Here is a 72,089-nt window from a genome sequence, read left to right on the forward strand (position 1 = left end):
TTCGAGGATTCAACTCAACTCAAATAAGAATGTAATAAGTAAATAGTGGATCGACCGTCAGAGAGATCTCGCAAAGTAATATCTGTCAAAGGATTCAGAGACAAGGTTCATCTACAGACTTGAGGAATTAATTCACTGGAAGAAGTTCAAGAAATTGATCATGCCTCAGTGATATAAGTCAAGATTGTGGATTTAATCAAGTGACAGAGATCTCGTCAGGGTATCAATAAATTACAAGGATTTAATCTGAAGAAAATCAAAGTGTCAAAGTCAAGACATGAAGAAACGTCACGGAAGTTAGTCACTCATGAACCAGACAGTACATCGAGTGTCAACGTTGAAGTGGTGGAATTGATTCATAATTTTCAGTGATTTTCAGAAGATTTGCAGAAGAATGGTTGCTGCTCAAGACTAGAATTAATTCTCTATTAATTAATTAAGTCATCTAATTTAATTAAGAAAATAAATTATATCTGCGAAGAATAATTTATTTATTAATTGAATTAATTGATTAATTAATTCTGAATTAATTCTAGGAATTTTAGGAATTTTCAGAAGCTTAATTGGATTAAATTCAAGGCTTAAATCAGCAAAACAAATGGAAATGAACTAGCATGACAATCTGGATTGTCATACCGATTGTCATGCTAGGCCATTCTCCATTGTCATACCGAAAGTTACTCTAGGAGGGTAATTGTCTTGCTAGTTCATTCTGATTGTCTTGCTAGTTCATTCAGATTGTCTTGCTAGTTCATTCAATTGTCCTACCGAAAGTCATACAAGCTATAGGATTGTCATGCCAATTCAATTCTATTGTTGTGCTGATTTAAAAAGAAGCAGAAGACTTTTCTTTAAAAAATCTCAATCATTATTCAAGAACAAGAGACAGCAGCCGCAGCAAAACATTTTATCTTCTCTGCAGAAATTCAAGATCAAATTCTAGTTTGTTAATGTTAAATCCAAACCACTAGAATTATTTATCTTGTTCTTGTGTATCAATCTAGCGGATTAAAATCCCTAGAACTTAATCTCAAATCGCGTTTAGCATTTGATTCTAATTATTGCAAAAATAGAAAAAGTTCATGTCGAATTTATTCTAGATTTGTGATAATTGATTTGAGATTAATACCTTGTAATCGATACAGTTGTTGTAACACATTTCAAGTTTAATAATATTTTTATTTAACTTGAATTTTGTTTCACATTTTTTATTCCGCATTTTATTCGATTATTTGGTAACGTTTGTATTCAACCCCCCTTCTACAAACACATTGGGACCCAACAATGTTCCTTCTGTTGAGCAACCTGCTGATGTGTTTACTAAAGCTCTGGGTTCTTCTCAGTTGTCTTATCTTCTTTCCAAGTTAGGTGTCTGCAATTTGTTCTCGACACCTCACTTGCAGGGGGTGTTACTAATAAAGGTGTTATCACAACTACTCATACAGTTTAGTAAACAGTGATAGCTCAGCAAACCTTATCGTCAAAGTTAGTTGGGATTCTTATAGCAATATATAGTCAGTATTTGTTAGTATTTGTGAGTAGAGGAGAGGTGAATCAATTCATTGAGATGTAACAAACTATGTTAGTTCTGCAACTTGATTCTGTATCAACATTCTCTATTTGTAATATACAATCTTCTTCATGTCCATTTGTATCAGTAAGGTTTATTTGACCCACGGCTACGGGGGAGAGTCCTCTGGGATCATAAAATTGACTTTGCAAAACAAAGTACGCCTAATTATAAGATTTTCTAAGAAATTATGTTTATATATAGGGTATGTTTGGCGGTCAACTTATACGCCATTTATGACTTATAAGTCTGTAATAACTTAGCTACGAGTATTTGTCGATCTAATTTCCAAGTTGAATTTGTAACTTATAAGCTGATAAGTTTAATGTTGGTAACGACGTACCTTTTTTTGACTTATTTTTTATTTTTCACTGATTTATTAACCTTATTTTTAAAATTTATATTTTCAAATGTTAATATAACTTAATATTTAAGAATTAAGATAATTATATTTAATATTTATTTATTTTAGTTCATTAAATAAAAAAAATCTGACTTATAATTAAAATATCCAAACACATATTTAACTTAGGGAAAATAGATTTTTTCGTCATCCAACTTATCGTATTTTTAGAAACTTATCATTCAACTATAATTCTTTTTCTTTTACTCATTAATGTTAAATTCATATTTTTTTTAGTCACTAACATTAGGTTCGGATTTGATTATTAGGATTACCTAGTTCATATCTTTGTTTCGTGTGTTCCCGGGAGGAATTAAATCTATGTCAATTTTTTGTAGCATTATTAAAAAATAGTGGTAGTTTGTAATATTTTAATGATTTGATATATGTCTATATCTTTATATATAGTACTCCATATATCCCAAAGATGTTTAGCTTGGGTGATGAGAGTTTGACACGTATTTTAAGACTCCAAAAAGATGTAATTTCATAAATTATTTTAAGTTTTTTTTTCTTCTGAATAATAATTTAACGTTTAAATTTTTATATACAAAAAAAATCTTAAAAAATAAGTTATAAAACTATTTTTATAAGAAAATATCTTGTGAGCGTTGTTTCATTTAATATTATTACAATATTATTCTATTTTTGTGTTTATATATATACTTGTTTCACGATTCTATTAGAATGGATGGATTTATAGTTTTGATTCTGGGTTAGTAAGAGTTGCATGAAGAAGTTGTGATTAGTGATTTCATTGGGTTTTTAAAAGTGTCGTTTGGTAAAATATTGATATATAATTTTTTAATATTTTTAGTACTTTATGATCAGTTTGCTAATTTGATTGTATTGATTTTTTTTATTTTCTTGTTAACCCAATAATTTTAGTATGGATTGGGATGACTTTCGTAATAATTTTGTTTTGATCTCAGTACCTCACCTAAAAATAATATACGTATATGAAGTGATTTTATGCGTCTGTTTACAATATATATATCTCTATTTTGACCAAATGTCCAAAACAATATGCGTCTTTCCTATAACAGACGTATATAATTCAGCCATTGTACGATTCTTCCATATGTATCTGGAAAACTCTGAAAAATAATGCTATAAAAAGTTGACAAAATACTAATAATCAAATTTGAACCTAACTATAGTGGCTAAAAAAATGTAAAGCTAATATTAGTGAGTAAAACAAAAAAATTTATAATTGAGTGATAAGTTTCTAAATTACTTATTTTAAAATTTTACAAACACATATATAATCAAACCGCATAGCATTTTAGCTATCCGTGATTTGTGTAGAGTAAACATGGATCTGGGAATAATTCGTTATCTTTTAGTGAAAGTAATAAAAAAGTTGTTTAAAATGTTACGTTTTTTAAAATTGCAAACACCATTTTTAGTAAAAATATATATTCAACGGGGGAGTGTTTACAAGGTAAACGGATGGGGAAGTGACTCGCAATTTAATAATGGAGAATTGATAGATATCTTAAATTGGTCGCAAAATAGATATTAAATTTTAAGTCACATATTTGATTAGTTGTGATATATAATCTATACTTCTATACTATATTGTAATAATTATTTTGAAATGAGGTATAATATGATTCAAAAGTTATCCACTAATTTTAGTTATTAAAATAAAAAATAAATAATATTAGATATCCGATAAACTATTAAATTGTTAAATTACTACTAAACATAGTCTACTTATCCTACTGAATTACGATCACAATTTATCCTATTATTAAAAAAAAATAAAGAGTGTTATATATCCGCTAAACTACTAAATTATTAAACTACTAGACATGGTCTACTTATCCTACTAAACTACGATCACAAGTTATCCTATAATTTTAATTATAAATTTATAATTTTTATATAGATATTTTAAAATTATAATATGACAAAATAAAAAAATATCAACGGGAACATATTCAAGCTAATGTATATAATAAAACAAATAGGGGGTTCATTGAGACATTTATTTCTTGTAAAATTACCAAAATACCCTTTATAATTATATATGTTAAAAAACTTTTCATTTAATATACACGCATTAATTACAACTAATGTGAATGTATTAATTAGTATAACTCATTATTACATATGTTTATTACTATTTCATCATTTAAATTAATATATAACTATATACATAGATTACATACATATATCTTAATCTATTTTAAAACTGAACACAATTTTAACACAATTTTAAAAATTTATTATTTTAAATGAATATATTAAATACAAAAACTATTTTTAGGGAAAAAAATAAATTAGTGTAGTAAGATTTCAACCTGAAGAACACAAATTATTTTTATATGAATGTTACAAGAAATTATTATAAAAAAACATAGTTGTCATCGTACGACCAAAACTAAACATACACAAATATTAGATCGAAGTATATACGTAATATGATGGTGAAAGTTTTAAACGTATATAAGAAAAACATTTGAGCAAATTTATGGGGTCATTAATTTTACGACACATACTCCTCGAAAATTATTAATCTCACAATACGAAAATTTCAAGGTGATGAGCATAAATTATTTTTATGCGAATGTTATAAGAAAATATTATGAGAAAAATAGACCACATCATATCATACGACTGAAATCAGACGTACACAAATTTTAAATCGAAAGATATATGTGATATGATGCTAAAAGTTTTAAACGCATTTATATATAAAAAATATCGAACTTTCATGTACATAAGAATATAGTTCAGGAAATTTGTAGGATTATTAACCGTACGACACAAACTCCTCGAACATAATGAATCTCACAATAAATATTTTTGCCAATATCAATCATATAACTTATTTATCACACATTTTATATTTATCACACAATTTATTCGTATTTTAAACAAACTTGTCTATTGCACAGGTTAAAGAGGTAGTATAATTAAATAAGATAAACCATGTTTCACATTAATATCACAAAATAAAACAGCTCAACTTCATGCTATCTAACAATAATTCAATTCCGATAAAGCGCTTAACACTGTTCTTCCATTTTTTCAGATTTTTATTTCTTTACTTACCATAAATGCTGTACTACTTACTTTATACGTTTTTTTTAGTATTTCCTATATATTGTTTTTAACTCTTTTACTGTATTTTAATAGGAAGAAAGATAGTTTTTAAGATAAGATAAGTATTTTGTTGTCTGACAAAAAGATAATTAAGAATTTTGTTTGGCCAATCATTTTGGTCCTTTTTCTAAGTTGGATTTATTTACGAAAGAAGAAAATATATTAAAAGTTACAGGATTTCCAAAAAATATAAACAGGACAAATATTCACATGATTGTAGGTTCTAATCTTAAAATATCTTTTTTCGGGCTTTTTCGAAAACTACGCAAGATCAAAAATATTTTTGTAAAAATATTATTATTTTTAAAAAAGATTGTAAAAATACCTCTTTATTTGAAAAAATACTATTTTTTTTTATTTTTTACGAAAATATGATTTTCTCTAACTCGATTCAACATGCGACAAGTTTCCGCAAAATAATGCAACCTCGTACAACCTCAAATACAACAAAAAAACTTGATTTAAGTAGTTGCATGTCTGTTTGATTCCGTATTTTTGCATATTTTTCAGGAAAATAGTAAAATTGCAAAATAACTTATAAATGTTAATATTTTTGGTAATTTCTCTTCTTTTTTTCGAAAAAGGGTAATATATATGTATAGAATATAAATAAAAATTTATCAATAAATTCATTTCGAATTCATCCTATTAATTAATAATCATGTCTAACAAAAAGAATAGTTTTGTTAGAGTATCTCCAACCATATACAATTTTAGCTAAAAATCATTAATATTGATATGGGCTTAAAATTAGCCTAGAAATGTAATTAACGTTGAATTAATTAGATCTGGTATGGTCCACTAACGAAGTCCAATTAACGAGGCCCGAAACTCTGATTATTTACTAATTTCGTAATTAATAAATAAGGGAGATTAACATCTCATTAAAAGAGTCAAGTCAGTGATATAAATCTATAGAAGATAGCCCCGAGGGCACCTACACCAACTAGGAATCTGATTCCTCTATTCTAGGACTTCAAAGTCTATCCAAAGTCTGAGAACTTGATCAACAAGTCTCCTATCCCTAGTCCAATTCAAGGACTCTCAACATCTATATAAGGGGTCTCACCCCACAGATCAGAACTACATTTTTTGGCTTGATTCTCTAATTCAAAGAGATACGTAGGCATCTCGTAAAGGCAGAGTTAAGTTACGAAACACGAGAGCAGCCGTTAAAGGCCTTGAGCTCCCGAACCTTAGTAACAAATACAGGAAATAGTAACCTTAGTATTTTATCCATAACATTTGGCGCCGTCTGTGGGAAAGCACAAACAACAACCATGACGAAAACACGGAGAACAGTTAGAGCCCTCAAAGGAGGAGCACCAACGGAGATAACCCAAGTGATTTCGTCAACTGTGGAGGTACCTCCTCATTCAACTTATGCAGCTACACAAGGAGGAGCCCAGATAGGGGCAACTGAACCTCAGCCATAAGGGACGATTCCCTCGGCTACTCAAGGTACGAATCCTCAAGTGCAACAACTACATGCACCTATGAATTCTAGACCCATTGGGTACGATTATTCAACTGTTGTTAATACTAACCTCCCTTATGGGATGCCCCTTTACCCCGAGGTTGGAGGAAGTGGGCATGTTGGACGGAGTGAAGCACGAGGGCGATCTCCTCCCTACATACGAGGTTTGGCTCCTATACCTGAGGATCAGGAATTTTCTGGTCCTTACACCGAGAGAGACTCTGAATCTTCGGATGATGAAGTAGCCCCAAGAAGGAGACGTGCTGGCAAAGAGCCGATGGCTGATGGTAGCCAACGTCCTAAGAGTACCCAAGGGACGAATCCCCAAGAAGTACATGAAAGGATCAGGGCTCACGAGGCTGAGATTCAAAGACTGAAGCGCGACTTGGAGGCACACCAGATCACCAGACCCCCATTACCCCCAAAGGGGAGGAATCCTCCCCCTATTATAGACCTGGAAGGTCCGATACAGAGAAAGGTCGTAGTCCCAAGAGCTGATCCAAGCAATCTTCTTCCCCTTGGAGATCCGGATGATCCTACCCCACCATTCACTGAAGAAATAATGAATGCCCATATCTCGAGAAAGTTTAAGATGCCCACTATCAAAGTTTATGATGGCACGGAAGATCCCGCTAATCATGTCAGGACGTTCTCTAATGCACTGTTGTTGCAACCAGTGAATGACGCTATTAAGTGTCGGGCCTTTCCTCAAACCCTGTCGGGTATGGCTCAAAGATGGTATAGTCGTTTGCCCCCGAACTCTATCGGGTCCTTCAGAGAGTTAAGTCAAGCTTTTATTAAGCAGTTTATCAGTGGGAGAGTGCATGAGAAAAGTTCAGCATCCCTCATGAGTATTGTACAAGGAGCAAAAGAATCCTTGAGAGAATATCTGAATCGTTTCACAAAGGAGGCTTTGAAAGTCCCGGACCTTGATGATAAGGTAGCCATGATAGCATTATAATAGGGAACAAGGGATGAATACTTCAAGATGTCCTTGGCCAAACGCCCCCCTGAAAGCATGTTGCAGCTCCAAGATAGAGCCGGGAAGTACATCAAGGTGGAAGAGAGCATGAGGAAGACCGTAGTGAGTAATGAGCCCAGTGGAGGTAAGAAGCGGAAAATGACCTGGAATATATCGCTAAGGACAAGTATCCTAGAACCGAGCAAAACTCTGATTCGACCCCCAAGAAAGGAGGGCCTGGGCAAAAGTTCACTGAATATAAGCTGAATGCTCCAAGGAGCCAAATTTTAATGAAAATCGAGAAAGATCGAGATGTTCGCTGGCCTAAACCCTTGAAGGCCGATCCTTCCAAGTTAGATAAGGGCATGTATAGTAGATTTCACAAGGATATTGGTCATGACACCGATGAGTGTAGGAAACTAAAAGATGAAATTGAGTTCCTTATTAGAAAAGGGAGATTGAACAAGTATATCGGAGATGGAGGAGATAGGAATCACAATGGAAGAAAGAACTTTGAAGATCGTAGAAGGGACCAAGACGATCAGGGGCGGAATCCCCAGCCCAGGGGACCGGTGATAAATACAATCATCGGAGGACCACGACCCCGAGGGCCTGTGATAAACACAATTTTTGGAGGACCAACCGTTGCCGGGCTATCCAAGAACTCCAGGAAAGCGTATGCCCGAGAAGTTATGCATATTGTTGGAGAAGCCCCGAAGAGGGCCAGGACGGGAGTAACAATGTCTTTTGATGATTCTGATCTGGAGGGTGTGAAATTTCCCCATGATGACCCGTTGGTTATAACCCCGATAATAGGGAACATCCCGGTGAGAAGGGTCCTTGTGGATAATGGTGCTTCAGTAGATATCTTGCTCTATGACACCTTTTTAAGGATGGGATATAACGACTCCCAATTGACCCCAACTGACATGCCAATTTATGGATTTGCGGGGGTGGAGTGCCCTGTAGAAGGGATAATCAAGTTGCCCACAACCATAGGACAGGAACCAAGGCAAGTAACTCAGATGTTGTACTTTGTAGTGGTGAAGGCTAGTTCGACCTACAACGCTATCATGGGAAGAACAGGGATACACGCCTTCAAGGAAGTCTCTTCTTCCTATCATTCAGTTATGAAGTTTCCAACCCGGGATGAGATTGGAGAAGAGAGAGGAGATCAGAAAATGGCTAGAAGTTGTTATGTGGCCTCTTTGAGGGCAGATGGAGTTGGGGGGCAGGTTCTTCCTATTGAAGATCTAGATATCCGAGAGAATGATGAGAAAAGAGGAAAGCCAACAGAAGACTTGATTTCAATTCCTTTATCTCCCGAAGATCCTGAGAAGGTGACCTTTATTGGAGCCACGCTAGAGGAGCCCCTTAGAGGGAAGTTGGTAAAATTTTTGCAAGAAAACAGTGACGTATTTGCATGGTCAGCAGCTGATATGCCTGGCATAGACCCGGAACTGATTACTCACAAGCTGGATGTGGACCCAAATCGGAAGACAGTGAAACAAAAGAAAAGAAGTTTTGCTCCAGAAAGGCAAGGCAAGAAGCTATAAAACAGGAAGTGGAGAAGCTCTTAGAGGCTGGTTTCATTGAGGAGATTCAATTTCCGGAGTGGTTAGCAAACCCTGTAATGGTGAAGAAGGCCAATGGAAAGTGGAGGATGTGTGTGGACTTCACTGATCTAAATGATGCCTGTCCTAAAGACTGTTTCCCGTTACCAAGGATCGATACTTTGATAGATGCCACTGCTGGGCATGAGATGTTGAGCTTCATGGATGGATTTAGTGGATACAATCAGATCAGGATGCATAAGGACGACATTCCAAAGGTATCATTCATCACTGACTTTGGTGTTTATTGTTATCTTGTTATGGCATTTGGTCTCAAGAATGCAGGAGCCACCTATCAAAGGTTGGTAAATTAAATTTTTAAGGATCTTATTGGAAAGACTATGGAAGTATATGTTGATGATATGTTAGTCAAGAGTCTAGTAAAGACTAATCATATAACCCATTTAAGGGAAGCTTTCGAGGTCCTGAGGTACCACAAGATGATGTTAAATCCTACGAAATGTGCTTTCGGAGTAGGATCGGGAAATTTTTTGGGATTGATAGTCTGCAAGAGAGGGATCGAGGCCAACCCCGATAAAATAAAGGCAATCCTGGACATGGAGCCGCCAAAAACTGTCAAAGATGTCCAGAAGCTCACAGGAAGGGTTGCTGCGCTGGGACGATTCATCTCCAAGTCAGGAGACAAGTGCCTGTCATTCTTCAAGTCCTTAAAGAAGGTCAAAAAAATTCAATGGATTGAGGAAAGCCAGAAGGCATTCGAGGAATTAAAGAAATATATGGCCCATGCCCCGTTGTTGGCCAAGCCAGCTTTGAATGAAGTCTTATACTTGTACTTGGCCGTTTCAGAGAGTGCCTTGAGCGCTGTGTTGGTTAAGGAGGAACTGAAAATCCAGAAACCCGTATACTATGTCAGCAAGATTCTGCATGGAGCTGAGTTGAATTATTCAACCATTGAGAAGTTTGCTTTAGCCTTGGTAATGGCTTCGAGAAAGCTCCGTCCTTACTTTCAGGCTCATCAAATTGAGGTTCTAACGAATCAACCCTTGAGAAATATAATCCATAGTCCTAACGTTAGTGGGAGACTGATCAAAGGGGAAATAGAGCTAGGAGAATTCGATATCAAGTATAAGCCACGAATGGCAATAAAAGCCCAGGCATTGGCTGACTTTGTGGTGGAATGTACCATATCCGACCAAGAAGTCGGGGGGCAAGAGGATACCATACCTCAAGACAAGAAAGTTGATAAGGAGGACAAGGAAAAGGTTGATAAGGAGAAAGAATATTGGGTCCTTTATTTCGATGGAGCATCAAAAATAAATTCAAGTGGAGCAGGTTTGGTTTTACAAAGCCCTGATGGGTTCTTGATTGAGTATGCCATGAAGTTAGACTTCCTAACCACAAATAATGAGGCAGAATATGAAGCTCTGATAGCTGGCCTTGGCTTAGCAGGGATACTTAGAGTCAAGAAATTAAAAGTCTGTGGAAACTCGAAGCTGGTCATATCCCAGGTAAAGGGAGAGTTTGAGGCAAGGGATAATACGATGGCTAAGTATGTCCGCCTAGTAAGGGCTGTGATGACCCAATTCGATGAATGCCATATTGAACATGTTCCGAGGGAGGAAAATGTTAAGGCAGATGCGTTATCAAAGTTTGCTTGATCCGAGATAGAGGAAAGTTCGGGAAGTGTATACTTCCACGTTCTGAAGACACGGAGCATTGATGTTAAGCTTGTAGCTCCTATAGGTATAGGGACTTCATGGATTGATCCCATTAAGACTCATATTCAAGCCGGATGGTTGCCAAACGATGCTACTGAAGCACGAAAGTTGGCTGTTCGAGCACTAAGATACTCTTTAATAGATGGGATTTTGTATAAAAGATCTTTTATGGTGCCTTACTTAAGGTGTCTTAGGCCCGATGAGGCACATTTGGCTCTTGAAGAAGTACATGAAGGCATATGTGGGCAACACTTGGGGGGCAGCGCATTAGCTCATAAGATAACCCGTTTAGGCTTCTATTGGCCAGAAATGATGGCGAATGCCAAAGAATATGTGAAGAAGTGTGACCGCTGTCAGAAGTATGCACCTGTTGTTAGACAACCCCCTGAGATGCTGACATCCATCAACTCACCTATCCCCTTTGCTATGTGGGGAATGGATATACTTGGGCCTTTTCCCATGGCCACGTCACAAGGGAAGTTTTTGATTGTAGCCATCGATTATTTTACCAAGTGGATTGAAGCCAAGCCCTTGACCAAAATCACAACTAAGCAGGTTGCACAGTTCCTGTGGGAAAATATCATGTGCCGGTATGGAATTCCCCGCATCCTAGTCACAGACAATGGAACACAATTCAACAACGAGGAATTCAAGAAGTATTGTGAAGAGAACGAAATTGAGTTACGATTCACTTCTGTAGCTCATCCGCAAGCCAATGGGCAAGCGGAAGTGGAAAATCGGATAATCCTAGATGGACTAAAGAAAAGAATCGAGAAGTCGAGGAATAACTGGGTAGATGAAATACTCCCAATACTATGGGCCTATAGGACTACCTGTAGAGTCACGACTGGAGCAACTCCCTTCATGTTAGCATATGGGGGAGAAGCAGTTGTTCCCATAGAGATATCACATTCCTCTCCCAGGATTCAAGCTTTCAATGCTGAGGAGAATGAGGAAGGGCAAAGATTAGCCCTGGATCTAATTGATGAAGTCCGAGACAAGGCACATGTGAAGATAGTGGAGTATCAGAAAAAGGCTTCGTTCTACTACAACCTAAGGGTTAAAGAAAGGTTCTTTAAACAGGATGACTTGGTCTTGAGGAAGGTGGAAGCTTCTGGTGTAGGACAGAAAGGGAAACTTGCCCCAAATTGGGAAGGGCCATACAAGGTCAAGAGTGTACAGGGTAGAGGAACCTACAAGCTGGAGAATATGGATGGTATTGAAGTTTCGAGAACTTGGCATGCACAAAACCTGAAGGTTTACTATGTGTGAAACCATTAAACATGATTCTCACTTGTCAAGATGACAAGTAGGTTGAAAAGCACCTTGAAGCTTTGCTTGCTTAGGACTTACATGTTTTAGCTTTATTTTCGAGGATTATTAGGAGTTGTGTAAGGGATGAATCCCAAGAGTTGCCATAAACTTGTTTTACAATTGTTTAGTTCATCTTATTATAGAACTGTTTGGTGCATACTATATATGGTTGAGTCTGCTTATCTATTTTAGTACAAGTACGAGGAAAATAAGGGACAGCTTTTAAAAGCTAGTAAACTAATAATACAAGTACTTGAAAGGGATAGTAGAAAAGCAAACAAATAACTTAAAATAACATAATAAAACCCCGAAGGATAATAAATTCCCAATACGAATAAGTCAATACATAAAAAGCCACGATGGGCCAAATAAGAAAAACAAACTAATCAAAGATCTTTGAAAAAGTCATCATCAATGTTTCCCTCATCGGCAGCAGTAGAAGGGGGAACGGGCTTATCTCCCATAGGATCAGCATCTCGAGGAGAAGCAGCCGTGGCCTCAACAGAAGTAGTAAGAGTAGAAGAGAGAGGAATATCCTCAAGAAAAGGCTCTTGCCCAGGAATAGCAGGGAGTGGATAGGTTGCGAGAGTCACCTCCGGGATCTTCTTCCCAATCTCCTCCACTATCTGCTCCCAGCAGCTAGAAAAGGTCTCCGGGAAGTTAGCATCGTACTCAGCATTCAGGACATCTTGAAAATCCTGAGATGCCTTATACTCAGCTATCACCTCAGCCTGGGCCCTCTGAGCATCCAGCTCCAGCTTACGCACTTTCTCATTTTCATCCGTCAGCTCCTTCTCTACCTCACGGAAACGAGTGAAGTTGGCCTCGGAAGCCTTGAGGTACCTGTCCCTATCTCTCTCAGCAATGGTCAGACTAGTTCTCACATCCTTCAGATTGTGAAGGGCAGCCTGGAGATAGGTATTCATTTGCACGAGCATAATACAGTAAGTAAGTATGAAAGAATTGAAAAATAGTCAAAAAGGGGACGAGGAAGAGGCTTACAGAAGCCACGACCTGAGCACCCAGACGCTCAATCTGTAGGTATCATAAGACTCTACTATCTCAGCCCTGTCACGATGCGTAATCACACTCTCGGACCAAACAGCGGCAGCCTCGGAACTCCCTACCACTGTGTCCCTCCTCTGAAGGCCCCAAGTGACGGTGAAATGAGAGGTATCCTCATCAAGGCTAAGGGGCCTCTAGGATAAAAAGGTAGGGACGACCTCCTTAACCGTGACTGAAGGGCCGTCACCAATCTTAACCCGCTTATCGCGATGGGTCTCAATAGCAGAGCCCTTGGCAGCACGGGCCTCCCGCTTCTTGAAGATCGTGTCCAGAGCTGCCCTAGCTGCAAAAAGATATAGGCACGTAAGAAGAAGGACAAATAAGGAATTAAGAGAATGGAATAAAAGGGGAAAGAAATACCCTCGGGACCTAGGTCACTTAGACCTAAATCTTGCAAATTACCCTCTGAAAGGATGAGAGCGCAATGATGCAACTTATCAGCTGTGATGGCCTTGATGGCCGCATCCTCATCTATCCCCAATTTTAGGTCTCTTAAAGACCCGTCTATACTTTTTGAGAAGTTGGGCCTGAAAAAATGGTCCCAACCCTCCTCGGAATCCAGAAACACATAAAACCACTCGCTCTTCCAAGTTGGATACGAGTCAGGGTTGGTGCCAGAAATAAAGCATGAGCGGGCCAAGGATCTATGAACTATTTTGACCCATCCTTGGTCCTCAGAAGCATTTAAAAATTTAAATAAATATCGAAAGACACAAACGTTTGGCTCAAAACCGTGTTTACGTGATTGAGCCATATAACAGTGAATGAAATGCCAAGAATTGGGTGTGAGTTGGGTCGGACAGACTCGAGCCTCAGCCAAAAGGCGAAAAACGAAAGGGTGAGGAGGAAAGCGAAAACCAGCATAAAAGGTTTCCTTATAGACCCGAATGGCCCCAGGCTTTGGGTAACAGGCCCTATCATTTGGGCCTGGAGCCTCGGCCCTATAAGGGTGAGAAATACCAAAAAGGCGAGCTATGGTACCTACTTGTTTTGAACCAAATCTAGAAGGATAGTTATATGCATCTAAGTGTAACATGTTAGGGAAGGCTTGCCCAAACTCGGTTAAAAGATCCCTAAGAGAAATAACTGAGGAATGGACGAGAGATTTTTTACCTCGGCTGGCCCTAGATGGACGGGTAACAGCTTGGGGAACCTGGGAGTGGGATGAACCGGAATCCGCCATGGATGAAGACTGAAACCCGAAAAGCTCTTGAAAATAATCGAAGAAGATGAAGATTCAAACGGAATCTTCAAAATGAGCCCAGAAAGCGGTGGTGTAGAATGCCGGAATTTGCTTTGCGGTGGCTATCCTTGAGAGAATATTTGCAGAGTGAAAATCTAGAGGTGAAGAAAATTTTGTGGAAGTGAAGTGTGAGAAATGAGCTCACACTTGACTCCTTATATAGATGAGCGCTTGGAAGCTCAAACGTTTCTGGGCCAAAAGAAATGGGCCTAGTAGAGGCGGGAAGCCCAAAAAGTTTGAATTTTGAAAAGATCTAGAACGTCCTAAACCAAAAAGAAAACCAAAATTCACTGAATAAATTAAGGCTTGAAAGCCCAAACCACGCCCAGAGGACATGATTCCTGGGCGTGGTGACAAAAATGTCTCCTAGGCGTGGGTCTATAACGCCTAGGAATTATGGACGTGTTAACCTCCAACAACGCCCAGGACGCAAGTTTCCTAGACGCTGTTGGAAGGATGTCTCCTAGGCGTGTGTCTACAATGCCTAGAATTATGAACGGATTGGCCTTCAACAACGCCCATGACGCAAGTTTCCTAAACGTTGTTAGAAATGTGGCTTCTAGGCGCGGTATCAGCCTCCAACAACGCCCAGGGTGCATTATTCCTAAACGTTGTTAGGAAACTGTCTCCGAGGCGTAGATCAACGACGCCCAGGAAGTATCAGCCTCCAACAATGCCCAGGGTGCATTGTTCCTAGACGTTGTTAGGAAACTGTCTCCTAGGCGTTGATCAACGACGCCCAGGAAGTATCAGCCTCCAACAACGCCCAGGGTGCATTGTTCCTATACGTTGTTAGGAAACTGTCTCCTAGGCGTGGATCAACGACGCCCAGGAAGTATCAGCCTCCAACAACGCCCAGGGTGCATTGTTCCTAGACGTTGTTAGGAAACTGTCTCTTAGGCGTGGATCAATGACGCCCAGGAAGTATCAGCCTTCAACAACGCCCAGGGTGCATTGTTCCTAGACGTTGTTAGGAAACTGTCTCCTAGGCGTGGATCAACGACGCCCAGGATGCATTGAGCAGCAAAATTCTATTTTTCTGATTACTTAATTAATTAGAAAAATGGGATAAAATCAGGAAAATTGCTAATAATTCCCAACAAATAGGGAAAATAAGCATAAAATCCCAGAAAATTAGGGAAAATTAGAAAATAATTTTCAAAAATTATTTATGGTAAAATATTAAGGAAAAATCCCCGAAATTAAGGGAAAATTCATGTAAATTAGGGGAAAATCCCCAAAATTAAGGGAAAATTCATGTGAATAAAGAGAAAATTCCTGAAAAATACCAGAAAATTCCTAAAAAGAAGGAATAAAGTAAAGGAAAACAATATAGAGGTTATAAAATAACTCTGAAGCCGTGTGCAAGGCAAATCGTTGTAAATGTGTAGGTCGCTCCACACTTTACGCAAAAACGACACTCTGTCAACTTTTCCACTATCACCCCAAAAAACCAAACTATGCCCTACGTAAAGTTGCCAGAGTTGGAACAAATGAACTTAACTTCTGCGAAATCTTTTACGGTTTCCCAAAAGTTGCGGGGCAAATGATATGGGCTTAAAATTAGCCTAAAAATGTAATTAACGTTGAATTAATTAGATCTGGTATGGTCCAGTAACGAAGCCCAATTAACGAGACCCGAAACTCTGATTATTTACTAATTTCGTAATTAATAAATAAGGGAGATTAACAGCTCATTAAAAGAGTCCAATCAGTGATATAAATCTATAGAAGATAGCCCCAAGGGCACCTACACCAACTAGGAATCTGATTCCTCTATTCTAGGACTTCAAAGTCTATCCAAAGTCTGAGAACTTGATCAACAAGTCTCCTATCCCTAGTCCAATTCAAGGACTCTCAACATCTGTATAAGGGGTCTCACCCCACAGATTAGAACTACGTTTTTTGGCTTGATTCTCTAATTCACAGAGATACGTAGGCATCTCGTAAATGCAGAGTTAAGTTACGAAACACGAGAGCAGCCATTAAAGGCCTTGAACTCCCCAACCTTAGTAACAAATACAACAAATAGTAACCTTAGTATTTTATCCATAACAAATATTTATTATAAATAAAAAATATAGAGATTATATAAAAATAATCATCTCTTATGGTGCATTTCCTTGTTTATAAATATAGTCAACTTGTTGCTATTGACTATATTTGTTGAACCATTATAAACCTCTCAAAAATTTGTAAAAAAAAATCTAATCATTTATTTCCATGTTAAAGTAATATATTTTATTTATAATAATAAAAAAATTAATAACGTATTATTTTTAAAATATAATTAACAAATATAACCAATATAATCGAAATACAGTTTGTTATATATTGTCCTAACTCCCAAGGTCCAATTAGCCAACAACACCATCCGAGATGCTCCTAATAAATTCAGTTGGAAACTTTTAAGACCGAAATACGTTCATGACGTATTTATTTCTCTAATTTCTTTCACTTCCCTATCTCTTCCTTATCTCAGCATTCTTCTACTAAACCCTAAATCAGAGATGATCATAATTGAAGTCGAAATGCATATTCTTATCTTTACAAGTGAAGTTGAAACACATGTTCTTATCGTCGCAAGAAAAGAATATGGATCAAATCGTTCAATTTTGAAATCAAATTGAAATTCAGACAGAAAAACGAAATGATTGTTCAATTTTGATTTCTAAACTGAAGCAATACATTTTTGATTTAAAATATCAAACACCTCGATTGAAAACGAAATAATGGTTCGATTTGGTTTAGTACATTAAACACCTCAATAGAAAAAGAAACAATACATTTTATGTATCCTATACATGAAAATAGCTTTAACCCAAAGAATCAAACATCCAGAGATTGCTTGAACTTTGTTAATTTAAAAATTGAGGAACAAAACTATGTGAATCATATAATCTGCTTGGCAGCTAGAAAGCATCAGTATCTCTACAAGATGAAGATACGCAGACCGACTTGTTCATGAAACTTGCTATATAATTAATAAACACAAAAAGTCATTTTACATAAAACAACAGTACAAGAGTTACGAGTTAGATACAGTTTCAGGAGTCAATCTCTGGTACGGTACTCGGCGATCAGGAACTTCATCTTCAGTTCGTTTGTCTTCGAACCATTTGACAACTCTTTTGCGAGGCAGGTTTGTCACATGCACGATGTTGCTAATCATGGCATTCTGCAGTGAATGAGGAGAAAAGGTTAAACTCCTTATTTATCACCTAAGAATTAACAGTTAAAGCATCTCACGGTGAGTACCTACTATTTATCTCTCAATTCCTTCAATTGCAATATACATCTCATCACGGTGTTAGATCTTCAACAAATATCAGATTTGTAATTTACTTGAGCAATTCTTTTCAGTTAAATTTGCCATATTTATAATTTTTTTTGCCAATTCTCATTATTTAAAAAACTAGCAATCACTTGAAGATGCTCTTAGAAAAAAACATCATATAATCAACAAACTTCACTTATGGCTGCTATAACCTACGACACTACTCAGCTGTTACGTCCAAAAGCTGTGCTCCCGGAGAGCTACGTAACTACTACGTCTACAAACTCATTTGAATTTTTATGAAAATCCATTTTTTAAATATATAAAGAAAAGTCTCAATCACTTACTATATTTATATAAAAAGAATCACACACACACACACATACATACAGTAGGTCAACAAATTGGTTATGATAATTGTAAGTTCAAAAAACACTATACTTGCTCCAAGAAAAATTCATTAATCTAATTCTATAACTCCTAATTACAGACCTCTTTCTTAAAACTTATGGAAAGTCTACGTTAGAGTTTATTTTCCTTCATTCTTTCTTAGAGATGTACTACTTTACATGTAGTTTATAACTCTATTTGACACCCTCATTGTCCAACTTAAAAATATATTAAATCCCAATAATTTTTAGAATTTGAATACTGATTCTAATTCATCAATCGATCCCTATATAAATTAGGTCAATAACAAGGGCCAAGGGTAACAAAAGTTGTATAATTCAAAGTTCAAACAGAAAACAGAGAGAATTAGTTAACAACAATTTTTTCTTAATGCACAATTACCAACACAGACAAACTGGGATTGACTCGGCAATAGTACCTATAATTTGCTTAATTATTTCAAATTTCAAAAATGATAACTCAGTAAAGTGAATAATATGAAATAGCTCACTCACAGTTGGGCGCTTTGTTCTTCCATAAACCCTTTCAAGTGTATCAATTTGTACTTTCTTTATTCGTTTCTGTGCAGACCAGCTGCTTTGCATGGCGTGAACTGGGACTTTCACCTTAGAAGCTGGTTTCTTAGACTCTAATTCCTCGGATTCTATTGCATTCTCTGATGGAACATCCTCCACATCTTCAGATTTTGGCTCTAAAATTGTCGGAGCTGGCATGTCAGGTAAAGAAACACTCATTAAAAGAAGTTTTGGTGGAGGGTCGCGAAGTAATTCAAGAACAAAAGCTCTATCAAGGCATGTCTCTGCAGCAAGATTTTTAATCTGCAAAACATGTAAATGAACACATCATAACAAATGTGCTGGAAATTTTGAAGCTGACACTCAGTTCCAGCTCCTGTACATATAAGAGTTGACAAAAAGTAACTCTGAAAATGAAAAACACTTGACATTTTCACCTATATCATTTCTACCATCCAGGTACAAGTGGTGACTTAGTTTGTGTAACTTTTTTGTTAAAATAATAGAGTGTACTATTACGTTAACATAATTTCTTGATAATTTCAGGAATTGATAAAAAGCCTGTCCCTACCCTCCTTAAAGCGTGAAGAAAACAAACCAATCATATTTTACCTAGTAGAAAGAAAAACTTAATAGAAAAATAAATTGCGTGAACAAAGATGAATTCATGCAAGGTGCTTACACTTGTTTTACGTCGACCATTCTTTAATGCATATGCCAATCTCCGAATCTGCCAATTTTTTAAAACAACTTTTTTTTCTTCCTCATCGTCAAAGTCGTCATCTTCTTCTTCATAATTGTCCACACCTTTTCCAGTTTCTATTTCACTTTCATCAACACTTGAACTAAATGCTTTCAGTACTTCTTCGTCCCCCAGTGCCTCCTCTAATTCACGTTCAAGCAGTGCCAGGTCTTCTTCACTTATCTCCTCATCACCGTCAAGTGCAGAAGAGTCATCATTTTTCAAATCTTCTTCCAGCTGACGAAAGAGGGCTTCAAAAGCATCTTCATCCAGATCATCATCCTCCCCAACATTGGTCTGGGGCAAACTTGGCTGGAACATTATATTGCCAAAATATAAAATTTGAAATCACAATTACACTATTGTAAAAACGCTTGAAGTTCATAAGAAAATTTTGATCAAATAAGCACACTGCACATCATAGCCTGAATGGAAGGTTTAAAGAAATTTAGGAATGGAGAGGTGATATCAAAGCCTTTTGATAGATGTGTAAAAAGCACGCAGAGTTATCCTATCTAGAACCTAACATCTACCAAATAATAACTCATGAATTAGCCAGTTCCAATCACAAAAAGAGCCTTAATCAAGTAGCTCCTGAACTTTCAAGTTAATGGCTTAATGCACATCATATCATTCAACTTTATCACTAGAAAAAGGGATAAAAGGTGACCCAATGAACCAACTATACTATTATCAAAAATCAAACACTACATGCATGAAATATTTGAGAATTATGTATATGGCTATTGGTATCTAAGTTGAATATCATAAAACAACCAGTATCACCACCTAGAACAGTATGCACATGTACAGATCAGAATACATCAGAAGTGGCACACCACACACCCCTCCAGTTACTGAATAAAAGAGACCTTTGCAGATCAAAAAAATTGGACAAACATCAGTTATTTCGGCATGTTAAACTTATCACAATGCACCACATGGTCAATCCAAGTAATCTTCATATTTGTTTCCAGATCCAAACTTTATGGCAATATACACACAGTGAGCATAAGCAATGTTAAACATGCAAAACAAGCCATTAATTTTTGACTTTTAAGTAGCTCGTTCAACATTGCATGAACAAGAAATCACTCATTATAGTAACTTGAGAATATAGATAGCTCAAGCTGAACACAATATATCATGCAAATTTATAACTATAAAATAAATGGATGGTAGTCAATCTACCTCAGGGAGTAAACTATATACTGGACCACGATTATGTGATTGATTTTGAGAAATATAACATATATTACGAATCCACCTTATCACCACCTGGCAAGGTGTATCATGCCAACGAGCCTACCAAAAATTTAAAATGGATCAACATAACAAGCTATATACTAAGTTCAATTCATGAACCACAAAATCTCTACAAAAGATATTTGACCAAAACATTACTTTTGTTTTAGTGTAAGACTCATTTGGATGAAGAAGTTTCAGTTAAATAATTCCAACGTTCGATAATTTCATTAAATTATAAAAACATGCTTCTGGCTGTAGACTTGTACTGTATATGAAGTGTTAAATTTCATTTCAGAATAATATAAGTGAACAGTTTCACTTCAATAATTTTACTTTATAACACAAAGTAATTTTAGCAAATGAAGATAATTCTCTAACTTAGTCTTGTATCTAGGCCAGGTTTAAGGAAATTAGTAAATTACTTCAATACACCTTTCAGAGAATCCAAAGACTCAATAGCATTACCAATTACATCAAACCAATATCAAGTACGCGTGTTCTATTTGGTGGCAGAACAAAAATGGGATTGAAAGAAATGATGTGTACTAATTTACGAGAAAAATATTTGTGTATCACCATTCCATTTGTACATATATAAAATAAACCGCTCCATTCCCAACATTATACAGATGACTGCTCATTCCTACCACTCATCATCATAGAAACAACCACTCTCTCATTATATCGAACAAATACGAAAGCCCATAGCTTCAGGCTTAAAATGAGGCAATAGTCTCCGAAATCAGCAAACACAAAAATAAAAATTCAAACAATACAAAAATCATAGTAAGCTCAAACAGTAAAAAATCATAAACCCCGTTACTTAAGACTTAAAAAAAGAGCAACAATTAAGCAGAATAAAGTGATAAAAGATTGAAACTTAATAAAAGGGGTACCTTCTTTACTTGAAACATCAAACAAAGCAACAATATAAACAAATTTAAGTGATAAAGATTGAAACATTACAACCTCCTTTACTTAAAACTTAAAAAAATCAAGAATTTAAGCAAATGAAATTGATAAAGATTGAAACTTTATGAAAAGGGTACCTTCTTCTTTTTATTATTTGAAGTAATTGAAGGAAAAGATTTGCCTCGTCTGCGACCAAAAGTGAGTACGGAGCGTGAAGAAGACGAAGATAAGTGTGAGTGTTTTGGTAAAAAACAAATGGGGTTTTGTAGAAGAGAGTGTTGTTGCTTAGAGGAAGATGTAAGTATCATTGCTATGGAAGAGGAGAAGGGTATTTGGGTTGAACAACTCATTCTTCAAGCTTGGGTCAGTCAAAATTATGAATTTATTATATATATTTGATTTTATAGCAGGGTGTATTAATATATGTTCCGTGAGAAATTGAGGAAATAATATGCTAAAATATAATCAAACTGAACTAAAATATGCATTTGAACTCAAAAAGTTTGAACTCGATTAATTAAACTAATATAAACTTACAATTAACTCACTCGACTTAAAAAGTTACAATTAAATTATTGAACTGATGGTCAACTTATAATTCGGTAATCAAAATCAAAAATTTATAAAATAACACATATTTTTATTTATATACATTTATTTACTCAATTAAATTAATAATTTAGTTTTTAATATTAAAAATAACATATGAAATCGAATTTGTAAATATCGAAAATTATTAAAATGAAAATCGGATTTTAAATGTTATATTATAGTATTCAAGGTTAGATTTAGGCCATATTTGAAAGTTAGCTTTTTGAGATGAAATTAATTTATTGTATTAAATTAGATGTTTGACTAAACGAAAAAAATAATATTGGTGCTTGACAGTTAACCGATTTAAATGGCTTTTTGGTCCCAATAAGTAGCGCTATAAAAAAAATTGAAAAATCCGATATTCGTCCAAAAAATCCGCATTCGTATACAAAATAAAGCGGATATTATTTGTATCCAAAACAAAACGGATATTATCCGTATTCGAATTCGACGATTGCGGATACAGATATAGACATATTCGTATCCGATAATATCCGAATCCGAATAAATATATTTTATATTTAAATATTTAAATAATTTAAAAATATATTATATTAAATTTATAGTGTGTTTATGTGTATATATACACAAACATATATATATATATATTAAATATTATGTTTATTTTTATTTTTATTTAGTTCCTATTTGCAAGTTTATTTTTATTCGGTAACACTAGTTACAAGTTTTTATTAATCTAGTAATGTAAATGCAAGTTGAGGTTGAGTTTAGTTTTGTAAGATGTGAGTTCAGAGGTAGTGACCTGACCTAAATGCAAGTTTTAATTTCATGAGTTATGTAAATACAAGTTTTTTTAGTTCAATAACCCAATTGCAAGTTTTAGGTCACTTCGATTATGTTTTAGGCTATTAACTCGCGGGAAATGATCTAATTAATTTAAAGAGAAAAATGCTAATATTTTAATCACATATTTTCTCTATCCGTGTATTGTTTTAATTATTAGAAGATGGTCAATCTGACCGATAATTAAAAAAGATTTATTAGTCATTTAAAAAACTGAAAAATGAATTTTAAAGGGAATTAGATATGTTTTTTTAATTAAATAAATTTGTAAAATTTTCTTGATTATATAAAATATGTGTAATATATGGTCAAATGTTGATCAAGTTGATTCCTTAATAGTCAAAATAAAATACATGATATGAGTTTAATGAAGTATTTAATAATTTTTAAACAAGTAATGCAATTATAAGTGTATCCCTCGTTCATTAACATATTTTGTAATCAAACAAAAATACATATTTCGGAAATTAATTGAGTACGAGCTTGTAGACATCAATCTCTAATTTAAATAAACAGATTGCATGCTTATAGTTCAAGCAATCAGAAGTGAAGTTATCAAGTTTTCGTATATTGACAAAATAATTGACGAATGCAAATAGTTTTGTTTGAATTTAAGAGATAATTTTAGGGTTTATGAAACGGTATGTGAACAAATTAAATCATTGTGTAAATGAATATATTTTTTAATATATGACATTTGACTTTTTGACACATATATATAGGAGGGTTGATCATATGGAATTATTATTTTTAAGAATTTTTTTTTAATAAAAATATGAGATCAAAACTTTCATTCACAAAAATTTTTTTTGAAAAAAATTATTTTAACTATGTGGTCAAACCTCCTAAACATGTGTGTCAGAAAGTCAGACATCATTTAATAAAAAACAGAGGCAGTAATTGTTTTCGGCTGACCGTAGTTGACTAACGGATATTGCCCATTTTGAATTATTGTATATATTATCGAATGATTTCATGAATTAATGAAATTTATTTTCTGGAGAAAAAGAAACTTTAAATTCTAGTTTAAATAAGAACTAATTTATCATATATTATTAAAATTTTAAAATATATAATCTTATATATAACTTAAAATATACAATATTTATCATCTTATACGAAACTTTAAGTTCAGATGTAATTTTTGTCGTATGTTTATAAAAATAATTGAAAAGTCCGGTATTACTCTATTTCCTGTCTTCTGGTAATAAAAAGAAATAAATATACAATTTGTATTTATATAATCAACATTAGTAAAAACAAAAAACAAAACCCCTCTTTACATTACAGCTCAAGAGCTCTCCGTGTTCGTCTAAAAACACAGGAGTATACTAGTGTTTAAACCCCTGTTTTGTTTGCAGAGAATGAAGAGATTTTTCAAGCCAGTAGAAAAAGAAGGCTCTTCTAAAAAACCCACTCTCCATTCCCTACATAATGCTCAAGAATCAACCCAAACTACTACTACTACCATACCTAATAATAATAATAATAATAATAACAATGAGGATGACGTAAGCAAGAACAAGAAAAAAGAGCCCACTAAGTTCTTGACATGGAATGCCAATAGTTTTCTCCTCCGGGTCAAGAATAATTGGCCCGAATTCATCAAGTTCCTTCAAGAATCTGACCCGGATGTCATTGCCATTCAGGTCTTTTCCTCAATCATGGTCAAGATTGCACTTTTTATCTTTAAATTGCAGTCAAGATTGCATTTTTATCTTGAAATTACAGTCAAGATTGCATTTTTGTTTTGAAATTATAGTCAAGTTTGCATTTTTATTTACTCGTTATGGTTTATAAAACTGCCCTTTTTAGTTTTTGTTGAATTGAGTATTGTGAATTGCTGGATTGAGATTATACTTATGTTAGTGTGCATTCTTGGCTATTGGGGATGTATGTGGTTACTTTCTCTTTTGCGTGAAATGTGTAATGTTTATCGTAAGTGGAAGTAGCGTGATTTCTTGGTTAATGTATTTAGACTCAAGTGAGATGCATGTAGCTACTGGACAAATGTTACCTTCTTTTTTACCTGATGTGTCTTTCAAGTATGATCAGAATGTTGAGTTTTAGGGATTAACTGAATATTGATTGACACACAGAGTTGCATTTATCAGTTAAATTGTACCATTAAGTATGTCGATGGGAATTTAGACGATGTTGAGGATTAACTAGTAGGTCGCATGAGTTGGTTATGAATAGCAGGTGGCAATTTAGTTAAGGTTTCGTTTTTTTTCTTTCATTGCCTTATAGATGCTGTCCCGTTTTACAATGATGTCACTAAATAGAAATTATAAGTTCAATTAGTTGCAGGAGTTGATGTTTTAGTAACTTTGTTTCAGCTTACCCGTGTCTTGTAAAAATTTACGATAAACATCTTGTTATGTCTATGTAAGTCTACATGATATTCTATTCAGGAATAAATTGTAAAGTTTGTTGTCAAAGTTTAGAAATGACTAAGAATAAATCTCTAGTTCCTTAACTGCAAGTACTAAGTTTGATCTTTTAATAACGCTGTCACTGAAACCCTAGTTACGGTCTTTTCATGTCATATTATTTATTCTCTTTGAAGATTAGTTTTATAGGTTTTGTTAACTTTAAAATTCCCCCATTTGTTAATCTTTTTTGACACACTGCTGATGTAGGAAGTAAGATTGCCTGCAGCTGGTACCAAGGGGAATCCTAAAAACCCAAGAGAACCAAAAGATGACACAAGCTCTTCACGCGAGGAGAAGCAGGTGGATATTTTAGATCTCAGTAGTATAAGACTATGGCATTTTAATCTAACATTGTCTCAAGAGGTACAATTCTAATTATCTGACTGGCTTTTTTCAACGGTTCAATGTTTGCAAACTATGCAGATACTAATGCGGGCCATCTCAAATTCACAATTAAAAGACTATAACATTTGGTGGTCTCTTTCAGATACAAAGTATGCTGGTACTGCATTATTTGTGAAAAAGTGTTTCAATCCAAAGGTCTCTTTTTCTCTTGATCAAACAGGTATAGTATGTATAAGTATAAAAGATATACACATTGATGTAACAAGCGATACAAAATACTACGCCTTCTAATCTGCTACACAATTTTTGTTTGATTGCTATTGTATACATGGCTGGAGAAACAGGGTCCCTGATCTATTTAAACTCCCAATAATAAAGGGATATTGAGATTGCAATATCCAATTACATAAAGTTCTATTTGCATATCTAGCTGATGATGTCATTTTATTTTATAAAAAGGAATCAACTTATCTATAATTACAAAATGCAAAAGAGAGCGATAATTTACTTTTTATTAATGCATGTTTTCTTATGCTTGACAGCTAAATTCAATGCACACCCCTGTATTATTTTTTATGTCCAAGATGAGGCTTTTACTTCACAGTAAGGAGATTGTGGATATTTTCTACTTTAAATATGATCTTTGGGATAAGAAAGAACTAGAATTTAGAAGGCCTTTTCATTATGTGGGGTGGAAGATGATTAATACCCTGCGGCCTATGTAACAAGTGATACAAAATACTACGCCTTCTAATCTGCTACACCATTTTTGTTTAATTGCTATTGTATACATGGCTGGAGAAACAGGGTCCCTGATCTATTTAAACTCCCAATAATAAAGGGTTATTGAGATTGCAATATCCAATTACATAAAGTTCTAGTTGCATATCTAGCTGAGGATGTCATTTTGTTTTATAAAAAGGAATCTACTTATCTATAATTACAAAATGCAAAAGAGAGCGGTAATTTACTTCTTATTAATGCATGTCTTCTTATGCTTGACAGCTAAATCCAATGCACACCCCTGTATTATTTTTTATGTCCAAGATGAGGCTTTTACTTCAAAGCAAGGAGATTGTGGATATTTTCTACTTTAAATATAATCTTTGGGATAAGAAAGAACTAGAATTTAGAAGGTCTTTTCATTATGTGGGGTGGAAGATGATTAATACCCTGCAGCCTATACAAGTGAACTGATTCTGCATATATTATCATTATAATCTGATATTTCATATCATCATTATATATTTATATATACTTTTTACCAGAATAGCATACAGGTATCCGTTCATGTAACCAGGAAACAAAGTTGCTTGCCTTTGTTACATTGTGTAACACAGGCATCATAGAGTTCTTTAAATATAAACTACTGCCAAAGTGCAAGGAGACAACTTTATTTATAGAAATTTGTGACAAATTTTGTTCATCTCTGGTGTACTTGTTATGATATCCACTTGTGCATAAAACCTCAGAGCATTATACATTTTTTTTAAAGATTTTCTTACGATACTTCAACCATTGATATGGGAAATTGGCAGAGAATTAATTCGTAAGTGTTTTCTTATTAGCTTCAAAGCATGAAGCAGATGGCCGTGTTATTTTAGCTGAATTTGAATCATTCCGTTTGCTTAATACTTATGTGCCAAACAATGGTTGGAAAGATGAGGAAACCTCATTTCAGAGGAGAAGGAAATGGGATAAGCGAATGCTAGATTTTGTTTTGCGAACTTTGGATAAACCCCTAATTTGGTGTGGAGATCTTAATGTAAGGTATGTTTTCTTGATCTAGCTCTTGTTATTTTCTGATTGCTTAGTTCTGCAATTCTATTTTCGTTTCTGATATGTTTCTAGAAGTCAATTGCTATAGTTTTAGATGGAAATGGGCATATTATGCTGCAGATTTTTTTTGCAGATCACAGGGCATTTAAGTGCAATAAAAACTGGCTTATAAAATGAGTTTCTAAGTTGTGCGGACTTTATAAATTAGATTAGTCCAGAAAAAACAATTAAGCTTTAAAAGACTGAGAAAGCCCAAACTCACAGTTCAAAAGCAGCTGTATGCAAATATATTATTAGGTGGACCACTTGAACCTATTTGATCTACTTCTTCCAATGAACCTATATATCAATTTGCAGTTAGAGAAGTAGATTCATGTAGCTTTCAAAATTCGAATCATGTAGCCATAAACAATGTGTGCACTAGGACCACATTCGGCGCATACTTGGAGCACCACTACACTAGAGTTATTTCTTTGCTTTTTGGCTGTCTTATAGATATTCTTTGGTACCCATTTCCACTTCCTTGTGTTGTTTCAAAAGCTTTTAGTTCATCATTCGTCAAGAATAATCATGGAGGAGCTCAGGTTAGTAGCTAGTTATATCATTTGTCAAGGATAATTATGGGGGAGCTCAGGTTAGCAGCTAGCTATTGATCCACATCATTATATATTCTCTACTTTATATGAGAGTTATGTTCATTATAGTCAAGCTTTGGCTATGTAGCATTAAAGTCTCTTACTGATAGTTTCGGTTTTAATTGAATTTTTTGTGGTTCTGATTTTCTCTTCAGTTTAAAAACTTGCGATGTATAAGTTTTCATGTTTTCTCTCATTGCAGTATCTGCACTAAAATATTGTTAAATGTTACTTTTACATGAGAAAACAATCGTCCATCTTGAATTAATTAGTCATGTTTGACTTCTGGCATTTGTAGTCATGAAGAGACTGATGTGAGTCATCCAGATTTTTTTAGCTCGGCGAAGCTCAATGGTTATATTCCACCAAATAAAGAGGTGCTTGTTCATTATATGCTTTATGTGCAGTTTAATCACTTTCGTTTATCATTATTTTTGACTTAGCTATATATGATTTATTGCTAGAGCCTGGTCTTTAATATCCTTAAACTACATATGTTTCGCTCGTGAAACCTAGGCCGGTCCTCCATTCTTTTGAAACTAGTAGGATGCTTATGCCATTTTCTTTGCCATGGTTCATCGTATCTAGAATTGTATTTTTTTAATTATATTGCAGATGTTACTATGTCGTTGGTTGATTAAAGACCGTCATTAACTAAATTTTCAGGGTTACCTATGTATTCATGAATATATATGGAACGAGTTTTATATTATGTTAGATGTAAGAATACATAATTAATTTACAAAACTTTGTGTTTTTTTTGATTTTGGGGATATAGAATAGTAGTAATATCTTGTTTTGCTAATAGAAGTATTTTCATCTCTCAAAATTTCAATATGATTATCTATAGCAAACAAAGTAAATGCCTTTTGTGATTTATGGCGAGCTATGTATTTTAATATCTCAACTCTCTCAAGAGTATATGCAGTTTATACTTCTCAGTTACAGGATGTAAATCTCTAATCGTGCAGGACTGTGGGCAACCTGGATTTACCTTGTCTGAGAGGAAGCGTTTTGGTGCCATATTAAAGCAGTATTTATCCCCTTCTTCTATTATAGTTTAAACTTTAACCTTTTGTTTATCAGCAGACTACAGTATTATCTCTTGCCCCAAGGCCTCTAACTATAAGTTGCTTAGAGCAGGTTGTCTGGGAACCTTTTAGCACACTTCTAGCATGAAGAATATTGCTAAACGAAGAAGAAATTTGAACAAAGATTTCTAATTTTCTACTCTGTTTGTGTGTGAGAAATAGACATCTGAGTTCTCCACAAGTGCCAATGATTCAATGCAACCGTAAATTTGAACCCTTTAAGGAGTCCATTTAATTTTATTTATGCCAGGTAAGAAATATAAAATTTGAAATAAAGGCGTAAATTCAGGAAAACACTAAAAAGGATGTAACCAGTGCACCAGGCTCTACATCATACTGCAAAAGTTTCCATTGTATACAGCTTTATTCTTCAAATTGAGATTAATTGGCTTACCTAGGCTTCTGTTCTATACATACATGATTTTTGGAAGCCAGAGAAAGAAAACCAAAGTCAAAAGTTAAGGGTCGAATAAGATTATGACTTTGCAGGAAACTTTTGATCTGATTTGGGTTTCTACATTATCCGAAAAATTGTATTTTCTGCTCAAAGAAAATTATGCATCGGACTAACTGGTGTTTGGTTGGTTAAGAATTTAATAACAAATCTTTTAGTTGGAGTGGCTGCAAGTAATGGCTGAATAAGATGATGGCATTATAAATTTGTTTAGGAATATTAACAGTGTCCTTCTTTGATCAGAATTAATGTGCTAGAGTCCGTAATTAGAGATTACTGGGCTGGTTAGGGTTAACTTTCCTAGATTTTGAGATTGACCGGCTTAATTAGAGTTTTGGACTCTGCTATAAATTATCTTGAAAAGTAAAATATGGAAACAAATTGTAAGAGAAGATTCTTATGAAATTATGACTTTACTTGAAAATTTTGAATTGACATTGATTGGTCAAAGGATTCCTGATTGACTGTCTGTGATGGTTCGGGTTTGAAAATGTCGATAATGTCTCTCCTGATGGCTACTAGCCTTACAATAAGGATGTTTCCAAAAGATAAGCGACGAACAAAAATGCTGCCAATTATTTCATGTTATGTAGGTAACATGAGTGCTTCTTAGTGCTGTGGCTTCTGTTTCAGGGGAAAACTTTTGGATGCCTATAGAATCTTACACGAGGAGAAAGATATGGAGCGTGGCTTCTCTTGGTCAGGAAATCCTGTGGGAAAGTAAGTTACTGTTGATGTTTTAAAATTTGTGCAAGTTTTGACATCGCCATAAAATCTTTATCTGTAATCTTCATTTGGCTCTCCTAGAGTAATGCTTCACTGCCTGCTTGGACTCGTCTAACTTGGTCGGTCAATATAAATTTTCTTTATAGAAGAAATATAGATTTTATTTGTAAATAGATTTTTCGGTAATTTTCATGTAACCAATGAACTGTTACTTTGTATTTATTGCAGGTATCGTGGAAAAAGGATGAGGATAGACTACTTTATTGTTTCAGACATGCTCAAGGACAGAATTGTTGCATGTGAGATGCATGGACAGGGGATTGAGTTGCAGGGTAATATTGATTTTAAACTATATAGTGAATATACTTAGATTTTCTAAACTAATACTAATAATATTCGTCAAAATTGTCACTGCACCATGGGCCACGATGTTGGTAAGCGCCCGGGCGCCATGACAATTAAGGCAACCTGCTGCAATAAAGGCGATCACCGTATGTATTTTCTAACATATAAATAAGTTCACATATGTTTTCTACAAAATATTATATAGCTTGATGCTATCGTCTTAATTAGTATTCCACTTATTTATGGCTACTGTTGAAATATTTAATATCATACAGATTTGATATATTATTTTGAATTTTAAACTTTTTTGTTATAGTTATGTTGTATCTTAATCTTATTAATTAGAAATTAATGCATTAAATGTCCAACAAATTAGATCTGGTTAGGGAAACAATTCTGAGCCCGAGAATATGGCAACCAGGACTGAGGACACCATGTTTTCTTGTGCAATGTGATAATACTAAGCTATCTGGTATGCAACATCTAAGACATCAGCAAATGCCTTAAGACATGCTTCTTTGCAATATACCAGTACGGGTCTTTACAAAATACCAGTAGCTCAATATTATCGATTCGTGATAATTCATCAAATAGTTTAGTTAATTAATGGATATATGGTAACCAATCAATTAATTTCTAAGCAGTCGCCCGGAGTTCGCAACTGCGGTCTGCAGAGTTATTTTTAATCTCCCTTTTGTTGTCATTAACATCTGTTCCCGCTGCTATCTTTATAGTATTTCTCTTAAACTTTTCATTTGGTTAAATTTTATGCAGGCTTTTATGGTAGTGATCATTGTCCTGTATCCCTCGAGCTTTCGGAAACGGACACTAATTCAAACCAATGCTAATCATTTGACGTACTGGGAACATTTTCACTCCTGTGTTTGTATTGTCAGAAAGCTGAACCATTGATGCATTTGGAAATTGGAACACAGGATTGTAAGCTTGACTCTGATTTAGTTGGAAAACAATCTATGGCAGATTTGCAATTGTAAACTATGATGCATTTCCGTTTAAGAAAAGCTGTAGATGACAACATTAATTGCAAAAAGCCAACCTCTTTGTGAATGCTTAAAATGGAATCAATTTTTTCTGCAACAAACTTTATCTAAGATTTCTTTCAGGCTGGCCTCTCTATTGCCCGTAGATGTACTCGCATTATATTGATATAGTAAGTTTGATATTGTCGAATTAAGGCCCATCAACAAAGTCTTATCATCCTCATTCTCTTAACTTAGCCGTGAATCTTTGTTTTTAAAGATTCGGCGTATTAATTAACAGAAAAGAAGAAGAAAATAATAGTAGAAGATACGGTATGTTGTAAGTTCAAAATAAACTATTACAATATTATATTTGCTTTATACAAGTACCTAAATTATATGTTAATATAAAGAGTACGAGGTTGATAGAATTGTAGACAAACTAAAGAGCACTAATATTATTACTCTTTAAGTAAATCATACCAAATGAAGTACATGATTGATCTATTTATACTACATGTTTGAGTTGCTTGGTCAATGTGAGCACACTAAATACATCTCGCGTATACAGCACACAAGGTGGCTAACCGTGTATTGGAAATGTAATTTTCTGGTAGTATACTTTGACACCGATGCTCATTTATATCACTTCCTCTTGATTGTTAATGTCAGCTATTACAAAATTTGATGGTCTCGTTAAAAATTTATAACGAAAAAATTTAGTGGGATAAAAACCTTGACGAAGGAAAAAAAAAATTACAGTCTCCCCCTAATAAAACGTCTCACAAATTAGCATATTGTTGTAGTAATGATTTCAGTCTACGCATTCCAATATTGTTTCGCAGCTTTTCAAAAGTTGAGTTGTGTAGTGATTTTGTAAGTAAATCAGCCAAATTATCACATGAACGTACTTGTTTTACATCACTGTCACCATTTTCCTGTAATTTATTGTGTAGAAGAATTTTAGCAAGATATGCTTGTTTCGATACCCTTTGATATATTCTTCCATTAACTGTTTGATACAAGTTATATTATCCTCAAACAAAACTGTAGGACTTTCTGAAATACTTGATAATCCAAACGATTCTCGAATATGTTGAATTACAGACCGTAACCAAATGCATTTCCTACTTGATTCATGAATTGCAAGTAACTATGCGTGGTTTGATGAAGTTGCTGACGTAGTCTGTTCTGTAGACTTTCAAAAGATAGCACTGCCACAATATGTGAATATATAACCTGTTTCTGATCGTCCAAAATGAGGATCTGACATGTACCCAGTATCCGCATATCCAACTAGCTGCGATGTTGAAATGTTTGGAAATAATAGTCCAAGATCAATTGTCCCACGAAGATATCTGAATATATGTTTGATCCCATCCTAATGCCTTTTAGCTGGATCAGAACTGAATCTCGCCAAAAGATTCACATCAAAAGCAATATCAGGTCTTGTGTTATTTGCAAGATACATAAGAGCTCCAATGACACTAAGATATGGAACTTCAGGTCTAATTACATTTTCATCTTCCTTTCTACGTCAGAATGGATCTTTTTTAACTTCGAGTGATCGAACAACCATTGATGTCGTTAATGGATGAGTTTTGTCCATGTAGAACCAATTAGGAATCTTTTTTCTATAAGTTGACTGATGAATAAATATTCTCGAAGATAAGTGCTCAACCTGTATACCTAAACAAAATCTTGTCTTTCCAAGATCTTTCATTTCAAACTCAGTTTCCAATTAAGCAGCATCATTAGTATTATCTTCAGAAGTGTCTACAATATGTAAATCATCCACATAACAAAACCAGTTGACGACCTTTTGATAAACACACATGGACACACTTGATTATTAACATACCCATCATTTAATAAACATTCACTAAGACTGTTGTACCACATACGACTAGACTATTTTAAGCCATATAATGATCGTTGTAATTTAACCAAGTATAAATGTCGATGCTCAGTTTCCTTTATCTTTAATTCTTCAGGGTTTTTATATAAATATCACTACCAAGTGATCCATAAAAGGTAGGCCGTATCAACGTCCATTAGACGTGTTTCCAATTTTTTCATACAAGCCATACTCATCAGAAAATGAAAAGTGACTCTATCCATCACAGGAGAGTAAATTTCTTGGTAATCAAATCCAGGCCTTTGAGAGAATCCTTGGGCTACCAGCCGGGCCTTATATCTCATAATTTCATTCCTCTTATTTCATTTTTGTACATACACCCATCTATTCCCGATGAGGATCACACCAGCTGGTGTTTGGACTGTAGGTACAAATATATTTCTCTTGCGCAAGGATTGAAATTCTTTCTGTATTTCAATTTTCCATTTTGGCCAATCATCTCTTTGTGTACATTCTTCCACACTTTGTGGTTCAGGATCAGAGTTCATAATAATATCACATGCCACGGAAAAAGCATATACATCATCAACCTCAATACTTCCACAATCCAATATTTTCCCGTTATGTACATAACTTACTGATATCTCATAATTTTCTGGTACCTTTGCTTCCTTTGAAGCATGTGCCACTTCAGGGGCAATATCCTCTTCTGGAGGAAACACCACTTCTTACGATGTTGTCACAACCACTTCAGGGGCTTTAACCTTTTCAGGAGGTAATACCGCTTCTGGGAAATTTGATATAGCCACTTCAGGAGCTCGAACCTTTTCAAAAGGTAATACCACTTGTAACACCCCAAAATCCGGGGTCGGGAATCCGGGTCGTCACGAGTTCCATTTCCCTTAATAACACCCAATCTTAATAAACAACCAACTACTGCGTACTGTGACCCCACAATATACACACACACCACAAGTTATAATCTCAGAGATGAATACCAAAAATAACACAAGTCATTTTATTCCATAATTATAAACCATTACACCTTAAAAAGGGTTTTTGAATAAATTTACATTTTCCTTGCCATTATTACAGTTCATAAATATACATCAACAATTGAAAACCTAGCCTACTGGTAGTTCCTACCTCAGCTACAGCGTCATCCACACTGTGGAACGTTTCCTATCCTCTTGCGAATTGGGAGCTTAGTCCTGTTCATTTTGTCTATCTGTTGTTGTGTGATGAAAGAAGAAAGCAAGGGTAAACAACAAGCCCACTAAAATAATATGTATAATGATTAACAATATATGAGCATTCCCATCATAATACTCATGAAAGTCTTCATCAAGCAGATATGAAACAAGTTTGATATCTTAACGCGACCAAGTCGCAAAATATTCAGAATATATGTATATATACTTTTCGAAATTTTGGAAGTCCTCTTCCATGCATAATATACACAGAGTTCCAGTCTATAACTGTATAAAGATATCGTTGCAAGGTGATCTCATATATCTAACCTTGTCTCAATGTTTTTCTGAAAATCTTTGTCATACATAAGATTATCATTTACTAGATATAAGTTAAAAAGATGAAGTTACAAGATACTCCAATATACTTATATCTTTTCCGAATACTACTTGAACTACCACCGTTCAAGGTATAATCAGTTTTAAAAGTTCATCACATAGATGAGACTACGAGATAAGACTTGAATAGATCCAATCTTTGAATATCATTTAAAGAAATGAAGTTACTAGATACTTCATTAATTCCCGATATATATATATATATACACACCTATATATATCTCATACATTCCTTGAAACCCTCTGTTATGAAAATTATAACAGAGTTATAATACCCAATGATTTTGGAACGAAGTGAATTTTGGCATAAACCCGATATCTTGCTGATCAGGCAAAGATACCAATAAGTAACCTTTTCTACTAGTAGATGGATGAATCCCCCACCGGTCATCACCCTGGCCGCGTTAGGGCCTTGTGCTGGACCTCCACCCTGCCTCTTATGCGTTGATGGACTGCCACCCAGCCACTTACACTTTGATAGACCGTACCCCGGCCTGTCGCTTATGTCGACTCAATTAGATGGACTTACTTCCCGAACGTTGGGCAAGTAATCAAATTCTTTTATCAAAACTGCAACCTCGTTGCGAATATAAAATACACCATAGAGCCGGATCCCTCAAATTTTTTAGCGAGTATTTAAATCCCCTTCGAAAGGAATATCTTAAATTTGAAAACGAGTTTTGGGATTTGCTCTAACTTTTAAAATCATTTTGAAGACTCGAAAACATTTTAAAGAATGTTTAGAGTAATGATGATTTAATAAAATAAATCAGTCCCGATATATTAGAAAATATCTGAATATTATTTTTTAAATAATATTCCCATAAAGGATAATCTTTATAAAATAATTGAAGTAGAAGTTTTAAAACTCATACTTGAAACGAATAATAAATAACAAAAGATATACTTATACGAAAGTACGATCCTTATTTGAATAATCGAAAATAAGTTTGATTATTATTCAAAACCATCGAATATACCGTATTCGATTAATAGTTATAGAAAACTATATATATATATACATATATTATTCTCGGGAACATCGACTCCCGGTTTAGAAAAATGTTCACCTTTGGGTCCCCTATACTAAGGATATACGCAACTACTGCTTATCTCTAGCATAGGTATTATGCAGTTTATAAGCATTTGAATTGATAATAGAAGATCAAGATTTCACAACATGTATATATATACCATATCAACATGCTCCAATATATCACAAGATTTGCTAATAACAGTCATGCACTTATCTCAAGATAATGCATCAATATATTTACATCACAACAACAATGTAACGGGTAGAAAACATGGAATATAAGTAATATACACAGAGTTCCAGTCTATAACTGTATAAAGATATCGTTGCAAGGTGATCTCATATATCTAACCTTGTCTCAATGTTTTTCTGAAAATCTTTGTCATACATAAGACAATCATTTACTAGATATAAGTTAAAAGGATGAAGTTACAAGATACTCCAATATACTTATATTTTTTTGGAATACTACTTGAACTACCACCGTTCAAGGTATAATCAGTTTCAAAAGTTCATCACATAGACGAGACTACGAGATAAGACTTAAATAGATTCAATCTTTGAATATCATTTAAAGAAATAGTATAACGGGTAAAAGGCCTGGGACGAGTCTGAGAACCTATAAACAGCATATAAGTTGGAATTAAACCACGGTCTCTTAAGAAACTAGACTTTAATCAATTAGACTCTAACGTTCGCTTTTGCGCTTAACGATTCACATAAGTCGGTCGAGTAACCTCGGCTCCACCATTCTTATAAAATTAACCGTTACGAATTTTAAGGCGACTATTTCGTGAGTACTTTACCAACTGCCTAATCCACCTTACATAATTGTTTCGTAATACAATTAGTCTTTTAAGGGCCTTAAACAAGGTTTCAAAGTTAGGTGAGGGGTAAAGGTTCGTTCGCGAAACACCGTAACTTAAAATGGTCGTTTCTCCAAAACCGTAAATCGGATCTAAGAGAATGACATATCAAAACGAAGCTTGAATCATAAACTTTCTAAACATGGTAATGATCAGTTCATGGAAGTAAGTGTTTGGGTGCAAAAGTCATGCACAAAACAGTCTAAGGAAAATTGGGCATTACGACGGCTATAACTTAGCGATTCCCAAATTTTACCAATTCAATTCAATATCAAACCACCACCAATCAACACCATTCCACCATCATTTAAACACAATACAAGATCATTCAACCATAACCCAAGATCTCAACATATTAATCTAAACCAAGTCAAAATGTGACCAAGAACTTCAAATCTAACAAGTATCACTCCTAACTCCAAAATCAACAAAACCACTTACTAAACAAAGCTCTAAAAATGTTTACACACCCATTACACTAACCCATCATCTAAACATTATGAAATCCAAACCAACAAAACTTAAAACTAAGGTTTGAGAACTTATACCTTCCTTGGAGAGTGGAGAATCACTTAGGAAGCCTTAAATACCCACTAACTATCTCTACTAAGCTTGGATCTTGAAGAAAACATAAGAAAACACAAAGTTAGTTTCTTGAAAACACTATTCATCAAGAACTTTGATGAATTGATTAGCTTAGATAAACATGGAATCTCGAGCTCAAACTTATGGCTCATCTAAGTTATGAAATATAGAATCCAAGGAAACAAACCTCTTGAATTATGATTGAGTGGAGCATGGGTTTTGAAATTTTTCTCCTTGTTTTTCTTCTAAAAGCCGAGAGCAAAGAGATGGGGGGGGGAGAAGAATGTGTTTGCTTGGTTGCTTCTATTTTTGTCTTAGTAATTGATTTAACTTTTTACCATGGTTAGTTTTCCATGGTCCAAAATCAGTCAACAAAACAACATCCCTTTGTCATGCTTATGTCATCAAGCTTGTGTCATCTTTTTACACTTGTCTTCCCTTTGTGGTGTGATGATATCATCATCCACTAACCTCTTTGATTAACCCTTAATTACTTGGTTAATGACCGCTTATCTGTTATACGGTCGCTTAACTTTCATTCTCGTTCGTCGTTTGAGGGATCATATCGGGGATCTTATTACTTGGGTTCCCCTAACCTTTCTCAATATTTATATTCCTTTTATGATCCTCTCTTATAATCCTTGAATTAAAATCCTTTTAATCATGTTACCTTATACTTAATTTTGTCGGTATCTGGTGGATTTTCGGGAAAAATCAAAGTGTTCGAATTTAAATTCTGACGATCTTTACACACACTTATATACTTTATGGAATACTAATACGATCTTAGAATCTCCATAACAGTACTCCTACATAGCGTGGTCTGATAATTTTCCTTAATCAGCATCATCAGCAAAAGTTACTATTCATCAGTGTTTTAAAAATTCCAAAAATTGGGGTTATTACACCAATTCTGGGGTATTTTCTGGAACACTTGCCACTTCAGGGGCATGTCCATTCAATTTCCATTTTCGTGGTACAATATCTTTTGCACCAATAGGTTTACCACGCTTCTGGCGTGGTTTTGAATTACCAACAAATTCTTCAGGGATTGATTTATGAATAGGGATTTCAACCCTTACCGGTGCATTAACAACATATATATGTGATTTTATGACATGTCTAGAATCATTAAAGCATATGGCATTTAATTTACAATATTTTGCATATGAATGATTCTTATAACCTCAAATTCATATTGTTTAGTACGTGGATCCATATCACTTAATCCTGATGCATTCAATGACAGTTTAGAATATAACTTATGCAAAACATTATCTCCCCCTAATGGAGCGAATACAGACTCATCAAAATGACAATCAACATATCGAGTAGTAAAGACATCACCAGTTAATGGTTCAAGATATCTTATAATAAATGGTGAATCAAAACCAACATATATACATACTCTTTTTTGAGGTTCCATTTTAGATCCTTGTGGAGGTGTAATAGGAATATATACGGCACTTCCAAAAATCTTAAAATGTAAAATATAAGGGGTTTGACCAAGAGTTAACTCATGAGGATATTGCATGTGATAAGCAAATGGTATTATCCTATTTATATTTGCAGCATGAAGTATTGCGTGACCCCAAATAGAAGTGGGTAATTTAACTCTTAGAAGTAAGGGTCGTGCAATAAGCTGAAGTCTTTTAATTAAGGATTCCTCTAAACCATTTGTATATGCACGTGAGCTACGTGATGTTCAACAAAGATTCTTACTAACATACAATAATCATTGAAAGCAGCAGATGTAAAATTCAGTGGCATTTTCTAGTCTAATTGATTTGATAGGATTATCAGGAAATTGAGCTCGTAATTTGATTATCTGAGCAAGAAGCTTGGAAAAGGCTGTAATTCTGGTCGAGAGTAGTCAAACATGAGAGGATCTAGTTGAAGCATTGATTAGAATCATGAAATATATAAATGCTCCTGATGATGGATGAATAGGACCGCATATATCACCTTGAATTCTTTCTAAAAAATCTGGAGATCGTTTTGAAGTTAACTGGAGATGGTCGAACAATTAGTTTTTCCAAAGTACATGCTGAAGAAGGAAGTTCATTACGTAGTATGACCTTTTAATTCTTAAGGGGATGTCCTGTAGAATTTTCTATAATTCGACGCATCAAGGATACTCTTGGATGACCAAGTCTTTCATGGAAAATGGTGAGTGATTTTGGATCTATAATTTTGGGGTAGTGATATTGTGAGACTCGATTACTCTAATTTCGGTAGCATTTAATCCAGATGAGATTGATTGAAATTTTTCTAAGATCTTCTTAGGTCCTGAGGTGATTGAGGTGATAATAATTTTTGGAATTTCTACAGTTTGCTTTAATTTTAAACGGTTTTTTTTGGCAATTATCATTGGATACTTTATTTTACTTTTAATTACTTGTTTATGTTTTTCTGAGAAAGTATAAAATCCCTTTTCATTTTTATATTTCACTTTTATCTTTCTCTGAATTACAAAGCAAATTTCACTCTCTTCATCTCCAAAACCCCATTCTCTCTACAACTGCATACTAAGCAAGAATGGCACCAGTAGTCAAAATCTATCTCAATCTGGGTTCGTCTATGAGAAAAAAAACTTTGTAGCACTTGTGGACAAGAGTGTTGCTTCTGAAGACTTTCACAAGATGATGGACTTCATTAGCAATTGCAAGTTGAAGTACCCTATGCTCGAGTCTCTTGTGATTTACTACGAGGTTGTGGAGCAAGTTTGGACCACAACCATTTTCAACTCTACAGACGTGGACATTACCTTCAGTCTTAAAGTTAATGATTTATGTGTTAACTGTGATGAAGTTCAAGCTTTTTTTTAAATTTTCCGAAAATAACACATCTGTTCCACACACAGACACTGATGTGAGTAACATGCTTAAGTCTATGGGTTACTATATTGATTCTGCTAATTTAGGTGGAATTAGGAGAAAAGGCCTTAAAAAGAATGGAGATTTCTATGTGATTCTTTTATAAAAGTAATTTCTGGCAGAATAAGTAATTTTGATGCAATTACTTCTTCCTTTCTCAATATGCTGTACATGCTATTAAATGGCAAGTATTTTAATTTTAGCAATTCTGTCATGCTAGAGTTAGGGTATAAGTAAGGAGATATTAATAAAAGACCAAAGAATGTATATTATGCTAGGTTTCTTATGATGCTAGCTAATCATGTATACAAAGATCTTTTAATTGAGAACCCATACAACAAGATTGCTTGTTGGGTCCAAGAAAAGAGAGTGCTTACTGATTTATGCATGAACAATCTCAATGATGAAGTGCCTCTCCATTATATGCCAATCATGGAGGCACATCAGGTAAGTGAGGTAAATGTTCCTGTCTCTAACTCATCCCAACCTATGATTTCTTTGAGTTCAACTGTGGCTATGACATCTGTTAGGTAATGAATTACACATAGAAGGAGGGGGGTGAATGTGTTTTAGTGTTTTTATGTTTTTCTTGAACTATTTTGGTTTTGAACAAAGTAAATCAAATCTTGTAGTAAGATGTGTTAGAATAGAAATTAAACATGTAGCTATGAATAACACAGATCTTTCAAAACTCACTTAATTTTATATTAAAATTAAGAATGTTTTGCTACAAAATTTCTAGGCTCTTTGTTGTTTAAAGAGCTTAGCTTCAATCTTGAGAGAATACAAGAATTCCTGATCTAATTGTTACAACCAACAAAGGACCAGTGTTAACTTTATATCACAGTTAACTTCTGGTTTACACAGTGTATAATAAGACATGCTTTTTACTTTAGTAAATTGTCACTTATCATTTCCATTTTAGGAAAAGTATATCTTCCATTTCCGGCTTAGCATATCTTTGCATACTGTGTTAACTTTGATCTTCCTTTGTCAGTTAATCTTCATCCTTGATCTTGCACACTCTTCAAGTGGCTTTTTGTAGACTTGTCAATCCAACTGGTTGGATTATTTGTTGATTGTTAATCTTGGATATTGAACTCGTCTGCAATTTGAACTTTGAGATTTTACCTCGAGGTCTCCAATTAGGCATATAGAGATCTTGACATCTCGATAAGTATAATGACTTATCGTGATCTCTAATATTCCATAGTTGATTTGACTTGTAGAGGTAACTGAGTTCTCTATCAGAGAATTTGCCTTATCGAGATCTCTAATCTTCATATCCTCACTTTAACTTATCGATATCTCTGAGTTCTCTAGTGACTTATTGACTTGTCGATAACTCAGAGTTCTCTAGTCAATTTTGACTTATCGATAACTCAGAGTTCTCTAATGAATGTTTACTTGTCGATAACTCTGAGTTCTCTAGTGAAAAATTGACTTGTCGATATCTCCAATCTTTATGTCTTCAATTTGACTTGTCGATATCTCTGAATTCTCTAGTAGCTTTCCCGAGTTCTCTATAAGTCATTCTGGAGTTCTCGAATGACTTTTCTATTACACTAAATTTGTGACTTAAAGAGATCTTGACTTAAAACATTTTTCCCAAAATAAATTTATTCAACTCCAAGCTTCTTCATAATTCTTCTAAGGCATGATCTTCTTGATCTTCTTCCAGATAGAATTCTTAGGCTTGATACTGTTTAAAGAAAAAGACTCCAGTCTGCTCTTTTGACATTTTTACAGACTTTAAATATTACAAGTACAATTTGCAAACTAAGATTACAATACAACTTACTTAGGGTTGTCAATTTGACTTAGTCTTGTTAAAGTACAGACATATCTTGCACAACAATCTCCACAATTTGTGAGAAGATTGCTTAACACAAATTCATTCCTGTTAACAAGACTAACCCCAAGTTAAACCGGAAAATAAGACTAATACATAAAATTGACATAATTACAACTTTTATACATTAGAAGATTTACAAAGTCTAAATGATTACAAGCATCAGGTAAAAACTATTTTTGCTTCTGTTTCTTACCTAATGAGATCCTTTAAGAACACAGGAATTACAAGTTCTTCTACAATAGGTGTCCCACTTAGAGCTTCTACTAGTTTGATCATGTCTACCTTTGGATAACCACTGTCTAGTAAATCAATTCTAAATCTTGAGAATTTACCATCTTTGATGTTTAGAAACTTTCCATCTTTTGAAATTCTGCTCATTCCTTTAGCCTTGAGTTCTTTTGATCTTTTCATGAACATTTCAATCTCTTCATCATACTTTCTTTTTCTTTCCTCATATTCAGCTTCATTTCTTTTTCTTCTTTCCTCCCTTTCAATTAACCACTCAGCCAAAACTGATCTCCATGCTCTTGTAGCAGTATCCTTGTCTTATAGCAAGCTTATCACTCTTTTGATTTCCGTGGGAGAGAGAGAATCCATCAAAGCATAGCCAAAGAAAGTGAAGGACCCATCTGCATAATAAATTCTGGCTTCCTTTAAAGATACAACCCATACTCTAACTATTTACTCAGCTAGTTTTTGAAAATAATCTTCATCTGAGATGCACCAAATCAAGAGTAGAAAGTCATTTTGCTTGAAACAATTCCAGAGAGCCCTTTCAGTGACTTCTACTTTTTCTATAGACTTGACTTTTCTAGGTTTCCTCCCAACAAACTTTTAATTGATTTTGAGTGAAGACTTGTCTAAAGGTAAGATAGTAATTTTCTTGAGATATGTTTGGTTTGAGGTGATTAGTATTTTAAGAGTTTGTAGTTTGTTTCTACAGAAACTTTGGCTTAAAGGTTTGAGGTGCTTTGATGTTTGAGATAGTTGACTTTGAAGGTTGAGCCAAAGGTTGAGTTAGTTGTGTTTGGATTTTTAGGGTTTGGTGTGGTTCTGAGCCATCATGATTCTTTTGCTTCTCCACTCACTTCCTCTCTTCTTCTCATAATCCTTCTTTTCAACTTCCATCTTCTCTCCTTGACTTTTGTCCTCGCCACTAGTTGCTTTAGAGGCTTGACTTGGATTTGAGCCATAAGGCTTTTGATTGTTATTCTTCTGCTTATCATCATCCTTGTCTTCCTTCAAATTGTAGTCTGTTGTGGGCAACATAGTTTCAACATTTTGTAGATATCTCCCCACGATCCTGATCATTTCCTCATTTTCAGGCTTTTTGTTGATTTTGGTCATTAGATCAGTTTCAAGGGTCATGAAGTGTCTAGGAACTGTGAAGTATCTACACTTTCTGGTTTGTGGATATATGTAGGCAATTCCCTTGCTTGGATGAAGATAGACTTCAGGGAAGGCAACTATCTGAGCATTTTTGAGTTCCTTTAGAAGCTGGGTGTCCTCTGGAATGACTCTGTGTACTTTGTCAATTATTACATCCATCTCAGATGCTCTCAGTTTTTTAAGATTGGTGAGAGACACCTGGAGACATCTGTCCAAACCACAGTCATTTACATTTGCCACTATTCTCTTTTCTAGAAAGTTGTCAACCTTGACTAGCACCACTTTGAGAAAGTTTATATTGTTGGCCAAAGCTTTCTTGTATATAGCATAATTATTGTGAAGAGACACCCTCAAGACTGTCAGAAGTTCATTAAGTTCATTATCTTGACAAGATCCTTCTGTAGCTTTCAAGAGTCTTTCTTTTCCAACATCATGAGTGATTTGAACTATTGAAGAGCTTTGACCATGTTGAGTTGTAGAGATGACTTCTTTTGACTTGCCAGCATTCTTGGATTATTGAATCCTAGCTTCTATCCCCCTAGTCTTGGAAACAGGCATAATGAGGGGATTTGGCAGTTCTGGTGTAACACCCCCAAATCCGGGGTCGGGGATCCGGGTTGTCACGAGTTCCATTTCCCTTAATAACACCCAATCTTAATAAACAATCAACTACTCTGTACTGTGACCCCACAATAAACACACACACCACAAGTTATAGTCTCAGAGATGAATATCCAAAAATAACTTGAGTTATTTTATTCCACAATTATTTGCCATTACACCTTAAAAGGGTTTCTGAATAAATTTACATTTTCCTTGCCATTATTACAATTCATAAATATACATAAGTCTGGGACATCAAAACTTGAAAGCCTAGCCTATTGGTAGATCCTACCTCAGCTACAACGGCATCAACGCCTACAGAAAACTGCGGAAAGTTTCCCATTCGCTCGCGAATTGGGAGCTTGATCCTGTTCATCTTGTCTATCTGTTGTTGTGTGATGAAAGAAGAAAGCAAAGGTGAGCAACATGCCCACCGAAATAATATGTATAATAATTAACAATATATGGGCATTCTCATAGTACTCATAAAAGTCTTGGTCAAAAGAAATGAACCAAGTTTGATATCTTAACGCGACCAAGTCGCAAAATATTCAGTATATATATACACATATACTTTTCACAATCTTTGAAATCCTCTAACATGTATAATATACACAGAGTTCCAGTTTATAACTGTATAAAAATATCATTGTAAGGTGATCTCATATATCTAACCTTGTCTCAACGTTTTTCTGAAAATCTTTGACATGCATAAGATAATCATTTACTAGATATAAGTTTAAAAGATGAAGTTAAAAGATACTCCAATATACTTATATCTTTTCCGAATACTACTTGAACTACCACCGTTCAAGTTATAATTAGTTTCAAAAGTTCATCACATAGATGAGACTACAAGACAAGATTTGAATAGATTCAATCTTTATAATATCATTCAAAAGAAATGAAGTTACGAGATACTTCATTAAGTCACGATATATATCCATATATATCTCTCATACATTTCCTGAAAACCTCTGTCATGTAAAGTATGAACAGAGTTTGTAACATCCAATGAATTTTGGAAAGGAAAAGAATTTTGGCATAAACCTGATATCTTGCTGATCAGGCAAAGATACCAATAAGTAACCTTTTCTACTGTATATGGATGAATTCCTCGCTGGTCATCACCCAGGCCGCATTAGGACCTCGCGCTAGACCGTTACCCGGCCACTCACGCGTGGATGGACTGTCGCCCAACCTCTTACACCTTCATAGACCGTACCCCGGCCTGTCGCTTATGTCGACTCAATTATATGGACTTACTTCCCGAACATTGGGCAAGTAATCAAATTGTTTTCTCAAAACAGCAACCTCGTTGCGAATATAAAATACACCACAGAGCCGGATCCCTAAGATTTTGAGCGAATATTCAAGTCTCCTTCGAAAGGAAGATCTTAAATCTGGAAACGAGTTTTTTTGGGATCCGCTCTAACTTTTAAAATCATTTTGAAGACTCGAAGACATTTTTAAGAATGTTTGGAGTAATGCTGATTTAATGAAATAAATCAGTCCCGATATATTAGAAAATATCTGAATATTATTATTTAAATAATATTCCCGTAAGGATAATCCTTATAAAAATAATTGAAGTAAATTTTTAAAACTCATACTTGAAATGAATAATAAATAACCAAAGATATACTTATATGAAAGTACGATCTTTATTTGAATAATCGAAAATAAGTTTGATTATCGAAACATTATTCTTTAATAAAATAAAGAATATTATTTAATAAAAGAAGCGGAGTCATAAGTCCTCGAATGAATATTCAAAATAATATTCATTAAATAAAATAAGCGGAGTCATAAGTCCTCGAATGAATATTTAAGATAATATTCATTAAATAAAATAAGCGGAGTCATAAGTCCTCGAATGAATATTTAAGATAATATTCATTAAATAAATAAGCGGAGTCATAAGTCCTCGAATGAATATTCAAAATAATATTCATTAAATAAATAAAGTTATCGAATAAACCTTATTCGATTAATAGTTTTGAAAACTATATCTATATATATATAAATAAATATATATTATACTCGGGAACATCGACTCCCGGTTTAGAAAAATGTTCACCTTTGGGTCCCCTATACTAAGGGTATACGCAACTACTGCTTATCTCTAGCATAGGTATTATACAACTTATAAGCATTTGAATCAACAATTAGATATCAAGATTACGAAACAGACATGCATATATACCATATCAGCATGCTCCAATATATCGCAAAATTTGCTAATAACAATCATGCACTTATCACAAGATAATGCATATACATATATTTACATCAAAACAACAGTATAACGGGTAGAAAACTTGTCTGAGTGTTCCCGGATAGACTTAAGCTTAGAGTGGGTCCGATAACCTATGAAAAACAACATAAGTCGGAATTAAACCCCGGTCGCTTAAAAAACTAGACTTTAACCAATTGAACCCTAACGTTTACTTTTGCGCTTAATGATTCACTTACGTCGCTCGAGTACCCTCGGCTCCACCATTTTTAATAAATTAATCATTAAGAATTTTAAAGCGATTCTTTCACGAGTACCTTACCAACTGACTAATCCACTTAAAATAATTGTTTCATACCCCAATTAGTCATTTAAAGTCCTTAACCAAGGTTTCAAATTAAGGCGATGGGTAATGGTTCAGTCGCGAAACGCCGTTACTTAAAACGGTCGGTTCTCCTAAACCGTACATCGGATTCAAATTAACCACATATCAAAACGAAGCTCGTAACATGAACTATCTAATCATGGCAATGGTTAAAACCTAACAGTGAGTTCACGGGTCCTGCTGTTATGAACAAAAACAGTCTAGGATAATCGGATATTACGACGACTATGTTTACGCGATTACCAATTTCGTACAACTCCAATTCAATTCAAAAACAACCCACAATCATCACCATTCCACCATCATTCAACCACAATACAATATCATTCAACCATAACTCAATATCTCAACTTATTCATCTAAACCAAGTCAAAAATGTGGCCAAGAACTTTAAATCCAACAAGTATCACTCCTAACTCCAAAATCAACAAAACCACTTACTAAACAAAGCTCTAAACATGATTACACACCCATTACACTAACCCATCATCTAAACATTAGGAAATCCAAACAACAAAACTTAAGACTAAGATCATGAAGAGTTATACCTTCCTTGAAGCTTTTAATCCATGAAAGGTCCTTGGAATGCCCATGGAAGCCTTAATCTAACCTCCTACAAGCTTGATCTTTCCAAGAAATCAAGAACACAAAAATTAATTTCAAGAAAGTACTATTCACCATCTTCTTGAATGATTTATAGGAAATGCTAGGAAATGATTTTGAAGCTAAGATTCCTAGGAAGTATGTAACTTAACTAGGAGAAGCTAGGATAATTACCTTGTAAATTAGCAAGTGGAGGAGCTTGGACTTCCCTTTTTCTAAGAAAGAAGCCGAGAGCTTCATGAAGAAAAGAGAGGAAATGAATTTTTTTGCTTGCTTGGTGTATTTGTGTGGTGTTTTGTTAGCTTGGTTAGTTTAGAATTTACCATGGTAAATAATGCTTGGCTACAAATCAACCAACAAAACAATCTCACTTGTCATGCTTATGTCACCTTTCTTATGTCATCCATTTGCCACATGTCTTTGTCTTGTGGTTTAATGATGTCACAATCCTTGGCTTCTTGTACAAGCTTGTCTCTTGGTCGCTTATTTGTTTTACGGTTCGCTTAACTTTCGTTCGCGTTTATCGTTCGAGGGATCATATCCGGGATCTTATTACTTGGGCTTCCCCTAAACCTTTATCAATATTTTATATTCCATTTATGATCCTCTCTTAAAATCCTTGAATTTAAATCCTTTTTATCATGTTACCTTATACTCAATTCTTTCTGTATCTGGTAGATTTCTGGGAAAAATCAACATGTTCGGATTTGGATTCTGACGATCTTTACATATATTTATATACCACATAGAATACTAATAATATCTCAGAAGATCAATAAAAGAACCCCTACATAGTGTGGTATGAAAAGTTTTTTCTTATTCAGCATAATCAACAAAACACTATTCATAAGGGTTTCAAAAATTCCAAAAATTGGGGTTATTACAGTCTCCCCTCCTTAAAAGGATTCCGTCCCGGAATCAGATAGAAAATGAGTAGGGATACTTTCTTAGCATTTCACTTTCTAACTCTTACGTAATTTTCCCACATTGTGGTTCTACCATCAAACTCTGACTAGTTTGATAACTCTTCTCCTAAGCACTTGTCCATTTTTGGATCTATAACCCTTCCTGGTTGCTCCATGTAGGTTACGTCTGGTTACTTGTCTATGCGCTTATATGCCCCTATTTGTCTGGCATCCGAATTACACTTCCTTAACATTGATACGTGGAACACGTTATGAACTTGCTACATGTTCGGGGGTAGGGATAGCTCATATGCTAACTTCCCAATACGTCTTAATACCTCCAAGGGTCCAACAATTCGTGAGCTTAACTTTCCTTTCTTTCCGAACCACATCCATCCTTTCCAAATGAATACCTATAACAACACTAGGTCCCCTACTTCCTACTCTTTGTCATTTCGTGTCAAATCAACATACTTCGTGTGTCCATCTTGGGCTAATACTAGCCGTCCTCTGATTAGATCTATTATATCCCTGGTCCCTTGGACTACTGCGGGTCCGAGCATCTTGCGCTCTACAACTTCATCCTAATATAAGGGAGATCGACATTGTCTTCCCTCAAGGATCTCATAAGGCGATACCTCGATACTGACATACGATCGATTATCTTAAGAAAACTTAATCAACGTTAAGTGATCACTCCAAATTTCTTTCAAGTCTATTGTACAGACTCTCATTATCTCATCTAGATCTACAGCTTTTGCTTCTCAATACCCACTTTTTTCCAGTTCGTAATCGTTACTATCTTCCGTACCAAATTTTATACTGACTACACTTTTGCTCGTTAGCGTTCTATAACCTTTTAATAATCGCGTCAACCTTAGTATCACGAACGCGTTAGAATCGGAATACCACCATACTTGGTACCACTTCCTCTCTAGCTGCCTCCATCTTCGAAAGCTAGGTCCTTCATATAGAAGTAAAAGAATTTATTGAGAGATCACTATGATCATGAACACTTGTTACATTGCATAGTTAGTACAGAAGGTGGCCAGCCTTTAGTACTTGACAAGCAATTAAACAATAGATGGTATCCTACTAGACTTCTATCACACAGATAGATAGTCATTCGACAATACCTCCCCTTCTGGAAGGGTTGTTCTTCTCAGCTTATATGAAATGAAAAGAAGAGAAAAGAACGAACTGAAGAGAATTGTATATATATAAAATATACTGCCACAAAATATCTGGCTTGGAATCTACCTCTGAACTATAGAGGTTTAACATAGGAGAACAAAACATATTCGTATATATATAAACATCAGGTATTATAACATCGTATTTCGCCTGCCTAAATATTTTTGATATTATGTCCATCATTCTATGGACTCATGCTCTTGCTCAAGCTTATACACAATCACCTTTGAAACTCCCTCGACATCGAAAATCGAATCTGGGATTTCATTCTAGACATCATCGTTACTAGAATTCTATGCTTGCACCGCAACCTTCCTCATATAGTAATACGACTCTCTTTTCATAAGAGGGAATAAATATTCAATAGGTAGATACTCTACTTAATTAGTCTATCAATGATAACTTATACACTACCACGATCCGATTAGTGGTACTCAATCTCAACATCCATTCCAATACAACTCTCACGGTTGTAAGTAATCGGCTCATTACTCGTAGAATCATTCCTGCATTACTGTGGTCCACCGTTGACCTACTGTAGTCATTCGTTTTCCATGAAGTCTTAATAGCTAACCATACGGAGTCCATACATATCGTATCGAATTCTTCTAAGGAGGTAACATGATCACCGTTCATGATTCATGAAGAACACTCCTGAACTTGACGTACATATGACATGAAGCGGATAAAATTGCAGAAGAGTTTCAATGAAAGTAACGATAGCAGGTTAATACCATTATTAACCATATGTCTTTATTAGGAGACATGAAGCTCAAAGGTTCATTTAGTCCTTTCGTAACATGGTCGTGGCTTACCTTAAGATATGACCCTCTAAGATAGATAACCCGCTCACGGTGATTACAAAAATTAATCTCTACCCAACTACTATCACGGTTGAGTATCGCACAATCATCAGAAGGAATGTCAATCTTCCACACCATAATACAACCTTCACGGCCTTAACCAATATCACTATATTCCTCTAGCACGAGCGCCTATAATTGTCCTCTTACACTTAAAGTGTCGGCCACCTCTTTGGCCTTTCTTGATAGTAATATTTCCTTACAATCAATGTCATTTTAACCACTTTCACTAAATTTTCTACCTCATTTCCACTCACTGCTTGTTTGAAGATGTCTTCCTTAAAATCTGATGAGTAAAAAAAAATATCACCATTTTCCCATAAGTTATTGCCTCAGTCTTTAGAGGTTAATCATTGTCATGACTGACTCTCGATCATACTTAGGACATATTTTATCTTAGGTCCTATTGCCCTGAACAATTTCGACCTTTACTGGTTCGATCCATACTTTCTCGTGGTTTAACACGTGCCCCACTTGGCATTATTATAATTACGTCACATTTCCTTTATCAAAATTTCTATTCTTGAGAACTTTGAATATTACCTTTCTCCTTGTAAAACCTCTAAGGTTATCTTTAAATCCTTCATCATGTACACCCTAGGTACAGGGCATATTAAAATACCATTTACTAATACTAGAACCATTGTCTATGTACTTCTGAAAAATTTCTTTACTGATCTTTAAAGGTTGTTGCTACCTTGATCCTTTCTAATTCATACTGTCAAAACTCATGCTGTCCCTATTAAGGGTGGAATGCCAACCTTTATGCATTTCCCTAGGATTCATCTCAAGTTATCAAAGTTATATCCTTAATTCCACCTTTAAAAAGGTACTTGCATCCTTCCATGGATAAATCAAGTCATATATCTTTGATAGATTATCTTATTCATCATTCCCACCTCGATAGTCTATACCTAATTTCATAATAACATCCTTATTCAAATTGAGGTCAATCCATATGGCCTCCAAAAGATAACAATAGTTATCCACTTTTCTTTCCTGATTTGGTAATGATAACATGGATGTCCTGGAAGATATTGGTCGTGTTCAATGTGAACTTCTTCTTAATAATTCCTTATTTACTCTTGTTGTTTATCTCAACAGTCATCTCAATGTTGGGAAATGTCAATCTTTCAAACCATAATACAACCTTCACGACTTTAACCATCATCACTGTATTCCTCTGGCACGTGTGCTTATAATTGTCCTCTTACACTTAAAGTGTCGGCCACCTCTTTGACCTTTCCTGATAGTAAAATTTCCTTACAATCAATGTCATTTTTTAACCACCTCCAAATAAATTTTGTACCTCATTTCAATCACTGCTTATGTGAAAATGCTTTTCTTAAGTCCTGGTGAGAAGAAAAAAAATCACCATTTTTTTTCCATAAGTCACTGCCTTAGTCTTTAGATGTGAACATTGCCACGACTGACTCTCGATCATACTTAGGACGTCTCTTATCTTGGGTCCTTCTTGTTTTCATCATTCTCGACCCTCATTGGGTCGATCTATACTTTCTTATGGTTCAACACGTGCCCCACCTGGCATTATTATAATTACATCATATTTCCTTATCAAAATTTCTATTCTTGAGAACTTTGAATATTACCTTTTCTCCATGTAAGACCTCTAAGGTTATCCTTGAATTGTTCCTCCTGTATTCCCTAGATACAGGGCATATCAAAATACCATTTACTAATACTAGAACCATTGTCTATATACTTTTGAAAAATTTCTCCACTGATCCTTAAATATTGTTGTTACCTTAATCCTTTTCAATTCATACTGTCAAAACTCATACTATCCCTATTAAGGGTGAAATGCCAACCTTTATGCATTCCCCTAAGATTCATTTTAAGTTACCGAGGTTCTATCCTTAATTCCACCTTTAAAAAGGTACATGCATCCTTCCATGGATAAATCAAGTCATATATCTTTGATAGATTATCTTTTTTAATCATTCCCATCTCGATAGTCTATACCAAATTTCACAATAGCATCTTTATTCAAAATTAGGTCAACCAATATGGCCTCCAAAAGATAACAACGGTTATCCACTTTTCTTGCCTGATTTAGTTTTGATAACAGGGATGTTCTAGAAGATATTGGTCGTGTTCAACGTGAACTTCTTCTTAATAAATCCTTATTTACTTTTGTTGTTTATCTCAACAGTCATCTCAATATTGGGATATCTTTCATACCTGGCGTCTCCCTTTCTGGGTATCATGCCACCGGTCTTACACTTCACATTCTTGAAGGTCACTTCCTTCATCCAATTTTCCTAATTTCTTACTTTCTTGTCTCTTCAGTCTATCCGCGTCTCATTATTTATCCTTCGAACTATCCCAAGGTTTCCCCGAATCCTTCCAACTTGAAGGGGGTACAACATATATATCTCTTATGCCTTCAACCATCAACTTTAACTCATGGTGAATCATCCTCATCCTGACAATCATATACTTTTCTATTTCTATTACTACGAGTCTTTAGGGATTCCTCATACCCGACTCCCTTATCATTCCTCAAACTCTATTGCCTTTATGCTCCTTTTCACTTCAGTTTCTTTTTATTTTCCTTTCTCTTACAATCATTTTACGTACCCACTAATCATTGACTTCAAACATCACATCGTTCTAGGATTATTGTCCTCCAGACGAATTTTGACAACTTTTACAATCTTAGATTCATAATTCATCATATTCTTCCGCCTTTATTCTGCCTCTTAAAGCTTTTACACTATCTCCCTTGGAATTTACTTTCTCGAAAAAAAAAATTTTTGACTGAACTTTAATCAGTTTATCATAACCTCTTGCTCCGTGCCTTTCTTGGTCTTTCACCAGTGGGTGGTCTCTCTCTTAGGAGGGGTAAGTGACAAAAACAGTCTTTTGTGATTCGTCAATCATTTAGAATCTCAAATGATTCCTGTATTTCCTTTAGCCAGGCTCTTGCCTCGACTGGGTCAGCTTGTTCCTTGGAACTCTGAGAGCTTAGCGACTTAAAGAACCTGAAAGAATTTCTCACCGCATTGTTTCCTGAGGGTGGTGGTTGGGGATAATAGTCTAAGTTCTGTCTAAAAAGGTCCATAAATTGTCGTATAGGAGTACCGTCTCGGGTCTCCTTTCCTTACTCGACTTCTGTTTCCTTAGTCTGAACGTTCTCTCCTCCTCCCCATAATTGGGGTCATCCTACATGTTTTAAATCCTCATTTTCCACTTCATTATGTTATGGGTTCCTTCTATCTTGATGGCGACCTCCCTGACTATCACGTTCAGGGTTTGCTATAAATCTTATTCCTCAAACTAGCTTTCATTTAAGATCTCATCTTTAAGCTCTTGAACATTTGGAACCCAAATTCTGTAGGAATACCTCATTATTCCCTTATCATCTTTCTCGGTATTAATCTCTTATCTATTTGTTGGCTCTCTGCCTTCATTCATCACTTTATCTGGCACAATATGTTCTTTTCCAATAATTCGGGTCATATTGCAATCTCAAACAGCTTTTCGGTACCGGCTCTGGTTACCTTCACTTCTATTTCCATTTTCTCAAAAATCTCTTATAAACTCTCCCAAAGACATTATCATCTTGAGTCTCTCCTTTTTACTAAGGGCATCAGCCACCACATTGGCTTTCCCCGAATGATAAAGAATCTCCCAATCATAATTCTTGATTAGCTCTAACCACCTCCTCTGGCGCATGTTGAGCTCTTTCTGCGTGAAAATGCACTAGAGCACTTATGGCTTGTGTAAATCTCGCACTTCTCTTCATACAAGTAGTGCCTCCAATCTTTAGGGCAAAACTATTGCCACGAGCCCAAGCTCATGGGTGGGGATATCGAATTTTATATTCCCTTAATTGTCTTGACGCGTACGCGATTACCTTGTTGTGCTGTATAAGAGCACCCTAATTCCTTCTGCGAAGTGTCAATACAATTCACAAAATCTCCTTTTTCCATCCGGCAATGCCAACATAGGAGCCGTCACCAACCTTTGCTTTAGTTCTTAAAAGCTTTTCTCACATTTCTCTGTCCATTCAAACTTCTCAGTCTTACGAGTAAGCCGCGTTAAAGGGGCTACTATCTTTACAAACTTGAACGCACCTCCGGTAGTGACCGGCCAATCCTACCTCTGGTAGTCGCCCTAACCATAGTCATCAATTCCTCAGGGATCCTTTATTCATTCTTGTCAGGATCCTCCATGGGATTCTTCTCAGCAATAATCCCTTCTGGGACAACATCCTCAACCGCTACATCCTCAATATGAACATCATCCGGTCCCGCGTTCGGACGCTCTATCGGATCCATAATCTGATCTCCAATACGTAATAAAACATCATCGCGTTGTTGCTCCTCAACCCCAGGGTTCGGAGTCCCGCTACCATACATGATAACGAACTACACTTCTATCACGATATTTATAAGGGTTCCCATAAGGGTTTTAACTGTCAATACTACGTTAGCTAGTCCGACTATGAACTTGGCAAGAGTTCTTATTATCTTAGTGAACTTATTATCTTAACGTCACATCATCTCTGAGGTTTATAACGCTTAGCTCTGATACCACTTCTGTAACACCCCAAATCCGGGGTCGGGATCCGGGTTGTCACGAGTTCCATTTCCCTTAATAACACCCAATCTTAATAAACAATCAACTACTCTGTACTGTGACCCCACAATAAACACACACACCACAAGTTATAGTCTCAGAGATGAATATCCAAAAATAACACGAGTCATTTTATTCCACAATTATTTGCCATTACACCTTATCTGAATAAATTTACATTTTCCTTACCATTATTACAATTCATAAATATGCATAAGTCTGGTACATCAAAAGTTGAAAGCCTAGCCTATTGGTAGATCCTACCTCAGCTACAACGGCATCAACGCCTACAGAAAACTGCGGAACGTTTCCTATTCACTTGCGAATTGGGAGCTTGATCCTGTTCATCTTGTCTATCTGTTGTTGTGTGATGAAAGAAGAAAGCAAGGGTGAGCAACACGCCCACCGAAATAATATGTATAATAATTAACAATATATGAGCATTCTCATAGTACTCATGAAAGTCTTGGTCAAAAGAAATGAACCAAGTTTGATATCTTAACGCGACCAAGTTGCAAAATATTCAGTATATATATACACATATACTTTTCACAATCTTTGAAATCCTCTGACATGTATAATATACACAGAGTTCCAGTTTATAACTGTATAAAAATATCGTTGCAAGGTGATCTCATATATCTAACCTTGTCTCAACGTTTTTCTGAAAATCTTTGATATGCATAAGATAATCATTTACTAGATATAAGTTTAAAAGATGAAGTTAAAAGATACTCCAATATACTTATATCTTTTCCGAATACTACTTGAACTACCACCATTCAAGTTATAATTAGTTTCAAAAGTTTATCACATAGATGAGATTACAAGACAAGATTTGAATAGATTCAATCTTTATAATATCATTCAAAAGAAATGAAGTTACGAGATACTTCATTAAGTCACGATATATATATCCATATATATCTCTCATACATTTCCTGAAAACATCTGTCATGTAAAGTATGAACAGAGTTTGTAACATCCAATGAATTTTGGAAAGGAAAAGAATTTTGGCATAAACCTGATATCTTGCTGATCAGGCAAAGATACCAATAAGTAACCTTTTCTACTGTAGTTGGATGAATTCCTCGCCGGTCATCACCCAGGCCGTATTAGGACCTCGCGCTAGACCGTTACCCGGCCACTCACGCGTGGATGGACTGTCACCCAGCCTCTTACACCTTCATAGACCGTACCCCGGCCTGTCGCTTATGCCGACTCAATTAGATGGACTTACTTCCCGAACATTGGGCAAGTAATCAAATTGTTTTCTCAAAACAGCAACCTCATTGCGAATATAAAATACACCACAGAGCCGGATCCCTAAGATTTTTGAGCGAATATTCAAGTCTCCTTCGAAAGGAAGATCTTAAATCTGAAAACGAGTTTTTTTGGGATCCGCTCTAACTTTTAAAATTATTTTGAAGACTCGAAAACATTTTTAAGAATGTTTGGAGTAATGCTGATTTAATGAAATAAATCAGTCCCGATATATTAGAAAATATCTGAATATTATTATTTAAATAATATTCCCATAAGGATAATCTTTATAAAAATAATTGAAGTAAAAGTTTTAAAACTCATACTTGAAATGAATAATAAATAACCAAAGATATACTTATACGAAAGTACGATCTTTATTTGAATAATCGAAAATAAGTTTGATTATCGAAACATTATTCTTTAATAAAATAAAGAATATTATTTAATAAAAGAAGCGGAGTCATAAGTCCTCGAATGAATATTCAAAATAATATTCATTAAATAAAATAAGCGGAGTCATAAGTCCTCGAATGAATATTTAAGATAATATTCATTAAATAAAATAAGCGGAGTCATAAGTCCTCGAATGAATATTTAAGATAATATTCATTAAATAAATAAGCGGAGTCATAAGTCCTCGAATGAATATTCAAAATAATATTCATTAAATAAATAAAGTTATCGAATAAACCTTATTCGATTAATAGTTTTGAAAACTATATCTATATATATATAAATAAATATATATATATATATATATTATACTCGGGAACATCGACTCCCGGTTTAGAAAAATGTTCACCTTTGGGTCCCCTATACTAAGGGTATACGCAACTACTGCTTATCTCTAGCATAGGTATTATACAACTTATAAGCATTTGAATCAACAATTAGATATCAAGATTACGAAACAGACATGCATATATACCATAACAGCATGCTCCAATATATCGCAAAATTTGCTAATAACAATCATGCACTTATCGCAAGATAATGCATATACATATATTTACATCACAACAACAGTATAACGGATAGAAAACTTGCCTGAGTGTTCCCGGATAAACTTAAGCTTAGAGTGGGTCCGATAACCTATGAACAACAACAAAAGTCGGAATTAAACCCCGGTCGCTTAAGAAACTAGACTTTAACCAATTGAACCCTAACGTTTACTTTTGCGCTTAACGATTCACTTACGTCGCTCGAGTACCCTCGGCTCCACCATTTTTAATAAATTAACCATTAAGAATTTTAAAGCGATTCTTTCGTGAGTACCTTACCAACTGCCTAATCCACTTAACATAATTGTTTCATACCCCAATTAGTCATTTAAAGTCCTTAACCAAGGTTTCAAAGTAAGGCGAGGGGTAATGGTTCGGTCGCGAAACGCCGTTACTTAAAACGGTCGTTTCTCCTAAACCGTACATCGGATTCAAATGAACCACATATCAAAATGAAGCTCGTAATATGAAATATCTAATCATGGCAATGGTCAAAACCTAACAGTGATTTCACGGGTCCTGATGTTATGAACAAAAATAGTCTAGGATAATCGGACATTACGACAGCTGTGTTTACGCGATTACCTATTTCGTACAACTCCAATTCAATTCACAAACAACCCACAATCATCACCATTCCACCATCATTCAACCACAATACAATATCATTCAACCATAACTCAATATCTCAACTTATTCATCTAAACCAAGTCAAAAATGTGGCCAAGAACTTTAAATCCAACAAGTATCACTCCTAACTCCAAAATCAACAAAACCACTTACTAAACAAAGCTCTAAACATGATTACACACCCATTACACTAACCCATCATCTAAACATTAGGAAATCCAAACAACAAAACTTAAGACTAAGATCATGAAGAGTTATACCTTCCTTGAAGCTTTTAATCCATGAAAGATCCTTGGAATGCCTATGGAAGCCTTAATCTAACCTCCTACAAGCTTGATCTTTCAAAGAAATCAAGAACACAAAAATTAATTTCAAGAAAGTACTATTCACCATCTTCTTGAATGATTTATAGGAAATGCTAGGAAAGGATTTTGAAGCTAAGATTCCTAGGAAGTATGTAACTTAACTAGGAGAAGCTAGGATAATTACCTTGTAAATTAGCAAGTGGAGGAGCTTGGACTTCCCTTTTTCTAAGAAAGAAGCTGAGAGCTTCATGAAGAAAAGAGAGGAAATGAATTTTTTTGCTTGCTTGGTGTATTTGTGATTTGTTAGCTTGGTTAGTTTAGAATTTACCATGGTAAATAATGCTTGGCTACAAATCAACCAACAAAACAATCTCACTTGTCATGCTTATGTCACCTTTCTTATGTCATCCATTTGCCACATGTCTTTGTCTTGTGGTTTAATGATGTCACAATCCTTGGCTTCTTGTACAAGCTTGTCTCTTGGTCGCTTATTTATTTTACGGTTCACTTAACTTTCGTTCGTGTTTATCGTTCGAGGGATCATATCCGGGATCTTATTACTTGGGCTTCCCCTAAACCTTTCTCAATATTTTATATTCCATTTATGATCCTCTCTTAAAATCCTTGAATTTAAATCCTTTTTATCATGTTACCTTATACTCAATTCTTTCTGTATCTGGTAGATTTCCGGGAAAAATTAAAGTGTTTGGATTTGGATTCTGACGATCTTTACATACACTTATATACCACATAGAGTACTAATAATATCTCAGAAAATCAATAAAAGAACCCCTACATAGTGTGGTATGAAAAGTTTTTTCTTATTCAACATAATCAGCAAAACACTATTCATAATGGTTTCAAAAATTCCAAAAATTGGGGTTATTACATCTGGCCTCATAGCTTCAAGCAGTGCAGGCAATGAAATGTTTAGCTTTCCCATAATGACTCCCATGGCAACAGAGTTTTGCATTTGAAGGTGCTTTTGGGAGTCCACCAAGGTTTGAATGTCAGCCTGTTGACTCTTCACTAGAGTAGTGAGAGCTTGCACCTGAGCTGTGAGATTGTCATTAGAGGTTTGCAGAGTGGAGACTTGTCTTTGAAGTTCTTGAACTTGAAGATTGGTTGATGTAGAGGCAGGTGGATGTAAGCTTGAGGAGGTAGAGGGTCCAAATGTGTCTGTGACAACTTGCTTGATACCTTCCATAAGCAGTGCAGATGGCTCATATCTTGATTGGTGGAGCTGGTCTAGCTTAATCTTAGCATCATTGGAATGAGTGATTTGCTGTTGGAGCACTGTATGAAGAGAAATAAAGGATTGTTTAAGGTTTTTAACTTCCTTTTTAATGGAAGTAAGATCCATCCTTGGCATTTGATCAACAAAATGCTTGAACTTAGAGGTGATCTGTACTTGAGATGGGATGATCTCATCCATTTTGTCCTTCACCATCTTCCTTATCTTGTCTTCATGACCAGTCAAATTGATTTCCAGGGCTTTACCAAATAGATGAAAAGCCTTGAGTTGAGCTTTGTAGACCTCAGTGACTGCATCATAGACATCCCATGGAGTCAAGGCCTTGGCATTACTCCCAAGAATTGTAACATACTCATCCCTGAATTTAGCCAAGACTAGATCCATCTCCAACACAAAATCCTGAGATAGCCATGCATGTACATTCCCATCCTATTCTTCATCATTCACAATCTTCTCCTTCTGTTTTTCAACATCTTCATTGTATATGAGCATGATGGCTTGATAGTCTTGATTGCTCATATCAGAAGTGAGTAGATGTTGTGAGATATTTGCCAGTCCATAAATCTGCTCAACTAGAAGATCATCTACAGATGTAGGTTGAGAGCCAGATTCTTGCAGCCATTGAGATAAAATGTGTGGTTGTTGAGGTTGTGAGGTTGAGGGTTAAGCTGTTGAGGAATCAGAACCACCTGTGGCTGAAGTCACAGATTTACTCACAGATTGCTCTGTGTTTATGACAGTGTGTTGTCCTTCACTTGTAGTGGGAACCTCCAATTAAATTGGAGGGGATTTGACTGGGTTACTGTCATGTACACCAGCCTCAAACCCTTGTGCTTCTTGAAAAGCACTGTCACTTGAATGTGATAAACTTGCCTCCCCTATAACATGATCATTGGTAATTATACTCCTAGCATCAACTGATAATGCAATTTCTGCTAAGGTTTTGAGGGGAGTTGTTCCTACATGAGGAACCTTCAATTGAATTAGAGAGGATTTAGATAGCTCCCCCTCAGGAGTACTACCCTCAAACCTAACAGCCTGTGAAGGCTGATTTGCACATGAAGGTGCATTTGTGACATCCATGGGGTCTTCAGTAAAAACTGATGAACCCCCCATGGTTTTGATGGTGTCATCAAGGTCTACCCCAGCTAGTAGCCTCTCACCATCTGATTGTAGTGTCTGGGTGGTGAGCAAGGTTTCTTGAACCAAGTCACTTGATTTAGCCTGCACTTGAGAATTAGATTCAAGTGTTGTAGATGGAGAAGAAATTTGTGAGATTAGAAGTTGTTGCTCAGAAGTGAGTGTTGGCAGCTCCCTCTAAATGGATGGGGGAGATTCAAAAGATGTGCCCTCACTGTATGTGTCATCCTTATTTCTTCTACCATATACTTGAATTTGATTAAGTGCAGGCTGTGCAGACTCTATACAAGATGCATTGGGGTGAATGCTCTTTTCAATAGACACACCCTGTTGAGAGGATGCATCTAGAGTCTGTTTGATCCCCATATTTACAACTGCATCCTTTTGGGAGGATACAGAGGTGGCTTGAGTGGTCAGCTCAGATTTCTTATTCTTTTTTGATCTCTTGACCAATGGTGACTCAGCTTCTGTTTGATCCTCACCACTCTCAGTCAAAACAGTTAAAGTTACCTCTTTTCTCTTCTTTTTACTCACTTCATCCTTTTGGGAAGATGAGATGGTTGGTTTCCTAGCTGCTATTGGTTGGTTTGAAGAAGTGGTTTCAGCTTGGAAAGGTCCCTGTGTGTGATCCTGTGTTTGTACATCCACAGGTGCATGAACCATAGTTGTGCTAGAATGTGCACTGGATCTCATGTCAGGCATTGGGTAAGGGTAAGTCCTAAACCTCTCCAACATGAATGGAGTGATTTTCAGACTTACATTTACCTTGTTCTCTGTAGTAAGTGAACCAAATATTATTTTGGACACTTGCTTATAATTGCCTATTTTAGTGCTATCTATACCATTCAACAAATTTATGTCTGCTACTTTATAATTTAAAGTGGACATAATGAATCTAGGAAAGAAGATTTCCTTACCTCTAGCAGACAGGGGCATGGTCAGCCTGGTTGCAAGTTCTTCCACGATCAATAGACCAACATTCAATTGTCTGTTGTGGGCTATTGAGTACACCAGCTTCTGTACCATACTTGAAATTTTGTCATACCCTGTCTTCCTGCATGTGAAGGCCCTCACCACAGAATCAAACACAAAGGACCATTCCTTCCTTAAGTTAGTCCTTTTTAGGCTTGACAAGTTGATTTTTACACCATAGTTGATGAAGTCCATAAACTCTGTCAGTTCATCAGGAGTTGGTACTTCCACCAAGTTTGCAGTTGGCAGCCCCAAAGCTCTATTCACATCTTGCTCATTGAACTCTATTTGTTGGCCTCCAATTGTGCAAGTTATCACCATAGAGAGAGTTATCATTCATATCACTCCTTACTACTGCAGTTGTCCAAAACTCATACAGAATATCCAGATACAAAACTGGGTTAACAGTCAAAGCTCCTGCAAGGTAAGATTCAGACAAGAGATTCACAAACTTCTTGAAACTATCAGGAGCTTGGTTAACATCAGTCAAAGCTAGGTAGTTTGTTCATTTCTCTGGAATAGTAGCTCTAACAACATTGAGTGCCATTGTTGATTAGTGAGAGTGAATGGGTAAGAAAAATTAGTGAGAAAGGAAAAAAAATGAGAGAGAAATCGGTTTTGGATTGAAAAGCTAGGTCACTTGAGATCTCGAAAGTTGTAAGTATGTATATGTATCTATATGTCTGGGTACCTATAGTAAAAGCAAATAACTTGTCGAGAACTCAAAAATAGACGTTTGGAATTAATCTATCGAGAAGTCATTTTTAGAAATGAAAGACATATCGATAAGTCATGTCATTTATTCTTGTAAAGAACTAAAAAAATAAGCTTATCGAGATGTCAAATAAATACTCAGTTTGTCCAAAATGGACCGAATTTGATTCCAATTTTATTTGAATAAATTTAAAGTAAAATTAGAATAATTTTGCCAAAAGTATTTTACCAAAATAATTTATCAGATTAATTTATTTCAGTTTTGAGTTATTGATAAGTCTAAAAATAATTCTTGTAGAGAACTCAGTAAGTTAACACTTGTAGATAACTCTACAATGACTTATCGATAAGTCATAATAAAGCTTATCGAGAAGTCACTCGAGAAGTCAGTAAATTGACTTATCGAGAACTCATTCGAGAAGTCTTAAAATGACTTGTCGATAAGTCAATCAGACTTATCGAGAACTCAGTTTTCTATATACTTTTGAACAATTTAAGTATGCCTTGTGTTAATTTTACATATTAAAGATGTAAATTAACAGCTTAGCAGTTTACTTAGAATTTGAAAAATTCCAACTTAATTTTTTTAAAAAAAATAAATATGCAGAGATTTCTGAAATATTTATAATTCATATTTCAGTTAATTTCCAATTAAATCAAATAAATTTTGATTTACAAGAAATTAATCGGCTGCGACACATTAGCTGAGTTCTTGCCTTAGGATGAAGAATTAAGCATTCCAATTTCACCTACAAGTCTAGTGAAAGTTGCTTCATCCAAAGGTTTAGTAAAGATGTCAGCTAATTGTTTTTCTGTTGGAACAAAAATGAGCTCAATGGTACCATTTGTAGCATGTTCTCTAATAAAATGGTACCTTACATAAATGTGCTTTGTTTTAGAATGATTAACTGGATTATCTACTATAGATATAACACTAGTATTGTCACACATGATATGAATTTTGTGTAACACTAGGCCATAATCCATTAGCTGATTTCTAATCCAAAGCACTTGAGCACAACAACTTCCTGCAGCTATGTATTCAGCCTCTGCTGTAGAAGTTGATATATATTGTTATTTCTTGCTATACCAGGATACAAGTCTTTGTCCAAGAAATTGACAGCTTCCACTAGTACCCTTTCTGTCAACCCTGCATCCAACAAAATCTGCATCTGTGTAGCCAACAGCTTCAAAACCAGTTGCCTTAGGATATCACAATCCCAAGTTTGGAGTAGAGTAAATATGTGAAAGGGAAGATCTAAGTGCATTGCTGGTATTAAGTAATGTGCATTAGAAAAACAAGTTAATTTTTCTTGGTGACTTTTCACATTCTCTGATTACTGGAGAAATACTCTGATAACAACATAAATTATGATGGCAGTTGTAACTCATTTACACTGAGAAGCCACTGTCTAAAGAATTTCAAAAGATGCATAAAATGAGCACAAACAGTTGAGGTGGATACTTGCATAAATTTATTCTATAGTAGACTTCAAAATTAAAGACATATTTTAAGCATTTTTCTTAGTTATGCCTTATTTCTAAGATATACTGAAGTTTATCAGACTTTAATTGTAATATCCCATATTTTTAAATATTATTATTATTATTTGGAATTGTTTATGTGATTTTATGTGAATTTTGGTGAATAATCTGGTAATTGAAGTGATGTTTTGAATGTCTATATGTGATATTCTTGGAGTATTTTAATTTTTATATGTCCGAAAAAAATATAGATAATGGTGATATTTTTCTGGTAATTTTTGGATTGTTATATGAATTTATAATGATTTTTGAATTTATTAATTATTTTCTGAGTATTTACAAAACTATTTTATAAAGCTGGGAATCGTCCAATTTCAACTGTTTTTGCGTTTTTACAACCTGAAACTCTTCCGAAAACTCCTTCCTAACCTAATCTGATAATTCCGGACATTTTTCGTATTTTGACTTTTTCGATCCGGATTACGGTTTGACCTGTACGTGTCCCGGCGTAATATTTTCGATACGATAATCATTTCGGTAGATCAATAAAACCTGTATTCTCGAGAGACGGGATGTTTGTACATTATTTTCTCATAGGGTGTTTTATAAGAAGCCCAGTTTTGATAACTATCCAAATCTGATACTAAATTAAATCGTTTTATACTTACTTAGCGGCTAAGTAATCTATTTTCGGATCCGATATGATCTAATAAAATATTTGTTACGTGTTTAAGATGCATTTATATGAATCGATCCGTAATTTGGACGTGTGTTTATTAGCATCTTTATCGAGGTATTCGTTTTAACTCGGCTATGTGCATCTGAATGTATTTTTATACGTGTTCGAGTTTTTCTGTTAATTTAAGTATCGTTTTGTTTTTCGAAAATCAACGGACCGGGACTCCACCGGGACGTTAAAGTCCACAAAATTTGTGTTTTTATTTTTATAAAATCAATCGTATTTTAAATACCCAGTATTTCTACATTTTTAAATTATTCATAATTTTTGGGGAATTTTGATATAAATTTTATATTTTATTACTTTTAAAATTATTCCTCGTAATTATTATTTCGGGCCTTAATTATTATAATTTTGGGGATTAAAACACCCTTAATTGATTTTGTGGTATTAATTTTGAGATAGTATAAATAGCTTGATTTTTTATTAGTTAATAAAAAAAATGATAAAAATCAGTTTAATTATTAAAAAAAAATCTGGAAAAATCAGATTTGGGGGTGTTCTTGAGCTGTGAGAATCAAACTCGAATTTGAAGGTGATATTGGTGTCCACATCACAAGTATGAATAACCAAATTGAAGGGTTTGATCTGTTTTATCTACCTCTGTAATCAAATCATCCCGAGGATGGGTAAATTTTTATTTCGAAATTTTAGGGTTCATATATGAATTTGGGGGGTTTTTGATTGATGGTTTTTGGCTTGTTTTGATGTTATAATCAGCTTCCTGATGAATTATATAATCGATTTATGTGAATTTTATATATGTTCTATTGTTAGTTTGTGTTGCCGAGTGAAGTCCTTTTAATCACACTTTCTTTTGATTTTCTGAACTATTGCTTGATTGTTTGGAAATAAGGACTGTTGGATTAGATTATGGAAGATGTAGGCTTCGTTTTCGACTATAGATCGTTAATTTTGGTTAAGGTTTCCAGGTAATCAAGTTTCGCCGCCGTTCTTCGTTAAAACAACCGGATTTCCGCCGGCTTTTGGCCGGGAATCGGTTCCTGGGATTTGATAATAATATTGACTATGTAATCGTGTTTACGGAGTTAATTAGAATCGTGTTGATGCAAAAACCGAATCGATTGAGGCCGTTTTGACCCCAGAAGGAGTCGCCGAAGCGGCAGGCGGCGGCCGGATAATTACTCCGGTCGTCTTCTTCGTTTTTCCGGTGAGGGTTCTTAAGAACCCGAATTCGAATTCCGGCTCCCAGACCCGTGAACAGACCCGGTTTTAACCCGGGTTTGATCAAAAAATTCCCAATTTTATTTACAAAATCTATTTCTGCCATTTTCTATTTTATTTTTAATTTCAAAAATTCTATTTTAAATTCTAAAAATTCATTTTTATTTTGAAAATCATTATTTTAATTCTGAAAATTTATTTTTAATTCAAAAATAAATCCAAATTATTTAATTAATTAACTTTAGTTGATAATTAATTATTTAATTAGTCAATTAATTTAAATATTAATTGATTAATTAATTTAATTAGTTATTAATTAATTTTAATTGATTATTTAATTAGATTTAATTATTTATTTTTGACTTAAAAATTCCGAAAAATAGTTTCGAGCTTTAAAATATTATTTTAAATTATTTTCCAGGCTCGATAATTCATATAAAATTATTTTCGGGTGTTCGAGCCCTATTATTTAATTATTAAATGATTCGGAGACCCGTTTTAATTCCGAAAAATGTTCAAAAATTCATAATAAATAAATCGTTCGTCCGTTTATTAGGAAACGAACACCTCTAGACTCAGAAAAGTATTCCACTTTCAACAAAAATACTTTCGAGACCCAAATCCTTTTGTTTCGAAAGGTCACTTGTTTTACAAGTCATTCTGAGTCAATTATTGATTGATAAATCATATTTTTGGCCCGATTTCAGTTTTAAGCGTATCGAGTCAAACCTTTTGACGAACCGAGGCATGTGTGATATGAATTATGTGATACGTGAGTTATGTGTTTACGTGTTATGTGAATTACGTGCATATGTGAGTCAAGAGTCTTGTGTTTGACTATTTTCCTTATGTGTGGGCTATCGTATGGGTAGACGATAAGATTTTGACGCGCAGCTCGTCGAGTAATTATCGTTTAGACGATTAAAGTTGTATCTTTTAATTATAAATACGGATCGCTTGAGTTGATCAGGACCAGACATTGGAAAGAATGAAATGGAATGATATTGGATATCTGGCTTCTAGCAATCGCAGGAGCGGCATATCAGTAAATTGTTGAAATAAAAGAGGGTGATGCCATAAGATGTCAGAATAAGGGATTGCGTTTCTACGAGTGTGGCTAACTGCTAAAAACCCCAAAGGAAAGTATCCCCATCATCACTTATTGTTCAAGTGATATTTATTTTAAATCTTTTCATGCAAGTATTGCTTTCCCTATTCAGTTCGTAATAGATAAATGTTTTACATATCGCTGAATTAAATGATTCTGTTTATGCAAGTATTCTTCTACTATTCTATGTTCAGAATAGCTAAGTGATTTTACTTATCAAATTAGTGGATTTATAAATGTTTTGGATTTTGAGAAAGATGATTTTGTTTTGAGTATTCCTGCCCAAGTGAATGGGGGAATACAATTATTTAGGATGCCGAATGATTCGGCTCCTTTTTCAATAAAAAGGTTTTTAAGATTGGAATGGTTACTGGTTACTGGTTACAGCGTAGGTGATCGAGATATCGGTCCAGCTGTAATATCTTTCAAGGCTTGTTATGCCTTTTCTGGCGCTCTATAGGTACCGTATGGCTGCGGGATACGGGTAGTACCTATATTTACGGTATGGCTGCGGGATACCGATGTTATTTCGCAACTGATCAACGGGAACAGCATGAAATATTATTGGTTCCAATATAAAATATTGTTTACTAAATTGTTTTAATAATCATAGAATAAATGATTTATCAACTGTTTCTGTTTTGGAATAATGGTAAAATGCAGTTTTGATTCAGATTTTGATTTAGGCTGATACTTACGTTGTTGTTAAATATCAAAGGTGATATTAGTATAGATGATTGATGTTGACTTCAGTATGGGATGTTGTGAGCATCAAAGTTCGTATTGATATCTAATTTTATATGACAGCAAAATAAGTATTAATTTCAAGAGTTCGGTTTTGAGTAAAGTTTATGATTCAATCCATAATCATTGTTTCATGTTATGGTGGTTTACGATATTTCCGTAAACACTGTTTTACGAGTTTTATTCTCGTCTAGATTCAAAGTATTGCTGAAGCATTTTGCTCAAAAATATCTAAAGGATTTTGAATACTGAGGAGGAATCAATTCTGGGGTTCCTCAACTAAAATTTCTGATTCAGCAATTATGATTTTTAAATATTCTGCTCTGATGCAGATGTCGGTTTTATATAAAAATGACCCTATATATATGCTATAATGAACTTGCTGAGCATTTCTTTCGCTCATACTTGCCTATTTTCAAATTTAACCTCCAGTGAGGATTAGCTTGCGCTGTTTAGCTGCGTAATTCGAGGAAACAAAGAAGGAGCTTTTGGAAGGTGATTGGTCTAGGGTTTGTGGGCTAGTGTAAGTTCTATTGTGTAACGCTGTTTATATTATATTGTATTATATTTGTGTTATTTTATTTGGGCCTAGTATACTTCATTTCCAAGTTATACTAGTGGGTTTAGCTTTGAGTTGAAATTTGTTGAAAAGAGTTTTAAAAGGAAGTGAAATTTTTTATAGAATTTGGAATTCTTGTTTCTAGAACTGTAACCTTAAAAGATCTTGGGTTACTTTGGGGTCATAGATGCTAAATATCTTCCCCTGGCATTTGCATTTCGATTTAACAGGTTGATTTGGATTGAGGTTTTACAGTGATGACCAAATCCTCTGACCCCGGATTTGGGGGCGTTACATTAATCTTTATCTGATCATTTGCACATACACACACTCTCACTCCATATGAATGATAAAAATTACTGAGGTGATTAAGATTTTTCTGACAAACAGTTAAATATTATTTGCATAAATTCTGAGGACAAGTTCTGATGAAAGTTCTGATGATTAAACTCTGAAGAAACCAGTCAGTATTTGTGTAAAGAATCACAGAAATAGTCATTCACTTTTTGAGTACAGAAGCCATGTTCTGATGACCATTAAATTCTGATAATAGTCAAGTTCTGATGCAAATCCTGATGGAAACTCTGATGCTTACGTGGCATTATTTAATTACATGACTTATTTTTGGTATTTACTGTAACAGTCATTTTTATCAGAAAATGATTAAGTGAGATAACAACAGTGATAATCATTTGGTTTATGGGTTGCGTGTTTGTTTTGAAAAATAGCATATGAGCAATAATTACTGCACATTTCCCGTGCCCACTAACCACTGTTTTGACTATTTACTGCGTGACAGGTGTCAAATGTCTGTTTTACTTCCAAAAAGAGCCGTTGAGTGGAAAGAGTATATATATTAGAGTTAAAAGATTTCACAATCTTTTACCTACTCTTACTTTATCTATTATTTCTTTTACTCGCTCTCTCTCTCTTTTTCTCTCTATTTTCTGACAGAATCTCTTACAGGCATTTTATCAAACACCTTTCGTACACACAACTTTTCACTTAATTTCTTACAGAAATGGCACCCAAGGACATCATCTTTAATGGAGCCAAGTTCGTCCCCAATAACTACATGGCTATTCTCAGCAAGGATGATGCTCCATCAGATCTTCATTATATTCAAGATTTTCTGGCTAACAGCGAGATTGGGTATGCTTTGACCCAACCACAATTACTCTCAGGAACACAGATACTGGAGTTTTGGAGGAGTGGAGTTTATGATGATGGTGGTGAAGCTAGGTCCCCAAGTATTATTATCTCAATAGGGGAAGATGAGCATCTGGTTACTTTGTCTACTGTTCGACAAGCTCTACATCCACCAGAAAATTGCAATTTCAATGCTCAGATTGAAGATCCACTACTACAACGTATGATGGCCAATCTTGGCTATGAGAAAAGTTTGTCCAAGCTGGGACAACTGATGAGACCCTACATAAGAAGGGAGTGAAGTTTCTTCTTTGACTGCATCACTAGAGCTTTTGTCAACAAATGCTCCAACTTTGATGCCATTCCAATTTTGAGTCAGCAAATAGGGTATGCACTTCTAAATCAAACTTACTTTGATTATGGTAATGCTATTTTGGGTTTTATTGGGGGTAGGATGAAGGAGGACCCAAATACTGTTTATTTTGCTAGATTTTGTCAACTCATTTACAGTTTTTGTTGTCCAGATAAGCCCCAAAACTTTAGTGAGTCAATTTAACCTTTGAAACTTGCTAAAAGGGCCTCCACAGACTTGTTATCTATTGATAATAAGAAAGAGATACTAAGACCCCTTCAAATTCCTACATCAGAAAAACAGTTCTTAGTAAATTCTGATCGTCACACATACACACCCATATATCCTGATGTTGCACCTACACAACCTACCACCTCTCAACCTCCACTAACACAACCTTCCAACTCTCAACCACAGCCTACCATCAGAACCTATTTCCAACCAGCACAATCTTCTCAACCACAACCATCATCACCTACTACCAAACCAACCTCTGGTACTTCCCAAAAGGTTCCATTTGTAAAATCTGCTACAACATCTAGACCCAAACCTTCAAAAGCAACATCTGTTCCTCAATATCCACCAAGGAGAAAGAGAAGGCTGATTCTGAGAGATGAATCAGATGAAGATGAGCAGGCACAGGTTCCCACATCAGAACCTGTAGAAATATAAGCTGAAAAAGAAATTTTTCTGAAGAAGGTAGCAGCTGAAGAGGTAACTCCTCAGAAGGAGAATGAAGCTGAGGGTTCTGGTATTTTATAAAGGAAAAGAACTTCAAGTTCTGATTCTGGTCAAACAACTCCTCCACCATCCAGAAAATCAAAGAAGAAGAGATCAGGTGTGAAAATTACACAAGCTCAATATGAAGAAGCTGAGGAAGGGGAACAGGAATCTCTGATCTCATCATAACTAATAGTGATTGAAGCTTTGCCACCTCCACCTCAAGCTGAAGACACTGTTCAAGATACAGTGTGTGACGCCCTCCAAACCCGGGGTCTCGATTTGGGGGTCACTTGCCAATAAACTGTAATAAAATAATCACAGCAGAATAATATAATAAATACGACCCCTTTACCTACACTGGATCGATCACAGGTTATAGAATGGAACAGGCACTAATACAAACCAACTGTTATTACAGACCATAAGTCTAATTAGTTTTATAGATTATTCAAATTTTATTACAAACCTCTAGACTATCCAAGCGTCCCAAAACAGTCTACCCGGAATATACACCACTATTTACAAGCACTCGACTTCTGACCAAACCTGGATCTCAAGCCTGCTCTGGCTTAGCTGAAAGAGTAGATTGATAAACAAGTATGAGCGAAAGAAATGCTCAGCAAGCAATATAAAATGTACTTGAAATGATAAACCACATTCTGATAATAACTGAACAAAAGGGATGAAAGCAGTAATATTTGATCAATAATAAAGCTTCACTAGCTATCAACAATAAATAATAATTTTTAGATTGGAATCTAACTCCGACGGACGTACTATCACATGCTGATCAGCCCATGTGATAACACAAGGTCATGATTCATAGAAACATGTCCCCAAAATATGAGTACTAAATTAAAAAGGCAATATACCTGCCTGTGGCAAAATGGTGTCATAATATTTCATACAACACATAGAAATAACCCTCCGCTGGACTGTCCGTCCCGGTCACTTACGCATTCATCCAACCATTAAAACATTTTGATCAAAGGAGCCGAATCAAAGGATATCCTTAACTATATAGCTCCCCATTTCTCATGGTCCAGAGTTATCTCAACAATCGATGGCGAAATAACTAGAACAATTAGTTATTCACTAATCTCAATTCAATGTTCTACTGTATAGAGTAATTTATAGCGAAATATAAAACGTTTAACTCTTCTGAACTTAGAATAGTATGGAAATTGAAAGAATAAAGTTCAGAGTCAATATCCATTGAATGATGAATAAAGATATAGGTACTTGCATAATATGATTCGAAATAAATGTCAGTTGAACAATAAGTGAAGTTAGGGGTACTTGCTTGGTATGCTCGATAACCTCTTACTATAACTCAGCTTATAACTGATGGCTACTATCTCCGTATAACACTTGACTACACTCCTTGCTACTCGATTCTATAAACAAAAGAACTATCTTAATTGACAGAACCAAACTCAATCGACGTAACTATACGTCTGGACATCTACCCGATCGTTTATAACTAGCATAGCATTTTAAAACTGTAAACAGATAGCATGCATATCACGCAACACCTTGTCATGGCATTCATATAACACATAATCACATATTTCATGTAACA

General features: G+C 34.9%; 2 protein-coding genes across 2 annotated transcripts; one reads left to right on the forward strand and one right to left on the reverse strand.

The window, feature by feature from the left end:
• Positions 1-17,327: 17,327 nt before the first annotated feature.
• Positions 17,328-21,923, reverse strand: LOC141675014 (protein OVEREXPRESSOR OF CATIONIC PEROXIDASE 3). The gene is made up of 4 exons (XM_074481720.1): positions 21,682-21,923; positions 19,325-19,696; positions 18,622-18,945; positions 17,328-17,617 (listed from the first exon to the last, which is right to left on the reverse strand). Exons 1-4 carry the CDS (start codon positions 21,892-21,894, stop codon positions 17,468-17,470), a joined length of 1,059 nt encoding a protein of 352 aa, XP_074337821.1. The 5' UTR covers positions 21,895-21,923; the 3' UTR covers positions 17,328-17,467.
• A 2,285-nt stretch (positions 21,924-24,208) lies between these two features.
• Positions 24,209-31,854, forward strand: LOC141672514 (DNA-(apurinic or apyrimidinic site) endonuclease). Its single transcript, XM_074479131.1, has 9 exons — positions 24,209-24,591; positions 25,585-25,677; positions 25,801-25,942; positions 27,291-27,492; positions 28,435-28,513; positions 29,108-29,169; positions 30,315-30,401; positions 30,636-30,739; positions 31,527-31,854. Exons 1-9 carry the CDS (start codon positions 24,307-24,309, stop codon positions 31,598-31,600), a joined length of 1,128 nt encoding a protein of 375 aa, XP_074335232.1. The 5' UTR covers positions 24,209-24,306; the 3' UTR covers positions 31,601-31,854.
• The last annotated feature ends 40,235 nt before the right edge of the window (positions 31,855-72,089 follow it).

The sequence above is a fragment of the Apium graveolens genome, chromosome 7 (genome assembly GCF_009905375.1).
Source record: "Apium graveolens cultivar Ventura chromosome 7, ASM990537v1, whole genome shotgun sequence".
In the NCBI taxonomy this organism is placed as follows: domain Eukaryota; kingdom Viridiplantae; phylum Streptophyta; class Magnoliopsida; order Apiales; family Apiaceae; genus Apium; species Apium graveolens.

What these genes read in the sequence shown, in the direction of transcription:
- LOC141675014 (XM_074481720.1), bottom strand. Translation starts at nt 21,894, where the DNA reads ATGAGTTGTTCAACCCAAATACCCTTCTCCTCTTCCATAGCAATGATA. An exon ending in CAAATAATAAAAAGAAGAAG is followed by an intron (nt 19,697 to 21,681) that starts GTACCCTTTTCA and finishes ATAATGTTCCAG; the next exon opens with CCAAGTTTGCCCCAGACCAA. An exon ending in ATGGTCGACGTAAAACAAGT is followed by an intron (nt 18,946 to 19,324) that starts GTAAGCACCTTG and finishes CATGTTTTGCAG; the next exon opens with ATTAAAAATCTTGCTGCAGA.
- LOC141672514 (XM_074479131.1), top strand. Translation starts at nt 24,307, where the DNA reads ATGAAGAGATTTTTCAAGCCAGTAGAAAAAGAAGGCTCTTCTAAAAAA. An exon ending in CGGATGTCATTGCCATTCAG is followed by an intron (nt 24,592 to 25,584) that starts GTCTTTTCCTCA and finishes CTGCTGATGTAG; the next exon opens with GAAGTAAGATTGCCTGCAGC. An exon ending in CTTCACGCGAGGAGAAGCAG is followed by an intron (nt 25,678 to 25,800) that starts GTGGATATTTTA and finishes CAAACTATGCAG; the next exon opens with ATACTAATGCGGGCCATCTC.